The sequence below is a fragment of the Pyxicephalus adspersus genome, chromosome 8, assembly GCF_032062135.1.
Source record: "Pyxicephalus adspersus chromosome 8, UCB_Pads_2.0, whole genome shotgun sequence".
NCBI classification, from domain to species: domain Eukaryota; kingdom Metazoa; phylum Chordata; class Amphibia; order Anura; family Pyxicephalidae; genus Pyxicephalus; species Pyxicephalus adspersus.
Genome location: NC_092865.1, coordinates 40,635,470 through 40,698,451, shown reverse-complemented (window position 1 = coordinate 40,698,451; position 62,982 = coordinate 40,635,470). Strand labels below are relative to the sequence as shown.

At 37.6% G+C, this 62,982-nt stretch overlaps 3 protein-coding genes across 3 annotated transcripts; 2 read left to right on the top strand and 1 right to left on the bottom strand.

Annotated features, from left to right (window-relative positions):
* Nucleotides 1-9,744: 9,744 nt before the first annotated feature.
* PLPP6 (phospholipid phosphatase 6) lies at nt 9,745-21,994 on the top strand. Its single transcript, XM_072420134.1, has 4 exons — nt 9,745-12,369; nt 13,210-13,306; nt 15,005-15,483; nt 16,440-21,994. The coding sequence occupies exons 3-4, from the start codon at nt 15,039-15,041 to the stop codon at nt 16,799-16,801; spliced, it is 807 nt and encodes a 268-aa protein (XP_072276235.1). The 5' UTR covers nt 9,745-12,369; nt 13,210-13,306; nt 15,005-15,038; the 3' UTR covers nt 16,802-21,994.
* A 5,093-nt stretch (nt 21,995-27,087) lies between these two features.
* Nucleotides 27,088-29,369, bottom strand: NDUFA6 (NADH:ubiquinone oxidoreductase subunit A6). Its single transcript, XM_072420133.1, has 2 exons — nt 29,194-29,369; nt 27,088-27,260 (listed from the first exon to the last, which is right to left on the bottom strand). The coding sequence occupies exons 1-2, from the start codon at nt 29,327-29,329 to the stop codon at nt 27,103-27,105; spliced, it is 294 nt and encodes a 97-aa protein (XP_072276234.1). The 5' UTR covers nt 29,330-29,369; the 3' UTR covers nt 27,088-27,102.
* A 324-nt stretch (nt 29,370-29,693) lies between these two features.
* On the top strand, nt 29,694-59,885 carry LOC140337260 (flavin-containing monooxygenase 5-like). Its single transcript, XM_072420912.1, has 7 exons — nt 29,694-33,456; nt 52,871-53,005; nt 53,488-53,676; nt 55,980-56,142; nt 58,202-58,344; nt 59,602-59,743; nt 59,839-59,885. The coding sequence occupies exons 1-7, from the start codon at nt 33,439-33,441 to the stop codon at nt 59,883-59,885; spliced, it is 837 nt and encodes a 278-aa protein (XP_072277013.1). The 5' UTR covers nt 29,694-33,438.
* Nucleotides 59,886-62,982: the final 3,097 nt, after the last annotated feature.

Here is a 62,982-nt window from a genome sequence, read left to right as displayed (position 1 = left end):
AGCAGCCCATGCAATGCAGGCTACACCAACCTATGGCACTATGCAAGGCAAACTAATCACCGTCACACCGACACACCCTGCTTTGTCATCTCTCTCCCATCGCCTGCAAACCATCAATCGGTGCCGATCATCCTGCAGTGCTGAGCACTCCGGATACATTTGTCCCTTGTCGGCCACACTAAGATTAGAAGGTTTAAATCCCCAGGCTGCAGAGGTCTAAATCCCATGCTGTGCAGCCAGTGCTGCAGGGAGACAATCACTGCTCATCAATGGGCGACCCCAAGAATTACACACTACATTCTTCACATTCATCACTACTGCTTCTTCTGATCTTCTCACCCCATCAATGGTTATGTGTGAGACATAATGGGCTTTTAGCTACCACACTGTCTCCTAAATCTTGTGATTTTTACTGAAAATCTGGTGTGCGTGCAGCAGTTCCCCTGATATTACTTAGCGTTCTGCCATGGCAACTGAGGACAACTGTTGTGATGTCCCATGGGGGAGGTTGCAGCGGAGTGCCCCCTATTCATCCTCCCTACTCTTCTCCCCATAGAAGTGTACAGGACTTGTTTGTTCTAGTGTCACCGGAAACAATCACAAAAGAAGGTTTTTTATTATTATTATTATTTTTAATATTAATAATAATAATAATAATAATAATAATATTAATAAGAAAAGTATTATTATTAATAATAACAAACAGGATTTATCTAGCCCCAACTTTTTACGCAGCTCTGTACATTAAATTAATTATAGAAAATTGACATCTGTACATTAGTCCCCCACAAACCCTATGGTAGCAGTCACCTATGGGTAGGATGGGTAGCTGCCTTGAACCCCAGACTCCAGAGACAGCCATCATAATGCTAAGAAAATACTGTACTTTGGTTATGTTTACAGCAAGTCTTTTTAAGGTATCATTCACTAAAGCATCTCTGTGCAAAGATGATTTCCACCATTCTTGATGAAGGGGTCATGGAGCTTCAACAAAAGTGTTAAAGGTAATATGCTGCATACACATGTGCAATTATTGTAGTTGCATGATGCACGATGCATAAATTGCATGAGTCCTGTACTTACAGCAGAATTCTGGTCTATGGAGAGGGGAGGGGGAGAACGATGGAGTGGCGCCCTGCTGCGCACTCTCCCCTTCACTTCCATTATGATCTCTCGTCGTCCATGGTCCAAGCATCCGCCAGGACGGACTTTCGGATGATGGACAATGAGCGCTGTACACACACCGGATTCTCGTCCCTAAGCCAATTATCGGGCAAGAACCATTGGATGTGTGTATGTAGCTTAAAGAAACTGGTCAATAAAAGTGTTTTCTTTTAAATCCCATTTATGTGACTTATCTTCCAACACCAGACTGGTAGGCACTTCGGTGGACACACACAACCCAGAAACTCATCACTTGGACACAAGTTTTGGATAGCCAATTGTCCTGAGAACCCCATTACCAGACAGCAACTCTCCACTAAATGTTTACCTGAAGATGGACTTTTTCTTTACAAAGTTCTATCTAGAAGCCTTACCAACATAAGTGCCACTAAGAATCCAGAACTACTGCACTCTTCAATTTTGAAGGCCTGTACCTACGGGCTTTGGGGCTTGTGTCAATGGCATCACTTTGACATGAATTTGAAACACATCTCAGATCATTCCCAATCAGAAAAGGTCCATTTGGCGGTTGATCTCCTTATGTGCTGCATTTTACCTGATCTAAAGTTGTTTTACCCACAGGTTTGCTGGGAATGTAAGCAAGGAGGTACAGGCCCCAAAGATTTAGGATAAACATAATAAATGCACAATACATATGTACTATCCTTGTACCTTTAAACATTGTTTTTAATTTATCAACATTCCATGTGCAATCTATATCCAATAACTGCTGCATCAGATTTCATTAAAAATTACTGCATTCCATCTCTTCAGAACTGCTTACTCATCAGGAGTAAAGCACAGATACTTATGGTATGTACAATGACACTTAGGCATAATCTTGTTAAACTGGTTAGGGCCCATAAACTGAAAAAAGCCTGGGGCCCGAGGCACAGTTTATTTATTGCTGCCCATGGAGTTTGTTCTCACTCTTTCTCCATGCTTCAGCAGTCTGTTATCTGTGCCCAGGCAATTTAATAAATTGATACGATGGTGTTGCATTAGTAGTCTCTGGGCTTTTCTGTGTTTATTTTTAGGCCAGATATGTTTTCAAAGATACTAAATAGTTTTAATAAATTGGCCGAGGTTAAGTGGGGGATGGTAAGACAGAACTGCATGTCATCCACAAATAGACTAATTACATGGCTCCTGTCTTCCTGAATAAGAAAGAGGGACTACTTTTAGCACTAAGTATTGAGACAACCACTTCATCACTTTATACCTCTTATGGACCAGAGCAATTTTTACTTTTCCACTCTGGGTCTGTTTTTTTTGGCAATAACTCTGTCATTATGAAGGATATCAGAGTAATACGTATATTTTAGGGGTACAAATAAATACATTTTTGCAACATTTTTCAAAAAAATGGTATTCTTTTCTATGTAAACTATGGACAACAATATTCACATTTTTAATTTGCTTTTTTATTTTTACTTTTTGATCGGTGTTAGTTTTTAAGCTAAGTTTTAAGCAACAAACAATAAAAAAAATACTACATGCAATTAGGTTACCTGGCTTCCCCCAGCAAATTGGCTTCAGATCATGTTATTGGCATAGGACTATGGTAGGAATGTTAGACTGTGAGCCCCTCTGAAGGGCATTTACTAACATGACTATAAATATTGTGCTGCATATTATGTGGGCACTTTAAACATACAGTATAATCATACATAATAAAATATATACATTTTGTATTAATCTATTCTATATTGTATTTCATTTATATAATGACACTTAAAATTATGTTTCTAGTGCAAAGTGTGGCAAATGTATTGACAAATAGAAAGATACTTTTTTTATTCAGTCTGTTTTTGCTATGTAACCCTGAAAAAGTTACAAACAAAATGAATGAAAAAGTAAATAACCATGAAAACAAAAAAAGAAACAAAACAGAAACAAAAAAATAAAATAAAAATACCAGCTGTTGACAGAAGGAAAGAAAGGAGTTATAAAGGGATGATTAGGGTTAGGGGGGTAGGGGGGGGGTTAGAAGGGGATTTTATTCTTTAAAAAACTTTTTGTTTTTAGCTTGTAGGACCTGTCCTTTCAGATGCTAGTGGTGGAACAGTAAAAAATATTTAGTATGTTTTATTGAATGGTCACTGCAGTTGAGTAACTTAAGTAACCTTTGCTGTGCCTAATCAAACCTCATCATTTATTCAAACCTATCCACCCTGCTCTGTGGCAGAATCAGAAGATGGTTAAAGGACAAACTCCTGCCACATCCATTGAAATGTGATCAATTACTGAATCTGCCAATAATTGGATTTTTTTTGAAAAAATGTAATAACTATGATACATTTACTTATATTGGTGCTCAATCTAGTGCTGACTGCTCAGGGCTTTCAATAATGCTCAATCCTTTGCATTTGGTATGTCCTTAGCTGATACATTCTAGTCCCCCATTGTTCCACTTCAGCTATAGGATGACCACAGATGATGTAACGCTGGTGCTTTGTCTGTATTAATCAAACACAAGGAATGAGCTGGGATCATACACTGTGACACATGACAATGTACACACAGAAAAAACTGCTAGGGGAAAGTGGAAGAATGTTTTTGGAAAAAGAGACAAATTTGTATCTGTCTCGCCATAAAAACTCCACCTCCTACCAATACAAATTTGTAAGCATGTCTAGATAACTTGTAAAGATTCCCAGGATCCATGGAGGCTGGAAAACTGTAATATGTAAACAGGGTCCTAAGTTTTGACATTGAGCTTGGTCTTTCATCTTTCCACCTGTAGAAAGTCAATATTTGGTTGGTCCATTCTTGTGGTGGTCAACCTCAGTGAACAATAGTATTTAATGACTGGCAAGAGGTAGATCTATGCAAATTCAGTAACTGAAGTTACTATTATCATATAAAAGCTTGCTGACTTTACAAGTTAGAACACTAAAATAAGGATGGGGGTGCAGGGTGACCTAAGCAAGTTAAAAAAAAAAAAACCTGTAGTTGTTTTTGGAAATTAAAGTAGAGTTAATAAAATAGCTGGGGTAGGGGTGTCAGGGGGACCTATGAGGATGTGTCACGAGTGAAAAAGTAAAGTGCATGTATTTGTTGGTGAATAAAAGTTAAAATATAGTCAGGAAATGCATTTTTATTTGCATATCTTTATTGTTTTTTTTTTACCTGGAATGCTTATAGGAATCAGACAAGAATGCATAGTGTAGCTATTTTTTTAGGTAATTGCAATGCACCTAAATTTTATTGTGCCTACAATTGCTGCAGATTTTTTTTACAAACAAGTAACTTGCTTTACTTTGTTACTGAGCTCTGGCTTTCCCTGACTTGATGGATAAGCTCTACCAAATGGCATCCCCATCTGGTACGAGTGCCTTTTGTGGCCACCAATGCTTCTCAGTGAACCCTGGAATGTTTGTTGGCTGGGCTTAAAGTGTAACTATGTCACATCCAGACCAAACAAAATTGTTTTCAATTGTAACAATCATGAAAATATTTAAATAATATATCTAAACATGTAATGCAGGCAGTGAAAAGTGTAGTCTGTTGTCAGTAAGAAGAATGTGTATTACCGTACATTGGTGGTCATGTTGTTTAATGTGAGGTCAGTGGGAAAAATTACCAAACAACCATCACGTTTTATTAAACAAATCCTTCTCTTACTGGACACCAATGTATGGTGGTAGTTTATCTACTGCCCACGTGTGAGTAGGCCCTTCCCTACTGCCACCAAGAGTTGTCCTTATTCCATTGACCAGAAATATAAGTAGGTGCAAAGTAAAGGGACTATATAATTTGGATTGTCTGGATTTCTTATATGGCCATTTGTAGCTATGAATTTATTTTCCTGACTGGTATCACTGGTTACATACCATGTTCTTGGCTCACTTTGAAGTGGGGAAGCAACCCACCAACATTTACTTCCTAGTTAACTCCTAGCAACTTGTGGAGGAACCCTAGGGATTAACATAACCAAATTTAAGAATGGCTGAAGATAAGGAACAGAGTGCGCCCTTAACATTTAGCAGCAAACATTCTGCCTAAAAAGCAGCATCATATGCCATGTATTACTTTAATAGTATATTTAGAAAAGCCGGGCTAAACACCAGCAGCTGACATCCACCAGTCTGATGGGAATGTCTTTGGTGGCCAATGAGGCTGCCATATTATACACTGGAATGGAAAGGGAGTATTTCAACTGCATAGCTCATAGCATGGGATTATGCCATGCGATTGCTACACTCCCTTATTTTCCCTTCCTCTTCCCTTCCTCTGCAGGTTACATACCTTAAACAGTCAGCCTTGTGGAGATGCAGGGGTTGATGTCCCTGTGCCTGTCATAAAGGCACACACATCTTTTTAAAGGAGAGAAACAAACAGACACAGTTTGAAGAAATACCTACCTCCCCACTTTTTCACAGCCTGAAATTATATGGTTTAGTCTCTTCTCATGGAAGGCCTAATGTGTGATCTGAAGCTTTAAACAAGGTGGCTACACTCTTATTGATTTAAGTTCCAGTGGTGGGTTAGTAGAACACGTTTGTTGGGTTATGATTGTTATGGTTAATACCATTAATATTGTTTATGATCAAACCAGTAATATAGGCTGTGACTAACCACATTCCACATTCTGGTCTGGGGTCATAGTCTAATTAAGTACATTTGATATGTTAAAGGATGCTGGCTATAACCCTGTGGTAGTTGGCAGTGCTAATAGTGTAAATATATAGAAAATAAAAATTAAACATTTTGATACCACCACTAGCATTAACAGTGTAGTTATGTTTTGCTGTTTTGAGTCCCCACAAAGAAAATAATAATGTGTTGATTTTTCCTGTGGATCCATAAATTGTCCACATCCCTCAGTGGAACCATACAACAGTGTTGTTTTTTGTGAAAGGAGTAGTCATAATTGATATATTATACAGTTTTAAATGGACTAATAGGAGACAAATAACTTAAAGACTAACTCCACTAAATGTTTTAAAGCAATTACTGTACATTAACAGTATTATGTCTTTTAGGAAAAAGGACTAAACTATATCAATAATAGTTAGGGGCCTTTAACCCCTACAGCAGAATACAACATGGTTCCCTTGGATCAGCAAACAGCACCTCCAGTAACCAACTTTTCATGCGGCTGTAGCACAAATCTCTAAACAGAAACCACATGACAAATGCGACTTTTGGGAACTGAACCATAATCTGTTAAAGCTTTGCGCAAAAAATGGTTCCTAACCAATCCCAATCCAAAGGAATAGGTTGGAACCATGAGTCCATGACATGGGTATAAAATTGACCCATGTCTTATATTTTGCGATTCATGTTATATGGTTTTTCTCAACATCTACAAGTGGCGCTTTTGCTAATTTACTTATAGGAAAAGCCTTAGTGGGAACAAAAACATAAAAAAAATCAGAAGCAAAGAGAAAAACTTTCTAAGTAAAATGAGCATTAGCAGGCATCTTTTAGTATCTGCTCTTAGGCAGCACTTTACCTGGCACCAGAAAACTGTGATGGCTTATAATTGACCTTTTGTTGACATTGTCGAGGTTGTCTTTTCATAAGGCACACGTGTTCAATACCAGCACCTGTAGAAATCAAGGTATTGGGGTATCTGGATTTTTGTAATTGCAGTTGAGGGTGGGTGTATATATCTACAGCATATGTTATGGTTTGATGCAGAATGCATTAAATAATCTATTCTGCTAAACTCCATTAAACTGTATCTAATAAAGCCTCATATTTCCTTCAAAAAGCATCAGACTATATTGAACCCTATCAGCTGGCAATATAGTTAATGTGCTAGCAGATGTTGTTTGTGTGAAGAAGAATATATCATTACAAACATTGTTATCTGTTTCCTTTAGGCAGTGCCCTGAGCAGTGTAATTCAGTTGTCTATACTTTCTATAGAACTCATACTGAGTCATAAATCAGTCCACTAATTTATTGATTACCACATTGCAGTACTGAAGAGATATCTGTGCAATTCTAATGTTTTCAGAGTTTTTTTTGGCCTTGTTGTTTTAGAACTGTCAATATTCATTTTAAATTGATCAAACTAAGTAATGCCTAATATGTGTTCTGCCAAACTGTATTGTTAAATAATTGGATTTTAACAGTGAACTAACAATGCAAATGCCTCTATGAAGAAATATTTGCATGCCACCCTTTTTATTTCTTTCTATGGCCTTTCTAATGCTGATCAATGAATCGTGGTAAGGGGGAACTTCTAAATTGACCAGTAACATAGGGGGCCACTAGGACTATTACTATTATTATTATTATTAATAAACAGGATTTATATAGCGCCAACATATTACGCAGCTACTAAAAACATTTTCAGCAAGTACAGTTGTTTAAAACGGCGTTTCCTTTTTACTTCCCATGAACTAGTTGCATGAGCTAATCTTAAATTCATATGTGAAAACTACTAATCCTCACGTTTCCATGTAATGGAGAACCTAAAGACATATTTAAAGTCAAGCCTAGGTGACAACCATGGCTGTCTCCAAACATACAAATACAAGACCAGTAAGCCATAGTATATTACACCTTTGTTGCGGAGTTTAGATGCACTTCATTTCCGAAAAAATTATTATTTCAAAACATAACTGATGTTCAGTTCTCAGCCTTCCTTTATAATCATGGCAGCACCTATGACGGACATGGCTCAGAGGTTAGCACTCAAATCTGGACCAGGACACTATCTGCAAGGAGTTGGTAAGTTCCCCCAACGGTTGTGTGGGTTTCCACCGGGCACCCCAGTTTCTTCCCACATCCTACTATACCTAAAAAATTGTCCTTAGATTGTCTTATTGAGATATGACTATGGTAGGTTGGGTTCTCTTATGGGTGAGTTAGTGCAGACAATGAGCTTTGTATAGCGCTGAGTATTATGTTGACGCTATATAAATATTTGGTAATAATAATAATAACTTACACACTAAGCCTATTGAGTTATATGTATCAGGTGGGCAGCACTTTTCAGCAAAATAGAGGATTTAGGGGTTGCGTCTTAGTGACTTTCTCTTTAAAATACCATGATATATATTATTATTGTAGGAAGTAGTCAAAATATTTCAAAAGGAACTGATGATTGTTCAGCTTAGTACTGTTGATAGGGAAGAATGTATATATCTATTTATTTTTTAATAATAAATAAAAGCATACCTGGAAAAAGGAATTTTATGGCCACTTAATATGTTCCATATAGGTTAGTTTGATTTATTGCCATTTCAATAAGTTATATATTATTTTATTATTTCTTCAAGTCTCCTGAATGTTTTTCAGCACACTGTGACTGTGCAGCTATATTATTAGTCAGTGCTATGTTAATAGCATATGTAGAAATTCCACCATGCTGCCATCTCTTCTAACATCACTAAACATTAATAATTGAGATAAGAAAGTATTTGTATATTCAGTGTGTACCAACTGTGGTGTAAGTATGATTTCTGACTGTGTGTGTGATAAGCACTTGTATGTGGTCTGTTTGCATATTGTGTCTGCATGTGTCCTATCTGCTTGTATAAGCATGGCTTGTGTGCATTCTGCATATGTAAACAGTATTACTACATACATCACTGTGTAACAGACAGCTCTAGGTCCCTGGTACTTCTGACCCCATTGCAGCTGTATGATCTGCTATGTGTGGTCAGTGGGGGAACCCCTGCTCTGTAAGAGTAAATACTCTTTATTATACCTAGCGGGAGTTTAAAAAGTATGTCTACTTACCTTAACCGGAAAATCAAAGGTTGAAAATGACTTTTAGCATGTTAACGATTGTATGTGATTTTAGTAATTTGGTTTAATCTACTTTAATTTAGGGTATATTATATATGCATGATCAATATGAACATATGAGGAGCTCTACTGTCTCTAGTTCTTTTATTTTCCTAATTCACTGACTAGACAGAACCCCCCCCCCCCACAGGTCCAAGGTTAGTGTAACAACATACTTCTAGTAACTGTCACTTCTTTCATCTTTTGTTGTAAGGCATCTGTATTATATGGCTGTTTCCAAACACAACTCTGAATTAACATGTTTAAAAAAAAATCTTATTCATGGAACAACTACCCTGCTTTAATTGCTGATGGCAAGTGTTACAGTAGTCTGACTGACTGCCAGGATGTTAACAGGATCACTTTTCCAACTGTCAAGTTAAAAGCTAGGACTAAAGTGGCTGAAGAATTGAAAGCATGCAAGCTATTTCTATATTGGTCCCTGTCACTGCCCTACTGGCTTTGAAAGAATGCCCCAGTCCCAATGCAGTGATGAATATTGATCGGCTGCTCTCACAGCAGTGCATCTGCAACATACATTATCAGATGGTTCCAAGTATTTATTTTAACTCCTACATTGTCAGAGGTATTTGTACAAGAATGTGAGGAAGAATTACAAACATTTCCCCAGCATTTCTGCTTGTATTATTACAGGCTGTTATTAGCCACTCATTTAGAAAAACATTAGTAACCAGTAGGAAAAGAATACTACTATACTTCAGCCTATTTTATATAAAAAGGCGGGTGTATCTAGATTAAACTGAAACGTTAACAACCATGTCATTGGTAATATTCGCATGATATCTGTCTGACGTTAATAAAATGTATTGTTAATATCTGTCTGTTGCTGGTTATACTTGTATATCGTTAGTTTATGCCTGTCATTAGGAAAATCTGCCTGTTGTTGGGATTATGTGCATGTCACTGGTATTTGACAGGTATTTGTTACATCTTGTTGTTGATATCTGCAAACCATTGATATTTATTTGTTGTTGATAATATCTATCGGTTACTTGTATTGTCTGCGTGTCATTGATATACTCCTCTGTTGATAATTACTGCTTGTCATTGGTAATACCTACCCGTTGTTGGTAAAATCCTACGCATAGACATACCTACAGTGATCACTTATGGCTCCCAACTAGTCACTGGGCAGACCTCCCTCCTAATATCTGTCAGTAGTCAGTCCAATCACTGTTAGCAGTGTGGTTCCAATCTTTGTCAGCTGTAAGACTGTACAAATTTGGTTTTCCCTATAATGTGAAAGTGATGAAATTGGAAGGCTGTGACTCTACTGGAGCCAATGTGGTTTTGGCTCCATATTTGTTGTATTCAGTCCTGCATATTTTCAGACACAAAAAAACTTTTTTTTGCTAGTGAAATATTCCACAACTCAAAGAATGAGTGTTGTGTTGTACTGCTGAGTCCATTGAAACCTACTTTTCTTGAGAATTGAGTTGTAATTTTAAAGTTTCATGTGCTACTATTGCAGTAAAACTGGCATTGCCCCAACACATAGGTCTGAAGGAGGAATAAAGGTTAACTATATTCCAAGAATTCCAATGGCTCTTCTCTGCATGCTAACTAACCACACTTACATTTTACCTTAGATATGTGGGCAGTGAGCTCCAGGTGCTTGCACCATATCGGTTAGTTAGAGTAAAAGATGTCTCCCTGTGCAAGTTTAGAATTAGACAGCTTTTGCATTTGAGCCAGCACCCCTGCACTTTACACACTAAAATTAGAATTCCCTATCACCCAGCACCCCTAAAATGCATCTTACTGATAGCTAGCACACCCAGAACCCTACCACTGCACCTCCTTGTACTCATGATACTGGACCCCAACCACCTAGATACTGAACCTTTCTGTTGGCCAGCCTGTAGAGAACAGAGAGTCCTCTGCAAGCTCCGTGTACATTGTGTGTCTCGGAGAATAGTGAGCCATCATGTATTATGGCATTCTGACTGACTCCTCCATCTCCGCTGCCCTCTTCTATCTTGATACTGGACCCCAACCACCTAGATCACCAAATCCTGGTTGATGTCTCTGTCTTGACTGCCTACCATCCTCCATCATTTGGAATGGTTCCTCTTACCTAACTGAAGAATCCATTCTACCTGATCACTGTTTCCTGGTTGAGCTGTTTATTCTGACTGACCCCCTCCATCCTTAACTTCCCCCTGACTGCAGGAGCTGGTAAATTTAGTGATCCGACGGTCTGAAAAGGTTGGCGACCACTGTCCCCCTGAAAACAATACAAGTCCTTCATGTGTAATTCATTCTGCATACCCTTTAAATGTATGTTCTTAATAATAACAACTTCTATGGCACAGAACAGTAGTTATTGCACTGTTTCTGCTTTTGTTTTATGGCTTTAAAACAGTGGTCCTATTTATAAAGCAGGGAATCAAACATTCATCCTAAAACATTCTTCGGTGGGAATATAATACTGCCATTAAAACACAAAAATTAAGGTAACCGATGGGCAGTATTGAAAATTTGGTCATTAAATAAACTTTGAAAGATTTCATAGACTAAAAAAAATAGATTTAAAGAACAATTTCCATAAAGAATAAATTGAAAACACAAACACCGTGAAACAATCTTGAAACAAAACAATGAAACTTCACCACATATAATGGTGGTTTACCAAGCAGAGTCTCTCAGTGCCCATCTTTGGAGCTTTTGGTCTCTGCAGCAGTTAGGGCCCATTCACTGGAGTACATTAGGAGAACATATTATTATTATTATATTACACATTAGTGTGATGCATTGACACCCCAAAACAATATCCACTGCAATGCAAATTATAGCAATGTATTGTTGTCCTGCTAGGAATGCTGTGTTTGAATGTTTGCTCTATTTATGTGTTGTAGGCAGTGGGCCAGGCTCATGTAAATAGGTCCTAACACAAGCTTATGGGCAGGTGGGGAAGTTATGAGGAATACAGGATGTTCAGGAGTATTTATTTTTCTTTGAACTAGCAGTGAATGCTATCTGCAGTGAGGAGAGCTTCTACCGAGTCGCAGTCTGTATTTAGTTGTTAAAGTGTGTGGTGACAGGGCCTCTTTATAATTCTATAATAGGACCTGGCTACGTGCTGAGGCTTCTCTCAGCTAAATACATTTACTCCATGTACCACCAGGGGGTGCAGAGCTGCGCTGCCGACAGGTGTCATTCCTAAATGGTTCCTCTCACCCAATCGGAGCCGAGGGCTCCTTGCCAGTCACAATATGCCCGCCTCAGTGTGGCTTCTCTGCGGTTCCATTAGCTTATACACGGAAATGCCAATCATAACATGGCTTCTGCTAAGCCACTTTGTCCAAAGGTTTCCCAGCACCGTGAGACGTGGAGCCTGCGCTCTGTGACATCAGGAAACGTGTTTACTAGGGGACGTGAATGTAGATGAGCTGCTTGCTGCAATCAACGTTAGTGCTGTCATTGGCCTGAGGTAAGTGTACATCAGGTGTGTACCAGTATATAAATCAACTATTGTACTAATAATGATTGAGAATGTTTGTTTTTTATGGTATGGTTCCTACTTAAGGTAACTATATATATATATATATATATATATATATATATATACACAAAATTAGTGGTTTAAATGCCCTGTCCAGATTTCCACATTGTAGTCATAGGGTTATCATCACCCCATGCTAATCAACATGAACATTGCACGCAGCCATCATTATACATTAGACTCCTGCCCTTTGGTATTTGTTTGCTTGTTGATCTGGAAAAACAATGTGTATTTGTAATGATTTCTGATCCTCCAATCAGAGTTCGAGGCTGCGTCCCCCCATCCTAGATAATGGTCAGCAATATGATCTATGAGCAGGGTCCCGGTAGCACTATGATCCATGAGCAGGGTCCCAGTACTGGTATGATTCATGATCAGGGTACGGGTATGATCCATGAGCAGGGTCCCGGTAGCGGTATGATCCATGAGCAGGGTCCCGGTAGCGGTATGATCCATGAGCAGGGTCCCGGTAGTCACAGAAGAGGGGCACAGTGTCGTCCTATTTGATTTCTGAGCTGCTGACCTTAGTGAAAATGTTAGAGGTGATTAAAATGACAAATGATCTTTGCATGGTGGGGAAAGATTTTACAAACCTATAACTGTGTGTGTTTATTTCAGGGGCCATGGGGTGAGGGGTTGGTCTCCTTAAAATGTACCATGCATCAAAAAAAAAAAGTTTTTATTTATGATCCACCCACCTGATCACTACTGAGTAAATATGTGTGAAAAGATTATGTTACTTACCTTAAACCTTGACCTCTTCCCCAGTACACGGAGCAGTAGCAAATTCTTACAAGATTTGGGATCCACAGTTTGAGCCGCTTCACTGGTGCCCAGGCAAGTGAACCAGAAGCTAGGATTTAAGGTAAGTCATTTTATTGACGTTTTATTATTTTACCTTGGCATCATTTGATAGGGTCTAGTCATTGTTTTTTATGTAAGCTCCACTTTAACTTGTCAGGGCTTGCTGAACTAGCAGCACTATGGTCATTATATGTCCAGTGTCACTACACATCCCATAAATCAAAAAGCCTGAAACTCTGCCCAAGTCAGCATTAAAGTAAACTTTTCAGCCACTTTAATGAAAACCTTTTCTGAGATGAATGTAGAGGCTCCTCCTTGTTCCTGGCCTGTCATGCTGATGTTCTTTTTCACCAGTGAGTCAGTGGCCCTGATCAGGTATGAAGCTGTCTTTCTTCATTCTTTTCTGATATGTGTCTTTGTAATGGGCCAATGACTTCCTTAAATAGTAATTGAAATAAATAAAGAATTAGCGTTACAGCAAATTGACTAGAATTCTGAGAAACAGGACAGTGAAAGACTCCAAATTTTACTTTTATATTATTTAGAAATGCAGTCAAAAGCTGAAATGTCTTTGTCATTGCTGTTAAAAAAACAAAACAAAAACAGTTTGGATGAGGCATAAAATCTAATAAAATATATCTAACTCTTGCAATGAATCTCCTATTGCATTCCTTTTGGTTGATTTCTTATGCATACTTTCTATGTTATTTGAAGGAGGATAAAAAGTGTGTGTGTGTGTGTGTGTGTGTCTTTCCCTTGACATACACTTTAAACTCGTCTTCAAAATCTTCAAGTAGAACTCTAGGCAAAATGGTAAATATTAACTAGTCATGAGAAAAAGTATTCCATAAATAAAACCTCAGATAATCAACAACACGTGACAAAAAACAATTCTTTGGTTAAAGAAGACTGAATACTAAAAAAGTCATATTGCAGAAGCAGAATGTGAAAAAATTAAGTACACCTCTACAACTTCCTTTGAAATTAGGACTCGATCAAGTGATCATCAACAAGTGTAACCATATGTATAAAATCAGAGGTTTCTTGCAGTTTTGCTGGTCTGGAGCATTCAGGTGTGTGTCAACACAATGGCAAAAAAAAAAGCATCAGTACTGATGTTGGAGAAGCAATTGCTCCTGGCAGTCAATCTGTTAGAGGTATAGGGTAATTTCCTAACATTCTAATTATTTCCATCATTCTAAACTTCATTCACAAATGGAAAACATTGGGACAGTGGCCAATCTTCCCAAAAGTGGACATTGTGGACATTCCCAATTAGAAGCTTATCTCCTGCTGTTACTACACCTTCCGATATAAAAAGCAAATGCTGGTTTAGAATCCCCTAAAAAAGAGATTAAATTACAACTGTTTATTCTAGATATCAGTAAAATATATAACAATATTTTATTTACACGTCTTCAATGTTCAATAACAAAAGTAATTGCACAAATGTTGAAAAAACAAACACCAGGACTATTAAAAAAAAAAGAAAGAAGATTAAAGACTTTTAAAAAACAAAATACCCTTTCCTGCCTGATTCCATTTTTTTTAAATACACTTACCTGTTCTCTTTCCTTAAGTGCCCTAAATATAAACATGAGCTAGAAAAATGTGGCAGGGTATTTAACCCTTCCGTGCTCCTTTCAAAACATTTTGCCTACACTCTAACTTTAAAATGTCAAACTTTTAAATCTAAACTTGTTACTCCATTTTTGACAGTGAATATTGATAATGTATAAAACATCTTTGGTTTGTGTAGGCTTGTACAAAAGGACCATTTACTGCTGAAAGAAATGCCTAGTCCAAGAATCACAAGAGCAGCCAGCACCAGTAGCTCTACTAATAATGGAAGATTTGAGTTCATTTCTCTCCTAACCAATAGGACGGGGACTTCAGAAACACCTACTAGTAGACTTCGAAATTCGGACAGCCCGGTTCACAGGAAAGACTCTGGTTCATCTCAACAGCAGCAGCAGCAGCTTCCAGAGGAGGATTGTATGAAGTTAAACCCATCTTTTCTTGGCATTGCACTTAGGTCATTGCTGGCAGTTGACCTCTGGCTGTCTAAGAAAATGGGTGTGTGTGCCAGGGAAGGATCTTCATGGGGTAGTGCACGTCCTTTGATGAAGCTAGTGGAGATTACTGGTCATGGAATACCTTGGATTTTTGGCACACTCTATTGTCTGTACAAAAGTGATAGTTCAGCTGGCAGAGAGGTAATACTCAACCTGCTTTTCGGTAAGTGAAATAAATAATACATATTTGTATAGTACATTATACCTGAAATATCACACAAAATTTCACTATATTTTTTTTTTTTGTAATTTTTACACCCACCAATCACTTCCAGACAGCTTCTATTGTATTGCCAAGGCACATTCATAAAGATTGTAATTTGCTGATCCATTATGCTGCAATCTGTGTGCCATTATGTTGTTCATTCTTTATAAACTTGTCAGGACATTTTTACCATAGTCATGTTAGTAATTGTGATGGTTAGCATGTTCAGACTAGTGGTATCGTACCATGGTTTACCATTGTTAGGCTCCCAGGAATGGTAACATGCAGCACTTCATACATTTCAGCCCTACCTTTCTTCCATCCTTATAGATTGCCCCTCCAGTGTTTAAAGGGATTAGTCCTATTTTCCTACACACTGCGACTTCAAACAGGCATTAGAACCTGCAGCAGGTGTCTTGAACCAACCTCATTTCATATCTGATGGATGTCAGATAAAAGCTGTGAAAGCTTGGCATGTAGTTGTTTTACAATCACAAATGCTTTAAAAAGGGTTTGCCTTTCAGCATTAAGTCCAGCATTGGGCTCGGTCTGTAAATCTTTTCCTCTTTTTACAAGTTAAAGTATTTTGTTCTTTTGAGTTAGTTATGATGGGTTATTTGCTCTTATTTTATTTTTTGTGTAATATTGTTGTCCACCTGTAGATGGCACTGTCCTCATGTGAAGTGTGCAAACAAATCATGTCTGTGGTCTTCAACGGCAAGATTTTTGTACATTTTTACATGAGGATACAATGCCATCTACTGATGTGACCCAAGTATAAGCTGCAATTCTTTTTCTAATGGCATTCGGAGAAAAAAAATCTTAGTTTATTCTCAAAATTATACTGTATATTGTAAATGTTTTTGTTTTAATTTGTTACTTAATCTGTTATACACATCTGTTATTTTCTGCAGCGCTACTGTTGGACATCATTCTTGTAGGAATTGTAAAAGGATTAGTGAAGCGTCGGAGACCAACACAAAATCGCATGGACATGTTTGCCACCTTCTCTGTGGACAAATACTCCTTTCCTTCAGGCCATGCTACAAGGGCAGCAATGGTGTCTCGCTTTATGCTTCACCACCTGGTACTGGCTGTTCCAGTGAGGATCCTTGTAATGCTGTGGGCTATTGTGGTCAGCTTGTCTAGAGTCATGCTGGGTAGACATAATGTGACTGATGTATTATTTGGCTTTTTCATGGGGTACATGCAATATAGCTTAGTTGAATACTTTTGGCTGTCACCAAACACTTTTCCAGTTCTCTTCAAGATTTGATATTTCAGGCAGGTGGCAGTTTTCAGTAGTAGTTAATAAACGCCTGGTTCTCATTCCATTGGATACAAATAAGTTGCTCACCACATTTTGAAGTTTTTGGCTCTCTAGTTATGAGTGGTCAGATGCAAGCATGATTTCGGCTATAAGACAAAGGATACAAGTGTATGTAAGAATGGATTTAGAGACTTACACTGTATGTATGGACCATTGAACTCTGATTTCAGCATTATGCACTGTTGATCTTTAAGCCATGGACATTACATTTTTGCAGTTAAAAGTGGTGAAAGGGGAAATGCTGATATTACTTCCTATTCTGCTGTATTTTGTGGGAAATTTATTTTGTATTGTTTTAATGAACATGTTTCATTTTTGTTTTGTTGTTTACATTTGAAATTGAACTGCTGAGCTCACAAATTGAGCTCACAATTGTCTTGATTGAACATTGTGGTCCCATATCATGCTGTTTAACCATCCAGAAAGGCTACGAAATCAGTTGTGTATAGAAGAAATAATTTTTTTTTGCATTGAAGTGAAACATCGGGGTTAGTATAAATTATTATTCATGCATTGTATTAGTCCAAGGAACCTTTTCTCCATTTGTTATACCTTCCAAAAAGAGTCTCTGCTTTACCACACATGGAAACAATGCATAATATATATATATATGTAAGAGAGAACTAAATGAAAGCAAGGAATTCAGTGCAACTAAAAACTGCAGGGAATCCTTTTCTCCTATGATTATCTTACATTTACCTACATCGTAGCCATTAAGCCTTAGCAATATGCATGAATCCTCCTTTGCGTAGACTGTATATGGAAACAATGTGCAACATTTAGTGGCCATGCACAGCTTGACATATACAAGTAATGAGCTAAGTTGGGACTTCATTGTGATGGTGGCCATTGTATTAAAAACATTCTCCATGACCAAGTGCTAAAAGGTTTTCCTTCTGCGGAAAGAAATGAGAAACTTTTCACCATCAAGTTGTTAAAATAACTCCAATGAATGTTACCATGTAAACTAAATTCTGTGTAATAGAAATTAGCATGTTAGCACTTTCTTACATTCTTCTGACCAATACCAATCACTCTATAAATGCCAAATCTTGCTTTTGCTGTAAAAGAATAGTGAAGTATCGAAATATTAATAATTTTTAAACTGACTGGTTTATTTTTTCCATTCCATATTCCTGTAAACTTCCTACCTGCTGTTAGAAATTAATGTAAGGTGTTTCCAGTGCGGCCCGTAAGTTGTTACTTCAAAGAAAGGTGACCTTATCTCAAAACAGCACAACCAAATCCCTTGATTTTTTTATTTTAATGATTGGGTCAAAATGCAAAGGTATTGTGAAAGTACTGTACCGTAGTGTCAATATAAAAAAAATTATATTCTGGGACCATATTTAAATATTTGTAATATTGACTCTTGGCTTTGAAATGATTATTTTCAATGTCTTTAGTATCCAAAGAATGCTAAAGAAAATAATTATTTCATTATTAATTAGCATGCATTGTTTTATAGTTGGTATTTATGTGGTTTTTGTATATAGGATTTACAAATACATGAAAAGGAAAGACCACAGGGGACAGATGTGATTGTGTGAAACAAATTCTTTCTTTTCTTTTTTTTTTTGTTTTCTCTTCCAGTTTAAAATGCCTCTATCATTGTAATCAATGAAACTGTCATACACAGACCACTTTGTGTCATAGCAGACTTTGCTAAAAGAAAGCAATCTTGTATGTCTTTAGATTGCTGAAGTCCACTGCTGTATTGTTGGTATATGATGGCTCCATTTATCTGAGAGATTAATGAAGGCTGACGTGCATGATGGTGTCAGGTGATGAGTTTTGTCTTGCTTACAAGTTTATCTCCTGTATAGACTAAAATGTCTGCCTCTGTTTTCTATCAAAAACCTTGCAAGAGAAGCAAAGCTTTAAAAAAAAACACACACACACACACACAGCAAAAGCACGGGATTCACAAATCAAGGAGAAGTATTGCGGATACCTTGATGAATCGCAATAAGATGTATACTGGATTCATGCTATCACCTTGTGCCTATATATGTAAATTTCACTTGTATATTTTAGCTTTTCCTCAGTTGATCTAGAGAACCCCAAAGATAGGGGGCAGTATGTCACTTGCTGTATTTTTTTCTAGATTTAAAGATCTGGTTGGGGAGGTCTTTGTTGCTTTAATTTAAGGTCATCAACTGAGGCCAATGAAAAATACTGTACAGTTTTTGCGTAAAACAAAGACCTATAAACCATAGATGTGCTTCAAAAAAAGGAGCGTTGGGTAACGAGCACAACTCATCTAAGCTAACCGATCAAACTGTACAGCTTTAGTTGTGGCTGGGACAAACATTTTAGGAGGCATCCGTGTACATATAGAACATATTCCATCTCCTCTGTGATTAGTGGAATCCAATCACTGGCTAAATGATCCCTATGCTTCTTGTTCATTAGTAGCTTAAGGATGATTCGCAGAGGATGACATATGTTGGACTAGCTGACAGCCATTGTAGAAGTAGACTGCAGGAAGCAGTGGTAGTGTAGAAAAACAATGTGCTGGGAAGTATCCGGTGCCTTTAGAACCATCAGCAGGCATGGTTCTAATCATGCTCTGTGCCAAACATCCTCATGTGGCCAGGGTACTGTAAATGGAGAGTTTTCTGAACATTTGCTGTCCTTTGAGGGATGACATATTACTGGTCATCTTCACATATGTGAACCCTGGCCCTATTAAACAAAAAGCATTTAGGTTGAATGTTCTCTGGTTTGGTCTTCAACTATTATTATAAATCAGCTCTAAAACTTTTCAAGCATGCCTAAGTGTAGGCAATCTGTGGTGTCCTCCAGTACCTGGAGTGCCCCTAAATCCTAAAGTTGACTATTTATTTTTTGGTAAAGTAGAAATGTGGTTTTTGTTCTCCCCCAGTGCTAGACTTGCCCATCTCATTCAGTGCCTAAATGTCATAAATGTTATAAAGTTTAATATACGGCACATCCATAGGCTTGCGCGTTGTAAGAGGTGTCTGGCTCTGTGGAGAAGTTATAACATTGGGCATTTAGCAGGTGGCCGCAAACCACCCATCAAAGGGCTTAGTAGGTGACTGCATCTGATTGATGATTGCAGCCTGTCAGGAACCACCAGTGAGCTGCCACCAGGTAGGCAGCCCGAAAAAAGACCTTTAGGCACCATAGATAGACTAGGTTTAGGATCCTAAGGTGCTCTGCAGCAGGGGTCCTAGTGGGTCGCGCCCGTCTGACAACTGGGCCGCGAGAGCATAGAGACTAGTGGTCCCCAACCTGTGGTCTGCAGTTCTGGCCAGTGCACCCCCCAGCAGGGTCAGGAGAAGGACCCCACTTGGGGGGCTGTGCACCGGTCAAAGCCGCTGACCACGTCTTCCATATGCGTCCCAAGGCAGTGGTCTCGGACCTGCGATGGGAGAGTGGGCGGGTTCTGGCATCATGATGTCACTCTGGGGGAAGTGTCTTCCTCTTAAGAGACACACGGCTCCCCGTTCATGCGTGGTCCGGAGTCCGTAAATTTAGTGGTCCGTGACGTCCAAAAGATTGGGGACCACTGCTCTGTAGGGATTAATACGAAGGTAATGGCGGACACTGCAAGGTACCTGTACTTTAGTGGTGTTAAACTGATAAAATAAGCTAAGGACTATAACTGTGTTTATGCTTTTTTTGCCTAATCACATGAAAGTTATATTATTAGTACAAACTATGAAAAAAATCAGTTCACAAAAATTACCATGTGGGGATTTCCTAAAACAACCACCTTCTAGCTGGCATAAACTGTGAAGTATACATTGAAAAGGGCACAATGTGTCTTGGTAAAGATAAAACACTGATTTTTCAGAAATGAAATGCTGTAGCCGTTTAATAACTGTTTAATTTATATATTAAAGGCTTGTGTAGATTGAAAAATACAGCATACTTTGTAGTACTATGACTTTGGTACACTTCTGTGATCATTTTGACGTTTTTTTTTTTTTTTTGACATGCTTTTCTCTTGCATCTACTTTTTCCTAAATGTGTTTTTTTGCATTTCCTTTGACCTGTATATGGGAGAAATGTAGTTGTGAGGTAAGCAAAACTGTAACCAGGCCTTGACAACTATACCCTTATCTCATAAAAAAGCATGTGTGATTTTAGTTTTAATTGTGTGTGTTTTTTATAAATATCATGTTATTACACAAAGTTTAAATATTTTATATATATGCTTTTTAGAAGCATCCTTCTTTCATTTCTACTTGTAGAGGGTTTCATTCATTGAACAGTATAAAAAAATTCTTGGTATTTTATGGCAATCTTTTGTACCATAATTGTGTTATTATTCGTCTGTAAAATGTTTTTGCATTGTGAAAGAACATTCTTCCAAAACAACCCTTTTGCTATATTGTTTATTCTTTTTCTACATACAAATACATAGTTATTTATATATGTACCTGTGGCGGAGGAGTTGTGTGGACCACCTTTTTTGTTTATTATATTTTTAAAACCATTGTTTATAAAGCCTCTGCTTTACCAATCTACCATTTATATTTTTTAAACATTTTGGGAACAATTTTTTCAATATTTTATTGGAAAATGCACATAAAGTTATGGCTGTTCTTTAAAAAGAAAAGAAAAATTGCTCAGTTAGGTGTTATGACAGAGTGTAATTACTTGCTGCCATACTCTTTCTGCCTTTGTTTCCATTTGACAGCAGAGTAATATTCCAGTTTTGGTCAATAATTAAATTTTTAGACCAATTCACTGTTTCTTAAATGAACTTGGTTAGCTGTGGAAGGCTTTATAAATGTAGTTGAAAATAGTAAATTCTTGTGGTCCTAAAAGTAACATACAGTTTTCATAATGTAACTTATTTACAACCCCCCCTTAATGAAGCCAGGACTTTCACAGGTGAGTTTGCCGAACATCCCATGCACAGCCAGCTTAACGGAAACTGTTCATTTTTACTGTGCATGTATAATTGGAGTGTATACTCTGTTAGAGCTGTACCTTCACTGGCTATGCATGCTGGAACTTACCACCAATAGAAAAAGGCTTTGTTTTTGGGGTGAAAGAATTATTGCGCTGCTCATATTTTATTTACCTTGGGTGCTTAGTGTTTCACCCCAGAAGTATCTATATTGTTCATCCAGTGCAATAAATTTGGTTACTGACACACTCTATATTTGTATAGTGTTTTTTTTTTCACCTTCAATAATTCAGAATGAAAAGGGTATCGGCTACAATAACAATGACATAAGGAAAAGGGTTATCTATTCATCTCCATTAGTGCCATAGGTGCTAAATCTTGACCACAATGATTCCCGTAGTCTTTCCAAGTTTTCTTACTCAAGAGCAATCAGGAAAGGATGACTGTGATACAGATGACTGGAGTTAGTCTAAGAATATGCACAGATCAGTCATTTACCATTAAAACCACTGATAGGTGGTCTGAATAACACTGATTATTGTGTTACGATGGCACCCATCAAAGGATGGTATGTATATATATATATATATATATATATATATTTTTTTTTTTTAATTATATCAGTAAATGAACAAGTCGTTAGTACCCCACCAAAAGTGGACAACGTACATCTCTTTTATAAGGATTTCCACAATAGCCTCTTTTTTTGGGTATAGGTCCCTACCATACTCCAGGATTGGTTTAAGGTGTTGAGTTTGTCTCAAAATCCTCCAGGTTTCCCCCCCCCCATTGTATCAGGCATGTGCAGAAGGAGTAGCCACAGAATGGGAGCCCAAAAAAAGGTAATTTTTACCTTACATAGAAAGGTTGTCTACCAGAGTGTAAATTTAAAATGTGAATGAAAAAGTGCCAGTTTGATAATTGTCCAAGGTTTGATAATCAATTCAAGGTACTGATTTTTCTTTTTTTTTTTTTTTCAATAATTTTTCAATTTTTTATTAATTTTTTTAAAAGTAATTGGACAAAATCAAAAGCTGAAGATACAGTGTTCATTTCTAATACTTGGTTGAAACCCATTTGCTGGCAATGACTGCCTGTAGTCTTGAACTCATGGACATCACCAGATGCTGGGTTTCCTCCTTTTTAATGCTCTGCCCAGGCATTACTGCAGCGGCTTTCAGTTGCTGTTTGTTTGTGGGCCTTTCTGTCAGAAGTTTAGTCTTCAACAAGTGAAACTCCTGCTCAATTGGGTTCAGATCAAGGGACTGACTTTCAAGAATATTCCACTTCTTTGCTTTAATAAACTCCTGAGTTGCTTTGGCTGGATGTTTTGGGTCATTGTCCATCTGTATTATGAAACGCCTCCCAATCAATGTGACTGCATTTAGCTGGATTTGAGCAGACAGTATGTCTCTGAACACCTCAGATTTCATTCGTCTGCTTCTGTCCTGTGTCACATCATGGATAAACACTAGTGTCCCAGTGCCATGGCAGCCATGCACGCCCAAGCCATCACACTGCCTCCGCCATGTTTTACAGATGATGTGGTATGCTATATATATATATATAAAACCAGATATGTCTTCTTTTGTTATGTAATATGTTTAGTAAGGTGATTACTTCATCATCCATGAAGCTTTATCTTGGGCTGTGTACACTTGTTGGATTTTCCTCGCTAGAAATGATCTGTCATGATGGTTTCCAGTGACAGATGAATGAACAAGCAATGTACACACAGCGCCTGTTCTGTTCTGTAAAGAGGGGAGGATGAGCTAGTATGCTCTCCTTAATTTTTCCAAATTGCGATCATTCCCCATCATCGTTCATGGATCCGCCATGAGGTTCTGTGATCGATGTTTGGTGACCCCTGTACACCTCACCTTTGTCTGAGGTGAACACGACCAATCATCTCAGACAATGGTTATCTGACCTGTGTACTCTTTTTATTTGTATTCAGTAAATTCACCTGATCATATAAATCTTCTTTATGCAATCTCAAGGGTAATATCCATCATAAACAAAAATTGATAATTTCAAAGGGTTTGTTTTGAATTTCACATTTGACAATGTTCAGAATGTGGATGTGTTGTATCCTTGTCTGTACCACAGGTGCCATCTAGTGGCCAGTGTCCTTATTACTAGGTTATATTTCCCTTAATTTATTAGTATTCCTCCATCACTCTGTCAGTCAGTTATTATTAATATATAATAAGTAATTATTATTTATGTACATGGCTAAATCCATAATCAGATTGTTCTATGTGTTTATGAGATTAAATTATGAAACATTTTTTGTTTTAAGTAGAATTAAAAGGGTTAAAACTTCAATCATGTCAAGGCAGCCCATCGTAGTGACAGTCCATTAGAAATGTGTTCAATTTGCCACCTTCCAAGTATTTTTATTTTCATTGAAAATTGTTTATATTGCAATTGTTGTTACCCCCCATTCCCTAATTATTGGCATCTTATTTTCCCTAATACATATTTATGGCCATAGGTTGCATAGAAACAAACTTTTTTAATATTATTTTAAATTACTTATTATATATATTTTTTAGAGGCTAATATTGATGAACGTTGTTTGTTGATGGAATGCACAACAAACACCACACACCATGGAGCTTGATTGAGCAATCTACTTGAGAATTCAGGGACTGCATTGGACCAGCAGGGCGTTACACTTCATTTCTGTAGACAGATTGTGTATGATGAAAGTGAGCTGCAGGCAAAGCAGGTTAAATCTTGTTAAATGATGTATTTTCATATATTCAACCCTTACTTTATCTGAAGTAATGAAAACCAATGAATAAACAGGTCCTTAGTAGAAATGTTAAAACTGCTTTGTTCCCTAAAGGGTAATCAGGTGTCAAAGCTGATGCGGTTTGGAACTTGAATATTCTTTCATTTAAAGTTTTCTGAGGGACATTCAAAAATTGGTTTGGGTGTAATGGTGCTTTCAAATCAGACACGTTTACTCTTTTTAGCAACTCTTCAATTCTAAAGGTTTCACCTCTGTCACTGTTTTCACTTACATCACTTAGCATGTGAGTGTTTTAACACATTCTTGTGCTACTTCTCCCACTTTCTCAGTCTTTACTTAACAGTGGATTAGAAAAGGCAGATATCAAGTTAAATTCAAGTCCAAGTATCTGCAGACAAATACTAAATGTACGTAGTATATTGTGCATCATAACTTTCATAAACTATTTAGACAAATATGTCTGTTCTTTCAGTACCTGTTGATCCTGCAAGTGCAAGGGATGAAAGGAAATCTTGTGTAGTTACATTCCTTGTTTTTTTTTTTTTTTAATAAAATTCTTTATTTAAAGAATAAAAAAACAAACATTACATTAGCACATAGAAACAAAAAGGCCTATGGTTTGTACACTGAATCCCTATATGAAACATACATTAGCTTGGTGATTTAGCATCCGGAGTAGAGAAACACAGATTGCTGACAAATTGAAAAACACATCCCCGATGAGCAGCAATTACATTCTTATCCCATGGCGTAATTATAGTATTTCTACTTAGTGTCAGTATGAATCATCCTATTTAGGGCTATACCTGTCTTATACAGCCATTCATACCATGTATTACAGAATTTGGTACCAAATGTGAGATATTCCAATAAAATAATGTGGGACATCCTTCATATCCACAGCTGCACAGGGGGTGGTGTACTCTGCTTACAGAACAGAGAGATGCACGATTGTGCCAACATCACATGTGAGTATGGTTCGCCTGTAAGCCTTTATTGGGATGGTGTTCTGGTGCAGCATGAAGAAGGCAGGGCCAAAGTATCTTGAATTACAAAATTGTCTTAGGCCTGGGCAGGCCCAGAAAATTTGAAGGAAGTTACCCTTATCCTTCCCACACTGCCAACAACCCTCTGGGACAGGTATATACTGCATAAGCGCTCTGGTGTCCTTTACCATCTGGATACAAATTTATAGCCTGATTTCCAGATCCCTCTCCTATGCTTTAAAATAGAGAGGTACATACTGAGTTGGGGCAGCATTCAACAAAGAATATATTACCAAAACTAAGTGTCTTGTCACCCCCCTATTCTATCGCAGAGGCTCTCAAACTTAGTCAAGGGTTGGCCAAACACCCTGGCCGGCAGGGGACACCTGAGGAAGTGATACACTTCCACCACCCTCCAGACATCTAGTTTAAATGTACCCTCTCTCATCTCTGAACCCCCTACCTAATCCCCATTCTTTAAAAAATTATAGGCCCCCGAACAACTGAGTCAACCATAGTATTCTCAACTTTGGATCCTCTATCCCTGAGAGGAAAGGGAAATAGTGGTATGGTACCTTGGCATAAGGCCAATCTGGTACCCAACTTTAAAACGGGAACAAAGTAATTACAAACCAGCTTTTGTAATTATTATTTTGTTGAATACTCTTTTATGATCCTTGCAACAAAAAGCCTTCTTTTTCTTATGAATTATTCAATACTAATAGGCTTAGCCAATAGAGCGTTAGATTAAGAATCACATAAATGAGTTTCTGCTAGAAAATATTACAACATGCATGCTTCATACTGTCTAGGGAGAATATATTTGAGGGAGTCAAAAATGGAAAAGTATACAGGGGTTCGGATAGATCATGAACTTATAGCATGCAATGCAATATCTAAAACCAGCCAAGTAATTTCTTGTATTAAAGAGGAATAAGACTGCAGAGATGGAGACACAATCCTGCTCCTGTACAAAGCATTGGTCAGACCACATCTGGAATATGCAGTCCAGTTTTGGGCACCAGTTCACAAAAAGGATATAGATGGGGAACACCAACAGGGAGGAGAGTGGGTGAGGAGGAGTTACCATTGAAAGAAACTTGAAAGGAGCGGTCAGACAGATAGGAAGCAAAATCCCATATATTTACAGCAAAATAGAACCATCAATGTCTGATGAATAAAATAATACCAGGAGTATATAGTGTGACATTAGGTCAGAAAGATGAGGGCACAAATGAGCACAACGGCAACTTTTGTCAGTCAGTAATAATGTTCTTTGAAACATTTTTTCACCATTATACTTACAGGAACAGAACTATTGTCTTATTAAAAAAAATTGTACCCTGGGGGTTATATTTTAGGGATTCCTACAAGATCCATACCAGCTTTTAGATTTACTCTTGGTGCCTGATTTTATAGGGTAAAGAAGTACTAGGCAGGGTCAACCACGCCAGTAAGTTTTAGACACTTTTTTATCACAAAAAAGTGTTGACTGTTGTCATTTATATCCAGGTGGCTCCTCAGGAACCCACGCTGCATGAAGGAATGATGCAGTCTAGGTGTATATATTCTTACTTAATAAGACAAGTAGGTGGAAAGAAAAACTAATGCTTTAGAATACCATCAAGACTATAAAAAGAGAATAAGAGCTTACCTTGATGACAAGGAGATCAATCACTCTTGGGTCAGTGACATGAGCATTCTTCTGAAACATTTCTCTCACCTTGTCCCGTCCTTGTTTCACACTGATGTCCAACTGATAAAGATGTACTGGAAGAAATAAAAATGATTACATACAGTAAATCATGGGACATAAGTGAAGGGTCAACAAAAGTACAAAGCAAACCAATGCCATCTGAACAACCTTCCCTTATAACATTAAACACGATCAACAATGGAGAAAAAGAACCAGAACAACACATTAAAATTCCTTCTTTACTTCTTTCAACTGTTATAGACAGAAGCTACCCCGGCATTTACTGCTTTGGGTTCATTCTAAAACACCCTTCATTGTGGCCTCCCAACTAACACACTGAAACCCCTTTAATTCCTACTGAACTTTGCTACTCACCTAACTACTTCTCTCTCTCTCTCTCTCTCTCTCCAAAGGCCACCAATAATTCAGTTCAAACTACTAACTTACAAACAATCCATTACCTCCAAACAGTTCCTCCTACAATTCCAGATATTCTAACCTTAAAGCTTACCTAAACTCAGAATTTTCACTTTACATAAAAAGGTAGACATCCCGTTTATGTAAGGTAAAAAATCTGTTTTTTAAAAAAGTTTCCTCCCACGTCCCAAAAAAACACGTGGTTAGCTTAATAATCTTTCCCTCAAAAAATGTCTTTATACCTATCATAGTAATATGTCATTAACATAGTAAACCAAGGGACAGTTAGTGACATGATTATGGACTTTGTACAGCGATATGTAATATGTTGGTGCTATATACTGTGTAATATTCACTATACAGACGTGAACCGCTATAGAGTTTGCTGTTCTGGCTCCCCGCACGTCATGTGTCAAATAACCTGCTACAGCTTCCACCCCGCTCTCCCCAGACTGTAAACTCACATGGCTGGGCATTCACCCAACTGGTTTCATCTTTGGTGTAATGGTTTAACCCAAGCACATACTTGTAATATGGGGTGTTATTTTAGATTTACCTTATGTATTTACCTGTATCTCTGGACATTCGTACTCAATAGGCATAATCTGGGGATGGAATTTACTCTGTAAACTTACACTCGGTGGAGTAGGTGGCCATTGCCTGACTTCCTTGTGAAAGAATGCAATTTCTTTAGGACTAAAAGATGGCAGCAGCAGCTAATAGACAATGCCAACAATACTGATCTATTTGTGCTATCATCAGTAAGTATGCACAGCATCCATGCCAACTAAGACACAGGCTTACCTGTGTGCAGACACTTTACAGCAATGACAGGTCTGGGATTTGTCACGGTCACGTTCTAGGAGGTCGCCATTTTCACCGCCAACTCTATGGCAGAGTGCCAGGCGCACAGAGATGGCCTTTGGTCACTGATGATATAATTCTGATGTTGTGTGCATGTGCAGAGTTACAATGTCCCTGGCAATGCTGCATACAGAGCTACTCTACCTGGTGCATGCTCCAAAAGTGGAGAGACAAAACAAAACCCCACCAGGACCCAGGGATTTACTTTTTGATAAGAGACATTACATCTCTTATGTCAGTTAGCTTTATCTCCCAATGTTTTTTTATTTTTTTTACGTCCACTTTAAAACAGAACTTAACCCTGCAACACGTACCTATCCGCACTCCCTCGCTGGGCCTGGACATCTTCCTTCTTCTGCCTAGCAACAATCTTTCAGCAGCCTGATTGGCTGTACAGGTGCCGCTGCGTCACTTGGCAGAGTTCTAAGTGGGCTTCACTTTCATGTCATCACTGGCCGGCTTCTTCCTTAATTTCTGCCGGGCCACCAATCATATATTGTGATTGGAGTAAATGTGGAATCAATGTGTGGGTAGTACATGGGTGGCTATGTGACAGATCCATGAATGTCATTATCTATAATAAGTCTGGATGTGTAATGTACACAAGGTATACGGGCTGACATGTAGTGTGTGTGCTTGTACATCCAGCAAGGACCGAGCTCCCACAAGGTGACCGGCAGGCAAGGTCGGACAGGGCAGCCATTCTCCTCTGCCCGGGCTGCTCACCTGTATTGGGCACCTCCCGGTACCAGGCTCGGTACAGTTCCCGCACCCTACGTCTGGCCTCGCCCAGGTCTCTGCTGAGAAGGGGTTTTACGGCCCCAACAGTCCGAGTAGCAGCAACTTTACCCGAAGCCGCCATCTTCCTTTGGAAGCGGCTAGTTCATCCGGTACAAGGACCTGGAAGTGACAGCAACCGGAAGTGGGCGGGGCCTCCAGGATCAATTTAAGTCCGGGAAACTGCTTGTGAGAGGCAGAGAGATGTATTGTAATCTCGTCACACAGCGAGACAGTGGCCATGTGATTTATATATTGTCTGGGGTGTCATACCCTTAGTATAGGGCACACTGCTAGTTATATGGGGCAGATATGATGGGGGGTACACTGACATTGCTGGGGGATAGGGCGCATTCAGGGTGATTGGAATGCATTGCTATTATTGCAGGATGAAATGGGGGGAGTGTCAGACATGTGATGGGGTGATCTGGTATTATTGGGGGTCCACAAACTGGTTGTGAATTAGTTGTCCAGCTGAGTTGTGTACTTATTCTAACACACCTGATGGTGATGGAAGGAGGTCCAGGTTGCCGAGCACAACATGAAATCACATTGATTGCCAAGCTCACAAGCAGGGTCAGGCACTTATAAAAATAAACAGTTCTGTTGTTGCTCAACTTAATTTTGCTCATTAAATACTGGATTGTATGCATTATTTAGGTGTTTACACAGTTACAATAGTACTAGTATATAAAAACTGCCAGGAACCAATACACTTTGGCAAACACATTTTCTTGTTTTTCCAGCCTTTCAGGGTGTTGATGCAGGTTTGAATGAGCTTTAGTCATTACGTAACCATTTTGGATGCGTTTACAGAGGTATTCAGCTCTGTATGTAGCTAAGATAATATGCATGTAATCAGTAGCTAACCAATGTCATTTTAATCTTAGTTAATATAGATTAGGGGGTTTTGTTTCCTTGTCTGCTTGTTATTTGCTATGAACATGAGTTGGTTTAAGAAACTTGGTGGCACTGTCCATGGCACTGTGATGGGATCCAGTGCTTGTCATTTAATATATACCCAGATTCTATGAGCAAGTACTCTATGTTCTATGGTTATATGGCATTATAAATTAATATGTTCTGATTTAATTAACTTTTTTTTTTCTTCCCCCACAGTATTTTTGTGGTGTAGAGACCCAGGGCTTTCAGTTTTTCAATCAAAGATCGTGTCCACACATCCTGCAGGCCCTATAATCCAGTGTTTCCCTCTGCAAGGATTTCTTAATACAAATTCATATAAGTCTTTAAAACTTGGAGCTCGCCCAGGAAACTACCCAAGGTTGCCTCTACCACAACTGCAGAAATAATATCAGGGTTGGTGGCCAGCCAGAGGCTACCTCATCTTCAGATCTGAAAGCCACCATTACTGCTATCCTTAATTTCCTTTTGGCTAAAGCCCTGACAACAGCGCTGGAGATTAAGTACATCGGGTCCCTGACTCCATGTCACAGTCGTCCGTTATGCCCAGTGATGTGATCTGTGAGTTCACTGTTTTCCCTGTAACAATTATGTGAAAAGCATGGCTTGAAGGACCATTTGATTTTGATGGCGCTCAAATTCACCTACTGCTAGATATGTCCAGGCACATTAAAGATGCGCCTGCTACTTGACCTAATTTAGTACTGTCATGCTACATACAAATGGGCTCATCCTCATCCCTCCATGGAAGCCTAAGAACAGTCTGCACTTGGTGTAACAATCCCTTCTTAGTGACAAACTAATGCTCCATCTCTTGGGTAAGGACTGAACCTTTTTTCTCTCTCCTGGATGCTACTGAATGCCATACAGTTTGTTACTACTTGCTTACTCTCATTTGCTGATGCTGATTACTGTCTTCCAATATGATATGGGTTATGGCGGGGAGATCTTTTAGACCTCTCCTGTCTGAGACTGAACACTTGCATTAACACTATTCCTTATATTGTTTATAGTTGCCTAATATATATTTTTGATGTGGTTCTCTGATGTTCCCCAAACCTACTACTGTATCAGGCATGATCTTAGCGGTGGGTCTGTTCTTTATTTTTGATTGTCTAATGTAGTGTCCCTCCCCTCAGGCACGTTGTCTTGGTGTCACCTTTGACTTTGCCCTCTCAGTTACCCCGCATATTCAGAACATTTCCAGGTCCTGTCACTTTCATCTACGCAACATCTCCAAAATCCCCTGGGACCACCAAACTCCTTGTACATGCTCTTATCTCTCGTCTGGACTACTGTAACTTCCTTCTCTCAGGTATTCCACTAACCCGACTCTCTCCTTAACAATCTCTCCTCTACAATCTGTTATGATTGTTGCAGCTAGACTCATCCATCCTTCCCAACGCTCCTCTTCGGCTGCATCACTTTGCAGATCTCTACACTGGCTTCCATTTCACCTTAGAATCAAATTCAAGCTCCTGAGCTTCGCCTTCAAATCCCTACACTCAAAACCCATTTTATTCAAACTTGCCTACCCATCTTCTTCTGTCTTTTGAAACCATCACTACTTCCCACCACTACATATCCCCCTACCTACTAGATTGTAAGCTCTTCTGGGCAGGGTCCTCTCCTGTATCACTGTCTGTATTCGTCTGTCATTTGCAACCTCTATTTAATGTACAGCGCTGCGTAATATGTTGGCGCTATTAAGATCCTGTTTAATAATAACAATAATAAATAGGGTTTCTGCTTCACAGGTTGGGCACGCCTCTTTACTCTACCCATTGCTAACTAACTCCCCCAAATAGGTAGATCCCACTGCTTGGTGGGAGTTAAGGGAATTCCCTACATTAAGATATTTGCCATTACAAGTTTTTTATTCTTCCTTTTCCGATTCTTTTCTCTTTGCTTAGTCCTTCCTCTCCCATTTTTAAGCAATTCTATTTTTGCTTCTGCACCACCTCCCCCCATTCTCTTATCCCTACCCTTAATTATATGATATATTAATTTATCCTTCCCACATGGCCCATTTAAATATACTCTCCCTTAATACCAAGGGGTTATAAATACCTGAACTGAGGCTGCTCTTCTGTGTGATTTATGCTAACAAAAAGCACATATTGCCTTTCTACAGGAAACAAACTTTAAGAGAAGTGCATTATCCAAACTCACAGACCGATACTATAACTGGGCATATCTTGGGTCTATGTCTGACGCCAGACCCAGGGGAGTGAATGTTGTACTCTTGAAACACAGCTGGCATTTTAAAGACCAATGGTCAGAAATTAAGATACTGATGGTAGAATGCTTTTTCTGAAAGAAGTCATTGATTCTATCTTGGTTACATATGCAACAGTTTGATCCTAATTATCCCAAACTCGAATTTTTGGAGACAGCGCTTCTCCACCTATCCTGATTACTAGAGGTAGTTTGAGTCTTAGGAAGAGACTTCAATGTATTTCTAGATCAGCCTAATGACTTCCAGCCACCAGTATGCCATGTCTCTATCTCACAAGGTTAAAGACTTTCAAAGGATTTTACATTCTACTTCCTTGTTCACAAGTCTTTTATGAGGATTGATTTTTTTTTTCTGATGAGACATTCAGATTTAACAGATTTACCCTTTTTCAGTGTGAGCAGGCTATTTCCCATCCAGTACAAGGACCTTTTCATGCCCCCTAGTGGTCAGGTCCTGTATAAGGATAGGAACTAGTCCGGAAGGTCTCTTGTTCTTCTGCACTACCAGCTTCTATTTTCCAATGAAGGATTTTATGACCTCAGTGGACATTCATGATACCTATCTACATGTTCCTATATTCCTTATTATGCTTTGCCATAGCGGAACATAATTTCATATTTGTGACATTTCTCTTTAGTTTCAGCCTCATAAATGTTGATAATGGTGCAGAGTCCAGATCAGTGTTACTCAGCCTTGGTTCCTCCAGAGCAGCAGTCGCCAACCTTTCGGAAAGGATGAATACATTTGGTAAATAATGATCTTCCTAATGGTGCCTTGCGAGGACTGTGGAGGCTCTGATTCATTGATCAGCTCATGGTTAGGTGAAGCATTACTATTATCATTAGTTTCATTATTTTTGGTATTACTAAAGAAATGCAAAATATTTGTTTGCTTTTTCTCACTCATTATGGGTTTATTTTATTAGAATCTAAGACCAAACAAGAAATAGCTCGGCAACGGTTGCCTCATTCGACTTATGGCTACACCAACGTCACGCTGCGCCTCCCTTCGTTTTTCTGTTTCCAGTACAGTTCATGAATTTACTGCAAAATGTAAGTGTGAACATTGTCATTCAGAATATAAGAATTTATTAGAATATTATTTTTGTTTTATTAATATTAATAAAACCTAACAAATGCAAATAATGTCCACATTTTTCAGTGGACCACCAACATTTTCTCACAGACCACTGCTCCACCCTTACTATCTGTAAAGGTGACATTCTTTCCACTGGCCAGCAATCTAAGAGGCATTCTTCCCCCCAACACTAATGTACTGTAAGCTGTGGCTATAGTAATTATAGCAGCGGTTCCCCAAGACATGAAAATGTTTTCAAGGGTTTTTGTTAAAAAGAAAGTTTGATCCAGATGCTCCTAAGAGCCAGGTGCATGTCGGGCCATCCCATTTCATGACAATCTGATGATGCTCACGGAAATGTCAGGTGGGATTAAAGTCAGAGGAATACATTGCATTTTCCTAAGGACTTTGGTAGACATTTTTCTAGAAATCCTCTTCCCATGCCTATGGAGTGTCTGGGTCTGATCATAGATGACTAAGTGTTTTTTGCTCAATTACTAACCGAATTCTGCAAACCCAGCATCTTTGCAGGCACTGCAGACGTCCTTAACGGCTGGCTACAAGTGAGTCCTAGAACTCTTGGTCTCTAATTTACACAGCCCTTCTGGATACCACTGTGCTAATCTAAGTGTGGTCCTCTCTAAAGACTGTTAAGATTTGGAGGTTGTGCAGCCAACAAGCACCAGATTGTGGCCCTCCACCCCAACCCATGCAGAATCGGCAGCACAGAATGGCACAATTATGGTTTAGGGGCCTTGCTTGCTACTTTGCACATTGGTATGGCCAATAGATGGGGCTGTATATGTTTTGATTTTGAAAGAGTTTTGTGTGTGACAGTCCACTGCTACAGAAAAATGCTTTACATGGAGAAAGAAAATGTAGATCACCACAATAAGATGAAATGACCTAGTAATCAGAAAAAGTAATCCCAGATTTTGCAGTGTAAAAAAACTAGAAATAAACCAAATCAATAAGGTGTGACATATATGAAAAGAACAGCCAGATATTGTACATTGACTTACCTTGCAGAAAATGTATTTTAAAAGTCATGCAAAAGCTGTATGGGTAATAATTAGCATTTTAAATTATAGTCAATAAAGATGTACCCCAATTGCCTCCATAACCTTCAGTCTTTTTGGGACAAGAACCTGATTTTGTTAATACTATGGTTATTACTAAGTTACACATAATATTACCCAACAAATAAAAGATTCTAATGAATATAAAGTCCCTTTACAGATGTTAAATGGAATTTTTGAAGGCTGTCACACAAGGGCCTAAGGAATTTTTTTCGTGGTTGGACCAGTCAATTAAATACATTGTTAATGGAGACATCTTTGTTTTCCTGATATTGAAGACTATGCAAAATATTTTCCTGCCTCCTCAGGTAAGTGTATGTGGTAGCTCATAAATTTTAACACTTCCCAAGAATAATGCATTTGTTTACAGTTTCAATATTTTTTTTTCAGAGCAGCTGTTTGTCAGCTAGATGTAAACCCAAATAGTTGCCTTGTGGGTTTATTTGTCAGAGGCTTAATTAAAATATAAGCCTTCATTGGAAGAAAAATATCCTAACTTGAATGATTACATTTTGAATAGTATGGCAGGATCCTGGAGAAGACTTTATTTAATCTCCTAAACAATATTTTACAGAAGGGCAAGTTCTAAATATAAAATCTGTAGAGGAGAAGGGTCAGACCAGGTGACTGAAATGGCCTAGCATTAGCCATATTTTTTTAAACGTTCTTTTTTATTTAAAGACTTTTCAAATATAAGACAGGTAAGAAACATACAAAGGGGAGAAAAAAACTAACATGAAGTTCAAACAGCATGGGTAATAAAAAACAGTTGTTGACATAGCCAGTTGACATGTGGAGAACACAGAAAGAGAACAAGCAAGCATAGCAAAAAACCATTTATATCAATATCAAGATCACTTCCATTAGGCTTGTTTTTTTGTGACGCATCCAAGGAGTAACGTAGTTCCTGTTCCTACACATAGAAAAAGGAAAAGTGGGCAGCTGGACATTCCCTCAAATATGTAACATGGAGCACCTATGGTTATGACACCGCCAGCAGAGTTAGAAGTAGCTGAGCGTATTTTTGGATATCAACTGGACTTCTATACCTGCGTGTCAAGATTTTAAATTTCTTTTCTTGGGCCCTGCATGAGGTGGAAGGTTTGTGGGTCATGGTAAATGATTTTTCCCAATCCTCGTCTAATATTGGGGAGCCTAGGTCTATTTCCCAATAGCAAGAGTGTAAGAGGACAGAAGGATTAGGTGCATCCATGAGGATTTGTTATAGGACACAGATCACATGTGTGGGTTGCAGAAGCTGTGCCAATAGTAGTTCAAAGGGGATAAGTTCATGGATCAATCTATCTTTACAGTAAAGGAGAACACAAAAGAAGACAGTTTGTAGAGAACCAAAGGAAGTTGCACTCAGGGCCAATAAGTGAGAGAAAGGACATAGGGGGAGCTGTGTCCTCAATAGAATACTATTTGTTTCATTTACTGTTGTTGACTTTACCTGTTTTTGACCCTGCGAGTGTATGCTGCCTGAGCTGACCTTTTGCCCGTTACCCAGACTCTCCTTTTGTCTTTGCCCTTGTAAAGTAGTAGGGGGCGAGTACAGTACAGCTATGTGTGCCAGGATACAAGGTGCCCAGGTCAATGTCTTGTAAGATGAGATGCAGGAATGGCCACCCATCATGACCAATAGCTTTCTCTGTGTCTAGGGATAAAAAAACAGGTGAGTGTATAGTTTAACTGTGCGTGGCCTAGTAGTATAGTTTTTACCTATTACCTATTGTCCCTAGCCTCCCATTATTGTATAGGGGGGGTCTGGAGTAGCAGCGGTTTCAGCAGCTAGGTATGGCAAAGCTGTGTCAACAATATATTGCTGCTTCTAGGGTTCAGGAGGAGGGAGGTTGTAAAGGGATGTGTAGTACTAGTAAAATGCATAAGTAATGTTTTGAACAAGGGATGAAATCGTTCCCTGTGGGGTTTGCTCTAAATGGATATATGTAGATTGGATTTACGGGTGAAGTCCCCTTGCCAAAAGGTTACAGCATTTGTCCCTATTTTATTTATAAATCTAACAGGTGTTCCCTTGTGGTTGTGAGCTCTAAATAGCTGTCCTGTGATAAGGTACTTTTGTGGAGGTATTGTAAATCCCTTAAGTTTTACGTTTTTCCAGGGTACCGGAGATGTTCTGAGAACATTGATTTTTCAAACAGGAGCCATGTTGAATTAACACTTATCCAATGTGAGGCACTGTGCCAGGGAGAGAGTTCTCATCGACATTATGATCCTGGAAGAAGGTTTGGATGGTGGCTAATGAAGTAGTGTGAGTGTCAGTAGGAATGATGCAGACTGAAGGAGAAGGTATAGTCTTTATCTAAAGAATGTAGGGTTCGCCATATGTCAACTATCCTCATGCCCTAGAGGTGTGATTTTAAAAAAAAAATTATTTTGGAGTAGGGGACAGTAGATTTACTGGAGGTGCAAACAATCCTGGGGTCTAATATGAAGTTAAAGTTTCTGCCAACAAGAAGGGTGCCCTCAGCAAACCCCTGTAAGGACAATAGATATTGAGATGTGACAGCGGGTTTTGTCTTGGCAGATAAAACAAAGCTACTTTGTTAATTTTATTCTACAGGAAGATTATGGATTGTTATATAGATTAATATTTAGCTTTGTGCATGCCATTGAGAGCTTGGGAACATTTGTCAAGCCTGTGGTGCTGGGCAACAAAGAAGCGGGTGGTTAGGAAAAAATATCTTGTGGTAAAAAGATAAGGGAGAAGGTGTGTGCGTGGGAGGTAAGGTAAAGAACAATAGGGTAAAAGCTAATCAGAGGAGATTAGGTCAAAAGGAATCGGGACAAGTACGCAGATAAGGAGTAGGAACCCTATTAATCCGTCTCCTTAAAAGGATAGCCTTCTATGTGGTTCTGTGGCAACTCATCTGGGGGTCCTGCCCAGAGATAATAGGCTAAGCCTAGTGGAAATGTAAACCTGCTAATTAACACTAGTACAACCTCTGCAGCAGAGAAGTTGTGGTTTATAGATAAGCAACACATATATTAACCATAAGTCATGTGACAATCAGAACACATTTCAACAAAAATACCATACCTAATGTGTGGAAGACAATAAACATTTAAACATTTTGGGTCAGCACCCTAGTAACCAAATTAGTGGATAGGAACTAAGAATCCTAGGCCAGGGGAGATCATCCCAAGACTTCAGCAGCAAGGTACCAACCTTGACATTTTAGCAGGAGTGGGTCAAAGAAAGCAAGGAGCATCTCTCAGCAGTCCTGCAGAGGTCTCTCCGTCCAGATCAAAACAATGGCCGCCATGCATAGTAATCCTTCCTGCTGAAACTACTATCATTATATCTATTAAAGGTAAAGTACAATAAAACGATTAAGACTAAATGCAGTGAGACTTCTATGAACCCTCCTTATCCCAACCATCAAGGGGGAAAGGGGTGGGATAGGAAGGGAACCCATTAGCATGAGAGTTATTCACAGTAAATGGAGCATTAAAGAAGTTTACCAACAAGAAAGAAACTCAAAGAAATTAAGAAGTTAGTCAAAAGATATCAAGGAAGACCCAAAGTATTAAGGGAGCATTTCCTGAGAAGAAGCAAGATGGTGGGGTAAGTCCAGGTCAATGGGCCCCCCCGTGATCCTCCCTCGAATATTTTTACCCAGCAACACATGGGTTATAGCAGTCCAGTTGGGTCAGAGAAACTAGGGAAATACACAGATCTAGAATAGGTCAAACGGGTGGGACATCCACCACATTCCAATGAGGGCTACCATCCTAGTATCAGGCCCTAATGCCGTGTAAAGAGGGTCCTGAGACAGCTTGTGATGGAGTTAGTGTCTGTCTATCCCAGTCATTCCTGGAGCCCATGGATAAACTGGAGATTGATGTATTCAATGAAGGAGGGTGTTGGTTAAGGGGCAATCCCTGAGGCCATTTGGATAGTTCTACTGGAGCCAGCTGAAGTGCTGATCTCGGGCAGGAGAGATCAGAGAGTCCCAGAAGACATGTTTTTTCACATTTTGGCCAATTAGCAGTTGAAATGGAAAACAGCCAGGAAGGGTTTTAGAGCTCAGCATAAATTCAGAGTGTTTTTAGAAACATCCAGGAAAAGTTGGATGGGTGAACCCACAAAATCAAGGGGGCCAGTTTACCACACTTGTGCATGATGTTCTCTTTAGTGCAGGAAAATTGGAGCATATAACATTGCGAGAGTGTTCCAGATCCGACATCCTGGGACCTAGGGCTGTATGTACCCTGTCAAACTCCAGGTCCACATCTGCAGATGTGTTGAACAATTTAGCAAAGATTGAATTTACGGTACCTGATAAAGCGTTGGTGGAGACAGACTCTGGTAAACCCCTCCTGATGTGGATATTTTTCTGGGGGATTTCTGTTTTCTGAGTGCGGATTTGTGCTTCATTCTGCATCAGTCTGTCGTCTTGGGACTGTACTTGTAAAGGAAAGCTCATTGCATGTAGTTTTTAGGTGTGCAGTGGCAGGGCCACATCCTGCAGAGATTGGCGTAATATCTGGAAATAAGCCTTGGAGGTGGCCTCCAGGCGTGCAATGCCCTGCTCTGATAGGGAGAGCCCTGATGTGTGCTTTCCAAACCCACTCCTCACCTGCATCACAAGAAGGGTCCAGTGCAGTGCAGGATGCAGTGTCAGGCTCAAGAAGAGTGGCCCTTGCGCCCTGTCCCCTGGTGGTGGAGTCAGAGGATGAGAAGAAGCCTGTGGTCCCATGAGCAGGAAGATCGGTGGTATTTGGTTGGGCCTTACGAGTTTCCTTTTGATTTAGTCCCAGGGGCAGGTGAGAGCAGGGTTGTTTGTGCATGAGAAGAGAAATCCCCAGACAGGTCCCAGAGCTTCATGCCTCTATGTAATAACTTATATTTATTAATTAACACGTGTCCTTACCTGCACATTCTGGCTGTCCTACCACTAATTTTTGTGTGGCCAAGACCAGAGAAATGCTGATTACCATGGTTTGTGAAAAATAAAGACAATGATAAGAACCAATTTATTAACTTATCAAAGCTCAGAATTTACAAATTTGTAAGTGCTGATAGAAAATATCAAAACCGTAACCTTATGTATATTAAACATCAACACTAACCTACACAAAACAAACAGTTAAAGATTCATTTAATGTGTGAATACTGGCAGAAATGTACCTGCTGTGCACTGTGATTTTGCAGAAGCAGTTTACTAGGAACTGTTTATATTCGGTTGATTACTGTGTAGGTAAATGAAGCAGCCTGCATTGAATTCAGTAAATTCAGGCTTTCTACCACAGACACCAGGTGCATTAACTATGCACACCTTGTGCCATATTTTGATGTTTAGTGTCATGGGCTCATGTTTTTACATGATGATCCTCTAATATTATTGTGTTTTACTAGTTTTAATAGAGTTGGTAGATTTTTAGACACATCAGCAATGTTAATCAGCGTGTAAATGATTAAACACTCAGTTCCCTCAGTTTAACTCATCGGTAAAATATCAAACATTTAACAGAACGAAAATCTCTGTGGTTGAAAACTGTTTTTATTTTTTATTTTCATTATTTACTAATTTGTTAATAGTAGTGATCTCTAGAGGTTTCTAAATTAATAATATATACATATATACTAACTACGGCCCTGAGGCAAGGGTACACCAAGAACTGACACATTTATATATTCCGTGGGATAACTTCCTGAACCAGAGATCTATGAAGAAAACTAATTTTACAGACTTGTCAGTCATATCAAAATATACTGCATTTGTTCTCTCTTTGGTGTACCCAGTTTCAAACGCTGTTTATGTTAACACTGTTATGACTTACAATATACCATTACACGCATCACTTTCTGAGAAGGTGTTTTTTCAATATGGTTCATCTGGTGTTATTTCACATGTGGGTTTCTTTTTGGGCAACTGGCTCCCCATTTTACACCTCCAGCACGGTCACTGCATAAAGGAAAAAAATGGCTGGAGCCACACCCGTGAGTTTCTGTACACACAGAACATTCGATGCATGGTTGGGTAAGATTGTATTGTTTTGAAAAAATAAATTTAGCCCTCTTATTAAGGTTTCTTACTCCCATTACCTTCAGGCCATTAAGGCAAAATGCTAATATAATGATAACTGCTCCCAGGGCTCAGGTATTTAATTAAATTCTTAGGTGAATAGCAATATGAAGCTTGCAAAGAACATCATAGGTAAGCTAAACCTAATCCTATAATGGCTGATGATCTAAGTAGAAGTGAAGGTGGGGTTTGTTAAAAGAAGAACAATTAAGGACTTTAAATGTATGAAAAGATCCAAGGTTGTGTTAGAATATTTTAATTAGATTAATAAATGTAATTATGTTTGTCACATATCTGTTTACTGGTATTATTAATTAAACACTGGCACTGGCTTTTCTTTAGTTCCATTTTTTTGTGCTTTTGCATTAGATTGTTTTTATGCTCTTTTGTTTTGTTTTTCCCAATGTTTGTGCTCACTATGTGTTACACCTTCTCCTAACCACTACTGGACTGGGACAGTCTTAAATAGGTTGGTTCTACATAATTTACAAATGATTTAATCCATTTTTTACAATTGCAATGACAAAAACAAGTGATGTGATTAAGGTATCCTACAAAAAAAAGCAAAAGCTACTACTTTGTTAGTCATTTGCATCTTGTTAGCAAATGTTTTCAATCCTGGACCAGATCCATTCCAGATTTTTTTGGATCACCCAGGTTAACTGATAAGTGTATCCTCTCCAGTCTTTGAGAGTTTTTAAAAATCAGGCCATTATTTCTAGAGCCCCTTTTTTGTATAGTTTCTCCCTATGAATCCTATCCTGAGGAATCATTTTAATATCACAGTTTCTAACTTTGCTTGATCTAAATTGATAACAAAGATACATGACTCCTACTTTACCTAAGCCCTGAAATTGAAAAATTAACATGCCTAAAACATAGGACACATCTTCTTATTTACTTTAGGCCTCTCTCATTTCTTCATGAATTTATGTAGATTAGTTGTCTAAAATGTAGATTTCCAGTAGTCAACATTATGTGGCCAACCTAGAGTAGCAATTTTTTTTTCTACTCTTTTCACTCCTGGACTATATCTGTAAGTATGTAGGCTGACAATGTTTAGCAATCCTATTCATAAATTTTACTGCCGATGCTGTTTTCTCATAGGGACAGCAGTCCAAATAGCTACCAAGGGTTGGAAGAAAGTTTTGTATGTTTTGCCAGACTGTACTTTTGGTTTAATAAAACTACTAAACCACCATAACAAACAGACTAAAAACTCAAAACAGCTGCACCCTCACTTGAACAGGAAAGCAAGGGCCTACACATAGATTTATTTTGCTCAGCCTAAATCTGCTATGAGCTCTTAAAAATTTGTCTTGGGCTGTATTTCAAGACCTGAGACATTGGCCTAAAATGAAAACCCAAGGCTATTTAAAAAGGTGCAGCATAGAATAAGAAGTTGTGTGACCTCTTGGATAAAACTTCATAAAGTTTATTAGTGTACTATTTAAAAAGTCATAAAAATAAAAAATAATTGTAACAACTTGATTACATACTAGAAAGCCTATGGCAGAACTGCATCTTCAGGGAGAATACTGGTCTTCTTACCAGTAGGAGATTGTCCCAGACATATATGAAAACATTCCCAAGGTTGAGATCTTGACCAGTGGAGGTGTATTGCGTCTGCCTTCTTTTTATCTACAAGGAACATGTGAGAGTATCGTTCAGGAAATACATAATACTTGTATTTACAATGACTCTACCTTAGACCCACAATTTATACCAAATATATATCTAAAATATGTTCTACACATTCATAGGGAATTACTTTCTGAGGAAGTCACTTCAAACCCGTTATTGTTTTCATGTTGTTTCTGTTTCCCTCCCCTTAGGGGAAAAATCTTCTGAATAATCCCCCCTCTCTCTTTTTTTTTTTTTTTTTTTTTTTTTTTTTCGGGGCAATTTGGATCTTCCAAATTTATTCCATTTTTCCTTGTTGCAGAAATGGCCTACTTTTCACACTTCATTAGTGGATCGGAGTGCGAAATGACCCCTCCGGTTTGAGGAGGTGGTGGCTGAGGTCAGCAGTCTATGTTTTCATGCAATTACAGTCATACACTTAGAAGGTATTGAAGTCTCTATCTGCTAGGGACTGGAAGAATCCTCTGGATAGTTTGCTGTTTAGAGGCAATCCCCCTAGAATGACTCTCAGAATTTACCATGGGGTGTAAATCTCCCCACAGCGTGCATATTTGATAGGCTATGCCCCTACCGCTAACTGTCTAAGGTGTGCACAGGATTTTATAAAATAAAACTAGAACTGGCAAGAGATGGCTCATTACATTACTTCATATTTGATTAACTATGATCCACTGACCCCGGAATGGGCGATTTTAGGTACCTATTATTTACAAGGTGCAAAGATTACTGGGCGCAGCCGCAGTTTATTGGCTATCCTCTCTATAGTGGCCAAAAAAACAAAACCACATAAATGGCTAGACCCAAATCCACGGACACTTGGGCTTTTTCAGGACAAATTGGGATATGTTTTAAGAATGGCCTGGATTGAGGCATCTCTGGATGAGGAAACTAAGGTGGGGAAATTTTTTGAAACGTGGGAAGCCTATATAGCGACCCAGTATCCGTCAATGAAACGTCAGATTATGTCCACCTTTGAACATACCTCCTGGTATGCTCTGCGCATGTTAGAAAATGACCCCCCTGTGGTCATAGTTTATATGTGTATTGAAACTTCCTGATATTGTCAACAAGATTGTCTAACCCTTTTTTCCTCCTTCCATATTATATAAATATACTTTCATATGACTGTCTTTTTTCTTTGTTTCTGTTTAGTTTTCCTTGTGTTTTTTTTTTTATTCCATGTATATTTTTCTACACATTTGTATATTTTATGTCAATCTATATTATGTCAATCTTGTTATAACCCTGATTGTTCTGTTTTTATTGTTATTTATTGAGACATCCCTTAATAAAACGTTTAAATAAAAAAAAAAAAAAAAAAAAAAAAAAAGATGTCTACAGCCCTGTTTGCCACATTTTTAGGTATAACTAGTTGTTTTTTTACTTTTGTTACGCTGTTCCCATTTAATGCATATTCATTTGCGGGCTAGAGCTAGCACTGTGGTTGGTTGAATTAGATGGGTTGTCCCAGTATTCTTTTTTTTTTTCCTTATAAAAGTAAAGGTGACTAGATACACCAAATAAAATTGCAAATACGAATTTCCTAAGAGTGCTTTTTCATTATCTGTTTGAAGAAGGATTTAATTTTGATTTCAGCTGTTAACCAACCAGGAGTCTCTGTCAAATTTCCATCTTTATCACAGGTATTCCATTGCATATTTTTCCAGGCTCATCTTTGGATTGATCTTTCTTTAGTAATTTATTTGTAGCCACAGGGATTCTTATTATTGTGTTGATATTAAAGCCCTCCCTAAAGGGAATAGCTGTAAAGCTTTTAATCTTTTGCCATTTTGTCTTTTATTGTGCGTTAAATTCTTCTTGGGCATCTCTTTTATTAATCCATAATCTCTTCTAAACAAGTAAGAATGTGAAACATAATACCTTTTAGATAATATTTGTTATCATCATCTCAAAGCAAAAATACATTTAGATTAGGATTTAAGAAAAATCTCAAGTTTTAAGAGGAAATAATGTAACCAATATGAATGTGAAAATGGACCAACATTTCTTTCTCGTTACTCCCTTTGCTGTACCTTGTTTTTTTATTAACAAATATATAAGTAGGATTTAACTGTAAAATTTTGACACAGATGCCATCTTCCTTTATTTTATGTTGTGTGTGTGTGTGTTTTTTTTTTTTTTTTTTTTTTTTTTAAGTTGATGCTAAATTATCTAGCATTTATGCCCATCACTTTAGCCCCTATTACTATTCCCTCTTTTATTCAAAATCTACCATTTAAAATTAAGTACATTAAACAAAGAATAAATAATCAATATGTTTTCCACCACAGAAAACAATTCTCAGTCTCTCAGTAAAAAACTAAATACTGTTTAAAAACCTACTTTCCTTCCAATATGAAAATTTGCGTACTAGGAAATCTGGTTTCTGTGGGCATCCAGAGGTATACACCTCTACGTACCTGGTGTACACTCCCATGGGCAGCTTACAGGTCATTTTTGAAGTAGTATTTAGTAGGTTTCCAGTTCACTTCTTTAAAAATTGTGTGTAATTTATGTACATCAGGCACCCAAAGGTGAGCAAAGTTCAGGGCTTTTTAAACTAATGCAAAATGTCAAGGGCAAATGAACATTAGTAAGGTATTTGTAACAGGTCAACAGTTAACTTTTCAACCTTAAGTTGGGATTTCAATAACCGGGCACCTGAGTTTCAAGACTTACAGGCGCTCTGATCGAAAGCTAATGCTGCATACAGGCTATTACTTGCTATATACCCATAGTAGCAGTTTTGACATAATACCAGTTATCCCTTAAAATAAATCTGTAGTCATTTATTGGCATAATAATGATAACTCAATTTGCCTGATTTCCAGTCAGCCACTAAAGTATTTAGAAAAATTACAATCATAAAATGTTTGCATAAACACATATAAAATATTAGAAGTTACATATAAAATTATTGCCAGGTAAATATCTGCTTTTAGTTTTTAATTATCAATGAAAAGGATCAATTTAGTAATTTAAAAGTAAAAAGTAGATATTTCTTGTCCTTTGATTTTTGGGTTTAATCTTACATGCAGTTTAAAGTTTTAATCAGTTTCTAGGATTTATTCCTTTTTCACTAATATGTATATAATGGCTGTACACCATAGCCAATTTTGTTTTTTAAGTCAAACAAAAGCTAAAAATATGGTATAGTTATAGACTATACATTAAAAGTAGAGGTGATCAGGGCAGCTACCAACTCCACTTAGATGCTTTTTAAAAAAAAAATACCTTATCTGTCCGCATATGTTATTTATTTACTGTATACAGTCTTAACTTTTAGAACTTTAACCGGTTACCATTTTGAAGTAATATTGTATTGATGTTTGCAAACTGATTTTTAAATACTTTTGATAAACAATTGGGCAATTATCTGAGAACCTTTAAAGTCATCAGTACCTTATTTTAACTTCAGAGGTACTGCAAATTTAGAAAACGGACTTAAAGCAAACTGTAGAATGCACTTAATTACAAAACCAGGACAGCAGCAAATTTTAAAATATGTATAATACATTTCTGTGAAACATATCCAGTAATATATTTTTCTTTTTCTGTTTAAAGTAAATACAATATTAATTATTAATAAATGAATAAACAGCTATTGTGTACTATTTTTAGATTTAAGCTTAATCAAGTTATGTCATTTAAATAATTGTAACTTGTATAAAAATGTTAACATAAAACTCAAGAGAATATTATCTTACATGGGTAAAATGGTTTTCCCTTTAAAGTAAATAAATAAAGGAAATCTAAGACATAGGTTACAATTATGCTTGTAACAGTATGGCCAAAAGCTGGCATTGATCCCTAAAACCTCAATTAAAAATTTTTTGAAATAGCCTCCATAATTTCACCCCATGAATGTTACATTGATGTAGATCCCAACAAACAAGAGCCTCATCACTCCCTACAGTAATTTTTCTTTTCAGTATCCAGCACTTTTTATAGGTGATTCTCTTGCACATGATATATGTCGGGTATTCTTTACAAAGGTGTACATTCACTAAGCAAAGTGAAATATCCCTTGCAATGGGCAAGTCTCATTTTCTCAACCCCAGTTTCTCACCTAGTATATTATACATTGAGGTAGAGTAGAAATGTATGCATACACTGCAGTATTGGGAAAAAAACTGTGCCATTATCATTTAAGGGGATAAGAAGAACAGATCCAAGAAACAGGGGAATCACTAAGCTGGGTACAAGGTAAAGGCATAAACCTTGGAAAAAAAAAGTAAAGAATATATTGTGACAGGTTGATAGGTGGTTAGTGTGACTGTTTTTAAGTTGAACAACACAAAATTGATGTATGTGAGAATATGAACATGTGAGGAAAGAGAATAGCAGGAGAATTTTGCTAGTAAAATAGATATTGTGGCTAGAATAATATCTGGAGATAAGTGCAGGTATATAAGTGGCGGCCATATCTTATTGTTAATATAGTGAGATAGAATATTAAAATGTATCTTTTATGTGTACCCCTTATAATAACTTCTTTACATTGGAGGTCATAATGTCCCCTAATAACAGCGTTTTACAGTGCTCAGTGGTAACCTATAGCTTCTGATAAAAGGCTTGCTTACAATGATTACAAGTGTTGTACATGCCCCCTTTCTGATAAAAGAGCATTTATCTTATTAAACTCTTTTTCAAAAAAAATTGTCAGCAAAAACAGAAGTACATTTTAGTTTGTCTCTACAGACAATATCAGTGGGGTAGGTTTTGTTTGTTATTTTTCAATTTGCATAACCTAGAAACTGTAAAATTGCTGTCTGTTTTAAAAAAAATATTGATCTTCAATCATTTTAATATATTTCCCTTTTCATTTAAAGGAGTATTAGTGCACAGTATACTTATATAAATGCATTTATGGGTAAAAAATAAGCTTAAGCAAAAATTATAAATCATGCAAAACTGAGAATCAATCATACACAAAACTGCTTCATGTATTGGTCTTTAGTAAATCAAGCCATTGGTTTTGCAGACAAGGATGATGTTTTTTTGGTTTTAGGATTGTGTATTTAGTGTCTGCATTTCCTCCTCTTGTTCCTTCATATAGTATGAATATCTCTGTCTGTCTCTGCGGTCCTGAGGTTTTAAAGTAAACTAGAAGGCATTTCACGATGTCTAATGAATCTAAGCAGTATATTTACTTTGACTGTGATGACTGTGAGTTACTGTAAAATGACCGAAAATTATTACAGTCATTGCTATGGAATGCAGACTAGACTTTAGAGGCAAACTGAAATGGAATTGTGACATAATAAATCCTTGTAACTCTGCATCAAAATCTCTTTCAGATATTCCTTAAAGCATTTAAAATGTTTCTGCTTACCTGTTGCTAACACCCATGTGCCAAGTATTGGTCCTTACAAATCCTTACTTAACCGCAATAAGATCCTATTCCAGTGGTGCTTAGTGGCAGGCAGTAAAGACAAAATTTGTAGAACATGGCTAGCAAATTCTGAGGACCCAAAGAAAGTGTTTTGTTCATTATTATTATTATTATTATTATACAGTATTTATATAGCACCATCATATTACACAGTGCTGTACAAAGTCCATAGTCGTGTCACCAACTGTCCCTCAAAGGAGCTCACAATCTAATGTCCCTACTATAGTAGTAGTCTAAGGTCAATTTAGGGGGAAGCTAATTAACTGCACGTTTTTGGGAGGAAACCGGAGTACCCAGAGGAAACCGACGCAGACACCCACGCACCCACACAGAGAACCTGCAAACTCTACGCAGATAGTGTCCTGGCTGGAATTTGAACCTGGGACCTAGCACTGCAAAGGTCAGAGTGCTAACCCCTGAGCCACTATGCTGCCCATTATGCTATACCTTGTTTAAAAAAAGAGGCTCTGCAATATGTAGGGATGGCATTACCAAGTGGAAGCATATTCATTCACATCTCAAAAATATAAACACTTGTCTATATATAGAAGACTGGTGGCACAGCCTGTGCAGAATTCTGCATAAGAAAAGGACAATGAAAAGTGCCAACATGCAACTTATATGTGAACAACATACTGGAAGACCACCCTAAGCTGGAAAATAGACTTTAGTTTTCATTCAGAGGAATACAATATACCCTTTTGGAGAAACGCACGTAAGTTATACTATCCCAACAATGGTAAATTTCTTGGCTTGGTGAAATATCTGACTAATGTGACTCTATAACGAATGAACATACAAGGAAAATGCAGAAGAAAATAAAGATCACTACCTCTTTCAAAATAAACCTATTGGGCAGATGAGTAAGATAATATTACAGCTTGTGTCAGAAACAGTTTGCAATGCAAAATTTAATAGATTGAATATGCAATGCACAGCATACACCAGCTACATGGAACAGTTATTTATAACAATTCACACTGTGCAATGGGGAATACAGGTTGTCGCATCAATGTATTACCATTTGCTGTTAAAGGAAGTACTGGGGAGGCATTGTGTGATATAATCTTTAAACATTGATGTTGATGCCTGCAGTAACATGAAAGGGAAGAAAAGGCTTTGTGCAAGCAACGATTTTGTCTGGTAAAAAATGAGTATCGTTCATGCCGTGCAGCAGTCACACTTGAACTTATTTCATTTAGATGCTGCTAAATCTTCTGTATTGTTTGTCACATTTTTAAAGTTTTGCAGAAAGTATAAAGTATGTGATGTTTAGTTCATCCACACAGTGGTGGCTAATATTAAAATACAACAGGAGCAGCTTCACCATCAAACCACTCTCACCACTGGTGAAAATTTGGTAGAAGAAATATGTGTGAAATTGACTGCCTATCCAGAGAAAATGAATACATGAGAAAATATCTTACCTTACTGATCGTTTAGTTATGGGCATAAAAGAGTTTTCACTCATCAGACCAAAGGAAATAAATAATATGATACTAACTGATAAGTGAAGACTTGAGGATTGTTGCAAATACTTATCAGAAAAAAATTGAGGATCTTGATCACAATGACGTAGGTAGTGTAGTTGTAGTTGTAGTTGTGCCATAGGGGTTGCCTGATGATGCTTCAGAAGAGAGAAGCTTCACAGGTTGCAGCTTAATTAAAGCGAACATATCATCACATTTTTAGCATTACATAACCTTTTATAACGTGAAAAAAATGTGTCTGTGATCGGGCATCCATCATCAAGAGACTTACTGTAATGTAAAAATAAAGTCCACTCAATCTCATGCATGCACGATGAGAATAGCATTTTTTTACATTTGAAGGAAGACACATCAACTGATTTTGCGCCTGCATCGTGCACGTTGAAAGAATATGGCGGTGCTGGATGGAACGAGTGTCAAATAGAAGGGCTAAATCAAGACCGTGTGGGATTGTTTTATTACAGTATTGCTGTACTAATCGAAACAAGTTTGTAGCTTGCTAAACTGGGCTGGCTACCTTTAAGTTGTATATTGATGTTTAATTGAAGACAGCAACAAGGAACTTTTTTGGCTTTGGAAACAAATTAAAACTCCTTTAAGTTTTTTTTGGCCTTCTATTGTGTACTAAAAACAGCTAACTTTGGTTAGCACTAACAATGTAAGTATTTGGTTGTATTAGAACCAAAATTAATGTAGATTCTTTAGCTGATTTTTCAACTGACCCCATTCCCAACAATGCTGGCATTTAGGTAATTTAGACTGAAAGTTTGGTTGGGCTTTAGAGGATTTATTACTTTGCCTTCTTTCTACTGTCTCTTGGAGATTGGCACACATACACATCACACTACCTGCTTTTTAAATTTCTTTTTAATAAACACATTCAGTATATACCAATATAAAAAGAAGATTCATTATCATGATATATATATATATATAAATTTATATTTACTAGCTACTAGTAAGCCATGGATAACTAGTCATGGGGGTAATTGAACCACCTTAATCCAATCATACTATCTGTTGAGGTAAATGTGGACTGCCCAAAAAGACAAAGGCCCTGATTTAATAAAGCTCTCTAAGGCTGGAGGGAATACACTTTCATCAGTGAGCTGGGTGATCCAGCAAACCTGGAATGGATTTCCTAAAATTATTAGCTATTTGTTAGCAAATGTTTTCAATTCTGGACCAGATCCATTTCAGGTTTGCTGGATGACCCAGCTTCACCGATGAAAGTGTATTCTCTCCAGCCTTGAAGAGCTTTCACAAATTAGGGCCAAAATCTTTAAAATCACCGTATTATAATTTCATAATCCAATACCTATTTTAATAACATCATCTAATCCTATGGTGCCATAATGACTGGTTTAGATGGTATTTGTGGGTCTGGGTAGTTTTATTAGAACTAAAGATGTTGAATGAATGAATAAGAAGTGACAAGTCTTCATTAAACAATACATAATAAGTCCAGTTTATCCAATCATACTATGTGTCCAGTTTGCAATCCCTAAATATATTATGATGCAATCATAATAAGTCCAGTTTATTGTGACCTGAAAGACAATCTACACAATAACATAAATGATTTCAATTGCATATAATAGACCCATATCTAACAATATAAAATAAAGAATATACATTATAAAATTTTAAGATGTAATGATTATTAATAAACAGGATTTATTATTATTATTAAACAGCGCCAACATATTACGCAGCGCTGTACATTAGTTAGTGATGGAATTTGATCATTAGGAATGTTTTGTGTGCTGTATGGGAACCTTTGAGCTTTGTTACAATCGTAAATATTCTTTAAGAAAACTGCTGAAAACAACTTTATTGTTGCAAGGTCATCACTAGTTAATTTTTCACAATCAGTGAATCAGTACAATCAGTTTTGCTCAGAAGCAGTTTACTAATATCTGTGGAAGTCTGAATGTCAGAATAAACTAAGGTAAGTAAAGAACTCATGTGTTCTTTTAATGATGTTTGCACATTTTTGTCTCTCTGTGAGAAGGAGACTACTGTGTAATTTTTGCAGTAAATTACTGTATGTATTTCAGTAGGTTTTCATTAGGTTTATGTGTTTTTTTTGTGTGCTCAATAAAGAACCATATATTACTGGTACTAGTAAGCATGTTTCTATTCTTGGAGCAATAAGAATGCAGAAAGAGTGTACCACTGTTCTTCTCTTTGCATATAAGAAACCAATAGAACTCAATATAATGCACTTTATTATGTATTTAATAATGTTGCCTTAAAATAAGTGGTAATTAGTTACATTTTTTTTGTACTTTTATTAGGATTTAAAGATTACATTTTGGGATAAATGTTGTCTTAATAGAAGAGGCTGGTGTTAGGTGACTAGACTGGTATCCACTCATTTTATGCAAACATTCTATAGAGAGTGGACTTCCCACAGCTCTGTGCTCCACACAAGCCATGTACAGCCAGTGATTGTCATTTTTGCATGTTTATGTTGATGTGTTTGCAAAGGCATTTTGTGCACATAAAGTATATTTATATCATTTAGGAGCATAGATGAACGCATTTTTAACTGGCATTATATTTGAATAAAAATCTTTTTTTTTTTTTGTTTTTACAAATAAGCATTTACCACAGGGCTGTCATATTGTCATATAGCAGCGGATGCTAATTAATCTTTACAAACCCATGTAAGGTCCCAGGTAACCCAGGTATGATCCTCCTCTGAGCTTTTCAGTTCAGTTAACTTTTTTGCTATGTTGTGAAGTCTAAGCTCATAAAAATGGGATGAGTCCAAAATAAATAAATTTAAAAACATTAATATGTAATAATCATTTGCTAAACTATTTGTAATTTATGGTTTATTCTTCAAAATAATTTATAAAAAAACATTCTACATTCACTTTAATAAAAATACCTTTAAGGCTTAGTCTACACAAACTGTTTCCCCAGCGTTTAAATGCCCATATGTAAAATTCATATTCATTCCAATAGACCACTCCACACCTGTGCGTTTTCCTGATGAGCTGTAATAAAACGCATCCTGCAGCATAAAAACCTCCCAAACACCCCAAAACACTGCAAATACATCCATTGACAGGAATAGGCATTTTGGGGGTATTTAGGAGGTGTTTCCCCTATTTTAACTCTTCTTTATATCTTATAATATATCTTGCTTATCTTGCTTATATCTTATTTATATCTTGCTTTAAATCTGCTTTGTAAACACTTAAAACTCATACAAAAGCTGTATAGGCATTTAAAACCATTTAAAATAAAGTCTGTGTGGACTTAGCCTAAATGAAGTGCTTTAAATTAATTTGTGCTTCAAATAAAAAAGTTGTATGTCTTACATATGTGTGAGTTGGTGTATTAGTGTGACTCTGGCCCCGGAGGTGGCTGTGCAGCTGGATTTGTCTGGAGTTAGGGGATTTCTGTCTATCAGTCCCAGTGAGTGGATAAGACTTAGGAATTGTGGATCCTGAAACTTCTGTTCATAGGTTTTGACAGTTAGGTTCTGATTCCTATTTTGGAGGTTGGAGTTGCGGTAGTGGGGGATACAACATTTCATAAAATGAAAGCATTGGCTAATTGAAAAGATTCCTTTTTTTACTAATAATAATACAGTACTCTAGTAAAAACAAATATCTGTTTTGCAGATTATTCTCTTATTCAAGTATAAGTTTGCTTCCTCCCAATAATTTGAATACAAACATATTATTTAAATGAAATTCTGTTATTTGCAGACAATGGTGAAGAAAGTTGCTGTGATTGGTGCAGGAGCCAGTGGCTTGGCAGCTATCAAATGTTGTCTTGATGAGGGATTGATGCCCACATGCTTTGAAAAATCTGATGACATTGGAGGACTCTGGAGATACAAGGTGGGTGTATAGGGAGTTTTACAAATTAGAGATTTGCTGATTCAAAACAATAATGCTATCATTTGATCAAACACAGAAAAATGATCATGGTCCCATCCTCTACCACCAGTAAAGATACATCCAATAAAACTTGCTGTTAATCACCCCGTTGTGCAATGGATGTAGAGCAATTTGTAGATCACCTATGTTCTTTCTATGTTTCCTTATGACTTCTAAACCCATTCGCCCTTTGTCAGATACAAAATATAAATGAAAAACAGACTTAATTTTTCAAATCAACTTTATAATCTAAATCTTTAACTTGTAATGTGTATTGGATCCATAATACAGTCCTGAGTAAAAGCTTCGTATTCCTTAGTCCTTGGGAAGCACAATTTGTGAAATGTCTGTAAGTGTGTTTGTCTCCAAATTGACACCTTTTCTGTATATTTGACTAAACAGGATTTGAAGGTTAAAGAGACATTTGCCTGTTCTTTCCATAGGATGAACCTGAGGATGACAGAGCCAGTATCTATAAATCTGTTGTTATTAACACTTCTAAGGAGATGATGTGCTTAAGTGATTTTCCAGCACCAGAAGATTGCCCCAACTATATGCATAACTCCAAAATTATGGAATACTTCCGAATGTATGCCGAGCAATTCAACCTTCTGAAATACATCCAAACTAAGGTAACTTAATTATTTATTCATAAAACTAAACACTGTAAAATAGGGATATATTTATAAAGTAATGAATTGGAAATTTACCCGAAATTTATTGAAGTTAAACATTCCTGATAAAAGGAGAAATACCATATCAATAACATGCTAGATATTTACCTGTATATCTAGAAGTGGACACCCACTCCTGTATTCATTTCTACATATATTTTCCTTATTAATTGGTAGCAAAGTGTTCTTTCAAAGCTTTTTTAACATTTTTTCTGGCTTAAATAATATCTGAGACAGATGGTCTGAAGTACTTTCCTTCCTGCTGCTCCAGCATCCAACCTCCATGTTACATTTGCAATGTTCGTCATGTTTCTCTTACACCAAGGATTTAGGCATTTGGCATCTGCTCAAGAGAAGTTCACATTGGCTGATACCTTTCCTTAAATCACTGGATAGATATACTTAAAGAGCTGAGAATGCCCTTCCGTGCCCCAGCCTTTTATTAAAAAGAAAAAAGAGAAACTCTGCCACTCTCTCTTTATATTAGCATGTTTCCTGTCAGCAAGCAAACTGATTGACTCCTTGTTCTGCTACTTCCTTTCAAATGTCAGCTCTTCTATATATAGGAATTGCAAGATAATATAGTGATATTAGGTCAGTTTCTTGTACTTACATCGCCTTCACCTAAAAATATATATTAAATAATTATTCTGTCTTTTATATTTGCCAAGGGGTTAGCTGTAAACACTAGTTGAGCCCAATTTGTTAAAGCTCTTAAGACTGGAAAATATAGACTATCATGAGTAAACCTGGATGATCCACCAAACCTGGGACGGTCAGGAATTTAAATGATTTGCCAACTTCGAGCAAATGATTTTTAAGAAATCCATTCCAGGTTTGCTGGATCACCCATGATAGTCTGTCTTCTTCAGTTTTAGGGGGCTTTAATACATCAGACACTGATTTTCTCTATAGGAATATTTTTAGAAACATTATTTACCATAATATATGATAAAATATAAATCAACTACATCTCAGAGATATGATTAAGTGACTCATATTGACATTGGTTTTGGCAAAAGTAGGCCAATAGCCATGAATACCCATGGCTGCCAATGTTTATGTATCTGTTGTTGAGATGTATTGTCTACTTCGGAGGGCTGGGAAATACATAAAAACCACATGAAGGACCTGAGTTGGTTTTACAATTACAGGTATGTGGTAGATTTAGAACATGAGTGGGCTACCCATCACTTTAGCTCAGTTTTTAAAGTAATAGAAAAATCTGATCAGGGTTCAGCAGTCAAGTAGTTTTACCACTATTTGGGTCCCTGTAAAGTTGTGGAAAGCTCCATGTTTCGAAGTCTTCATAATCTATCAATTGTCAGGTGGCATCATTTATACATTTTACATTTTAAAGCAAGAAGGGTTGGTCCTTCAGGAAGTATTATGGTAAAGGTCAATATTAGGTTACAGGGAGATGTAGTGTAATGGTTAGTGTAAAAGGTAGCACAAGGAGGGGCTACATATGAGGAGCTAGCATCAAATGTTTCAAAAAATTTTGTGTGGATGGGCCTACCTGCCATTGCCGAGCGTCTGGCACAGAATACTAAATCCCACTAGACTGTTTGGAAGATTGGCATAATTTATAGGTGGCATTATTTCTTCTTCCTCATTGACATGTACATACTGTAAGAAAATTAAGAAGAATTTTATCTGCTTTTACCAATATGATTTTGTCATTATTACCCTACCTGTATTCAAACAATTGTACCCTTAAAAAAGTCCTTTAGAGCTTCTGGTTACTTGGCCATCACCAAAATCTGAAGATTTTATGCTGGGGAGCACGGTGGCTCAGGGGTTAGCACTCCAACCTTTGCAATGCTCCGGCCTAGGTTCGAATCCCAGCCAGGACACTATCTGCCTGGAGTTTGCAGGTTCTCCCCGTGTCTGTGTTTCCTACGGGTACTCCGGTTTCCTCCCACATCCCAAAAACATGCAGTTAGGTTAATTGGCTTCCCCCTAAATTGACATTAGACTACATTAATGACATATGGCTATAGTGGGGACATTAGATTGTGTGCTCCTTTGAGGGACAGTTAGTGACATGAGTATGTCATGTAATATGATGGCCCTATATAAATACTGTGTAGTAGTAATAATATTAATAATACCCCAACAACCTCAACTAATGCTGACATGAATGTCTTAATAGCCAGTTCGAAAATTAAGGTTAAAAAAAGTTCATCATCGCTGCTCTGAAAACTATCCAAAATATTGGTCCTTAGTAGTCTACAGAGTTTGTTAATTATCTGTTTCAGACTGCTGTGTGTAGCATAAAGAAAACTCTGGATTTCTCCACCACTGGCCAGTGGATTGTTACCACTGAAAAGGATGGCAAACAGAACACGGCTATCTTTGATGCTGTACTTATTTGTACTGGGCATCATTCATTTCCAAACCTCCCTCTTTCTTCCTTTCCAGGTAAGCCTGTTGTTAGTAGAAGATTATATATGTTTATTGTATAACCAGAAAATCCCCCTATGTTTGTTGTGCTTTGGTTTCACATTGGGCATCCTATTCCCATGCCCTTTCCATCCATTAAAATCTATTTTATATTTTGACACAATGCTAAATGGAACAAATGCAACTATAACCACAGGATTTGATCTTAATGATTAGAAACAGAGAGTGACAAATGAACGAACAATCACTGTACTCCAGGTCAGGAGAGATCTATGAATGATGTCCTGTGACCACTGCACACACATTAGATTCTCGCCCAACATAAGCAGGACAGTTTGTCTGGGGCAATGATCATCTGTCATGTGTTCATGCCTTAGTCTCACCTGTGACAGTTGCTTCCACATGGTGAGAAGTCTGAAATGAGGAGAGTGAGAGATCCAAGAGAATAAATGCAGGAAATGTCAGTGGTTAGGAAAAAAAAACCCAGGAAACACTGTTCTAAATGGTCTAAGGTTGTTAGTGGTACATCACTGGGTTCAGTGTTGGGATCCTTACTTTTCAACAAATTATATGTCAGTTTGGGATTAAAAGTACAATATCTACATTTGCAAATAACAGCAAGCTATTTACTGGAATAAAATCCTTGTGAGATGTCTGTTATCTACAAACAGACTTGGATGCACTGTTTAGTTGAGCAACCAAGTGGCAAATAACATGAAATATTGATAAGTACAAAGTTATGCACTTGGGGGCTAAGAAAATGAATGCGTCACAAATTCCAGGGTGAATTCAACTTGCTCAATAACTAAGAAGGACCTGGGTGTTCTAGATCAGAGATTTCTAAGCCACAATTTCTAACGCAAAGTTTAAGAAGAAGCAGGACCAGATTTCCCACTAGACTACCCAGGCAGCGTCCTAGAATGGCATGACCACTAGACTGCCGGGTTGTCCCTGTCAAAATGACAGATCTCCTATTAACACAAGCACAGCACAGCATCTAATATTACATCATGTTCCCAGGCTGCAGTTAGAACATTAGCCACTAGGTGTCACCAAGGTGCAGCCAGTAGCCCAAGTGTCATCAGGGTGTGGTCAGTAGCCCAGATGGCTTCCTCAGACTGTCCAGAGATAGTGGTGCTGTCAATGGAAAGGGAATTAGGAGGGGGGGGCATGTGATGAAACAGCACACGGACACATCCTTATAAAGCAAAATGTCTACATGCCATCTACGCCATGCTGCCTTGGTGCACAGTAGTCCTGCTGAGGATGCCTCTGTGCCCACAGCCTCCAGAAGGCAATGCAGTAGATAATACATAGTATTAGTTGCTGAAACTACTTCCTGAGAGAGCTGATTCCACATTTTCACAGACCTTACAGTGAAGAATCCCTTCCTTATCCGGAGCTTAAACTTCTGTTCCTCCAGACGCAAAGAATGCCCTCTTGTTCTTTGTAATGATCTCAAAGTGAATAATTAGGAAGAGAGTTCTCTATATAGACCATTTATATATTTATACAGGGTGATCATACCCCCCCCTTAAAAGTCTCTTCTCAAGGGAGAATAAGTTCATTTCAGCTAATCTCTCCTCATAGCTGAGCTCCTCCATTCCTTTTACTAGTTTCGTAGCCCTTCTCTGCACTCTCCCCAATTCCACAATATCCTTTTTGTGACCAAAACTGGACTGCATATTCCAGATGTGGTCTGACCAATGCTTTGTTCATCATCATCTGATTGACCAAAGTTAAGTTTTGATCCAACCTGTAATTAAATATTTTAAAAATTGAACTTTACTTTGTCAAATATTGTATGCTCATCTCTAGTGGCAAATGTCCCATGTCACTAATTATTCTACGTGACTACTACACACTTATACATCCCTATCCCTCCTTTGTGATTGTGCAGCACAAAATGTGACTTAAACAGTTAGTTTTTATACGCATTTTGTTTAGGAATTGTGCCATATAAGGTAACTATTTTAGAGCATCGAACATAATATTGTATATATGATATAAAGAATATATCATACCACAATCTGTGAAAATATATTTATTGAAAAATGTGAAAATGATATCTCCAAAGGTATAGAAAATTTTAAAGGACAGTACTTACACAGCAGAGAATACAAGCTTCCAGATAATTTTAAAGGAAAAAGAGTTCTGGTGATTGGAATTGGGAATTCTGGAGGGGACATTGCGGTGGAGCTAAGCAGGATAGCAGAAAAGGTATGTAGCCTAATTGAGTGCTTTAAATTATGTTCATTCTGCCTAAATTTGCCTTCCTTGATTACTCCTTTTCTTTTTCCCTACATCATTACATCATTACAAGGTCAGTGTGCTTTTCTGTAGGTGTTTTTTTTACTTAGGTCAGGTCATTGCTAGTAAAAGGGGCTTTCAGGGTTGTGAACATAGCTTCCTAAAAATAGGAAGTTGTAGTAACACCCTTTTGTGATGCTGGGCCACCATGATTGATAGAGTTGAAATCCAATGATTGAAAGGTACAGGCAAGGTACAGGCAGGCCAGGGACAGTCAGGAGTGGAAGAAACAGCAAACAAGGCAAAGGCAGCTTTGTGTAACAACATAAGTGGTTCATATAGCAAACCTACTATATTGGTAGTAGCAGGGAATATACTGATTTACCAATGTCCAGTCTTCCTAAGAATGGTCAGACAAAGGTAGTGAAAGCAGTGTCTCTTTAAAAGGTTCAAAGAAAATAAAAAAAGGGCCTGATTTAATAAAGCTCTTCAAGGCTGGAGAAGATACACTTTCATCAGTGAACCTGGGTGTTCTAGCAAACCTGGAATGGATCTCATCCAGGATTGTAAACATTTATTAACAAATAGCAAATAACCTAAATCTATTTGCTTGGATCACCCAGGTTCACTGATGAAATTGTATCCTCTCTAGTCTTGTAGAGCTTTAATAAATTAGGGCCTAAGTTCTTGCTAAATTCCTCTTTTCTTTATCGACCATTAATTTGATCCATTGATATCCAAAAGCAGTCAACTTAGGGGTGCACAAAATGACATCAGCCACCGGTACACAAAGTTCTCTGCACGATAAACCATCATAAAAAACAGCTAGAGTCAGAGTCAGGCAATACATATTATTTTAAGCAAAGACCAAATTCTACAGCACTAGGAAAATATACAGAATACATGGTACAGGACATACCATTCAGTCTAAAATAAAAAAGTATTTAAACCAACTATGATACTTCCCTCCCCTGCAACCCATATTTGATGTACAGAGATGTGTAGTATGTTGGTGCTAGATAAATCCTGTTTATTATTTTTAATAATATTAGTAATAATAATAATAATAAAAATACATGAAGGAAACAACCTAAAGGAAACTGAAACTGCCAACCACAAGGCCATGGAATACAAAAATCCTATCAGAACCCAAGCAAGCAGGAAAGCCTTGACTAAATTAAACTGCAACACAAGGCAGAAACAGCCGAAAGCATACATCAATTTTAGGTTGAAAACACACGCTTAAAGAGTAAGAGGAAGAATGAGGAATACAAGGAACCATTGGGGCTGAACAGCCCTGTGTACACTGAGAAAAAGACTCACCTTGTAAATGGTGTTAATGTCATTCAGAGACAAACCTTCAGACAAAGTTGGTAACTCCCTCTACCATTTATTTTTTCACAATAACATTTTATCCCATGTACAACATGAATTCCGTAACTTCAACACCTTTCACCTGCTTAGGGCTTAATGCCAAGCAGGATGATGCCTCCGGCCTTGGAACTTGTTAGTTGCAAGCGTATCAAAGTTTATTGAGAAATAAAGGAGAGACTGTGAAGTATGGGCAGCACGGTGGCTCAGTGGTTAGCACTCTGGCCTTTGCAGTGCTGGGTCCCAGGTTTAAATCTCAAAACTGTCTGCATGGGGTTTGCAGGTTCTCCTTGTGTTTGCGTGGATTTCCTCTGGGTACTCTGGTTTCCTCCCACATTCTAAAAACATGCAGTTAGGTTAATTGGCTTCCCCCTAACATTGACCTTGGATTCTATTTAAGACATATGAGTATGGTGGGACTGTGAGGCCATTTGAGGGACAGCTAGTGACAAGACTTTGGACTGTGTACAGCGCTGTGTAACATGGTGGCGCTAAATAAATACTGGAAACTATTGGTAAGGGAAATTCGTATGTTAGGGTTCTAGAAAGGCACAGACAGGGGCTGACAGAATATGTCACCAGACTAACAAGGCCAACTGCAGCAGAGGAAATATTTTTGTCAAGACCAGTTGCAGGAGCCTTTAACTCCAAGTAATTTGGTGACCCATAGTGGCAAAATGAGTTAGTACCTCTTACTAAGATGGAAAAGTGAGCAGGAGAAGAAACCACGTTTGTGGCTAAATTAGGAAATGTTCTTGAAAACAATGTACTGCTTTTACACATAAAAACCCAATGTATTGCATTCGATACAGTTATTTTGTATTGGATGCAATACAAATGAATTTTGAATTTCCCGCCCGGCCGGGACGTACACATGCACCGACGTCACCGGGAACTCCCCCGGTGACTCATCGGAGCAGAAGCAGGAATTAGAAAGAAGACGGAGATCGTGGTGCTGGATGGCCCGGGACCCCAGCGGATCAGGTAAGCGCTCTATTTACTAACCTTCCCTAGGTGTTTTTTCTACCGCTAAGGAGGTTAAGATAGTTGAGCATGGTGCATGTACTACAATTTAAAGTGGAACTAAACTGAAAAATAAAAAAATCACACCTTCCTTTAATTTCGCAGATCCCTTGGCCTCCTGGGAGTTTTTGTCCATGGGAAGTACCGGGCGCCACCATCTTCAGCCTACGTCACCTGATCTCACATTGCACCTGACGTAGCCTGCTGTAAAGAGAAAAAAAAAAGAAAAGGAAAATCTTTCCCCTTACTGTAGGAAAATGACTCTTCTGCGCATGCCTGATCTTGGGCATACTCAGAAGGAGCAGCCAGAAGCCTCCTGAGATGTGTGATGTAGGTATACCGGGAAGCGCTGCAAGGTGCTTCACCTTTTTTAATATTTTTACTTTATATAAAAGGGTTGTCTACCCTTTTATGTGAAGTAAAAGTGTTACTTTAGGTATACTTTCATCGTTTAAAAAAAATAAAGCTGAAAAATCTTAGTACTTTAACCTCCCTGGTGGTAATCCTGAGTGTGGCTCAGGGTTAAATTTCATTACAAAAAGCCATAAACCTGAGCCACACTCAAGGTATTAGTTGTATGTGTTCTTGGATAGAGTTTTCTTATCCAAGAACACAGGGCACTAGATTTGAAACTTGTCCCCATTCAACCTCTAGTGTCCGGGGATCGCCTGCAATCACAGCTGTGATCGCAAAGTTCCCACGGTCATGTGACCGTGGGAACTGGACTGCAGATGAACTCTGTGGTTCCACTACGATCCCCGGGGCACTACAGGTTAATTAACCTGTAGTGCCCCGGAAATTGCCACGGCTGCAATCATTGAGGAGATGCCCCGCACTAGAGGTATCTCTTGCTCTGTAACAGACTTTCCAGCACAGTAAAATGATACATTTTTCTCACAGTGGATAAAATAAAAATGTAATATAATGTATCATAATATTACTGTGCTGGAAAGTGTTTTACAGAGTAAGAGATATCATGTCATTGTAGAATAACCTGTAAAAAAAAAAAAATACAAACATTCCTAATAAATTAATACATTAACGCTTTATTAAACTTAATACATTAATTTAACATTCATTTTTATTTTTTTTAACACATTTATATTTTTTTTATCCAAATTTTTGCCGTCAAACCTCATTTTTTTGTGTTTCTTAGTGTTAATACCAAAAGCAAACAGAAGGTGGCCATATTGCTCCACACATACAATATTAATCGGCAAGCTTTCTAAAGAAAAACAATGTTAGAAGGTTGTTTTGAAACTTGCTGTTTTTTAAGGGGGTTCACTGATCTAATGTTTGCTTTTATGTTTTATTGGAAAATAATTAAATTATTCTTCCTTAAAAAGTTAAATCTACAATACCATGATTAACAAGGCACATAGACTAAGAAGCAAAAAACTGAATACAACACCCTTCATGAACTGCAACATAAAGTTTCTGCAGGACAGGAAATTGAAAACTGGTGACATTTTCTCCTAGTAGAGGTTTGGGTGGAATATTTATAGAGTGGTATGCACCATATAAAAATTATAGTTTGAGGAGTTACAGAGGAAGAAACATACCTAATAACACTATACGTGTGCTTTTAGTTAGGAATAAAAAAAAACTTTTTTTTTTTTTATTGGAAGCAGAATAACTTTTTTTTTCACATTTGGATAGGGTGGAGAAAAGTAAAAACCGCTGGCATGTTGGCATTTAGCCTTTGCTTTTTGTTGTTTTGTGTTGAGTCACCGAGGGGGAAAATAAATGGAAATCTCCCAGTGCTTACACAGACGGGGTTAAAAATGTTAATTTAATCATGCTGGTATTTAAAATGTGTGGCAAAATGTAAGCATGAGTCTATCTACTCATGTCAGACACGTCAGGTAAAATCTTTTTTGGGATCTAGTTTACACTGGCTTAGTCCTGTAAATGCTTGTTTGAAAAGCAGTCCTCCTGAAATAGCTTTATTGAAACTTTTAAACAGTTTTAACTGCAGCCTGGGAATTTTAAATAATAATCTTTATGAGGAGCCCCAATTCCAACGCACAATTTACAGAATGCACTATTCAGCATTTTGTAATTTCCTGGTATTTCATGTAAAAAAAAATTTACTTTTAATAAAATTAAATAAAAAAACACAAAAATCAGGTTAAACAAGAATACATAAATAAATAAAAAATACTGAAAATGCGATAATTTGGTATACTGTATAGTAATATATTTTTCTAAAAC

Coding starts and splice junctions, on each gene's coding strand:
- PLPP6 (XM_072420134.1), top strand. CDS start 15,039: ATGCCTAGTCCAAGAATCACAAGAGCAGCCAGCACCAGTAGCTCTACT. Junction 15,484..16,439: donor AATACTCAACCTGCTTTTCG/GTAAGTGAAATA, acceptor TATTTTCTGCAG/CGCTACTGTTGGACATCATT.
- NDUFA6 (XM_072420133.1), bottom strand. CDS start 29,329: ATGGCGGCTTCGGGTAAAGTTGCTGCTACTCGGACTGTTGGGGCCGTA. Junction 27,261..29,193: donor CCGGGAGGTGCCCAATACAG/GTGAGCAGCCCG, acceptor TATTTCTTCCAG/TACATCTTTATCAGTTGGAC.
- LOC140337260 (XM_072420912.1), top strand. Junction 53,006..53,487: donor GAGGACTCTGGAGATACAAG/GTGGGTGTATAG, acceptor TTCTTTCCATAG/GATGAACCTGAGGATGACAG. Junction 56,143..58,201: donor CCCTCTTTCTTCCTTTCCAG/GTAAGCCTGTTG, acceptor ATATCTCCAAAG/GTATAGAAAATTTTAAAGGA.